General features: G+C 45.8%; 5 protein-coding genes and 1 pseudogene across 5 annotated transcripts; 4 read left to right on the forward strand and 2 right to left on the reverse strand.

Annotated features, from left to right (window-relative positions):
- Nucleotides 1-7,170: 7,170 nt before the first annotated feature.
- Nucleotides 7,171-7,635, reverse strand: LOC136511103 (uncharacterized). The gene has a single exon (XM_066505310.1). It carries the CDS (start codon nt 7,633-7,635, stop codon nt 7,171-7,173), a length of 465 nt encoding a protein of 154 aa, XP_066361407.1.
- Nucleotides 7,636-12,856: 5,221 nt separating this feature from the next.
- Nucleotides 12,857-20,353, forward strand: LOC136511410 (tubby-like F-box protein 9). Its single transcript, XM_066505477.1, has 4 exons — nt 12,857-13,399; nt 16,358-16,445; nt 17,680-17,809; nt 19,607-20,353. The coding sequence occupies exons 1-4, from the start codon at nt 13,061-13,063 to the stop codon at nt 20,160-20,162; spliced, it is 1,113 nt and encodes a 370-aa protein (XP_066361574.1). The 5' UTR covers nt 12,857-13,060; the 3' UTR covers nt 20,163-20,353.
- A 381-nt stretch (nt 20,354-20,734) lies between these two features.
- Nucleotides 20,735-25,055, reverse strand: LOC136511104 (uncharacterized; annotated as a pseudogene).
- Nucleotides 25,056-26,118: 1,063 nt separating this feature from the next.
- Nucleotides 26,119-27,043, forward strand: LOC136509996 (dof zinc finger protein 5-like). The gene has a single exon (XM_066504571.1). It carries the CDS (start codon nt 26,192-26,194, stop codon nt 26,867-26,869), a length of 678 nt encoding a protein of 225 aa, XP_066360668.1. The 5' UTR covers nt 26,119-26,191; the 3' UTR covers nt 26,870-27,043.
- Nucleotides 27,044-30,075: 3,032 nt separating this feature from the next.
- LOC136511105 (uncharacterized) lies at nt 30,076-37,115 on the forward strand. Its single transcript, XM_066505311.1, has 15 exons — nt 30,076-30,090; nt 30,142-30,214; nt 30,605-30,666; nt 30,748-30,853; nt 31,231-31,314; nt 31,412-31,688; nt 31,890-32,314; nt 32,401-32,454; nt 32,563-32,768; nt 32,840-33,353; nt 33,672-33,815; nt 34,227-34,463; nt 34,567-34,827; nt 35,233-35,918; nt 36,807-37,115. The coding sequence occupies exons 1-15, from the start codon at nt 30,076-30,078 to the stop codon at nt 37,113-37,115; spliced, it is 3,453 nt and encodes a 1,150-aa protein (XP_066361408.1).
- Nucleotides 37,116-45,274: 8,159 nt separating this feature from the next.
- LOC136509858 (uncharacterized) lies at nt 45,275-46,982 on the forward strand. The gene is made up of 2 exons (XM_066504438.1): nt 45,275-45,366; nt 45,495-46,982. Exon 2 carries the CDS (start codon nt 45,667-45,669, stop codon nt 46,594-46,596), a length of 930 nt encoding a protein of 309 aa, XP_066360535.1. The 5' UTR covers nt 45,275-45,366; nt 45,495-45,666; the 3' UTR covers nt 46,597-46,982.
- The last annotated feature ends 24,094 nt before the right edge of the window (nt 46,983-71,076 follow it).

Here is a 71,076-nt window from a genome sequence, read left to right on the forward strand (position 1 = left end):
GCGCCTCCTTTCCTGGCTGCCGCCTCTTTGCCATCCTGTTCTTTTGGCCCACCGACCTGTCGTAGGACACGTTTGAGGAGCTCGCAGTTCTTGTAGAGGTGTTTGATGAGGTGGGCATGGTTGGTGCATGGGCTATCCATGAGTTTGTTGAAGTGGTCAGGCAGGCCCTGCTGGGGCTACTTGCCCGTGCGGTCAGTTGCGGCGACCAACGCGGTGTTGTCCGGTCGGTGCCGGTCCTTTTTGTTCTTCTTGCCCCTCTATGTGGAGGGGCCCTCGTCTTGGTCCATGCGCTTGGCCTTGCCTTTGTCCTGGCCCCCACTAAAGACCGCTCTGATCGCTTCCTTGCTGGAGGCGTGGTTAGTGGCGACGTCGAGCAGGTCACGGGTGGTATGGGGCTTCAGGCATCCTAGCTTGTGGATCAGGGAATCGTAGGTCGTTTTGGAGAGGAATGCGCTGATGACATCCATGTCGACAATATCAAGGAGGGAGTTGCATCGTTGGGAGAACCTATGGATGTAGTCCTATAGGGACTCGTTAGGCTCCTGCTGGCAACTCTTGAGGTCCCAGGAGTTTCTAGGGCGGACAAACATCCCCTAGAAATTCCCAACAAAGACCCTCTTGAGGTTCGCCCAGTCACGGATGCTGTCGTGCAGGAGGAATTCAAGCCATGCCCGAACTTGTTCCCCCACGCAGATGGGGAGATACTGAATGATGAAAAAGTCATCATCCACCCCTCTGGCTCGGCAGGTGAGCCGAAAATCTTCGAGCCAAATACCAAGGTTTGTCTCCCCGGTGTACTTGCTGATGTTGGTGGGTGGTCGGAAGCGCTGTGGGAACGGTGCTCTTCAGATACGCCGGTCAAAGGCCCATGGTCCCAGGCCCTCAGGGCTGGGACTCCGGTCGTCTGGCCGGCGACCGTGTTTGGGGCACGTTTCATCGCTCCCCTCGATGGTTCGGCCGGGATCCATGTTGCCTACTCTCACCACCGCTCGGTGGACGTCATCATCATGCCAGGCGCGATGCTGATTGCTGACGACGTTACAAGCGTCCCGGTATGGACCGGGCTGCTCGTGTACTAGTGGTTGGTGCAGAGCAGGCGCCAGGTCAGACCAAGGCATAGCTGCTGCCTCCCGAGCCGCACCTGGCGGCTGTAGCGGTGAGCGGATGGAGTGATCCGTCTGGCGCATCCCTGCTCCCCCGATGGGGAGAGAGGGCGCATGTCGGAGTCATGATGCAGAGCTTTTTGCTTGTTGTATGGCGGCGGCTTCTACTAGAACCCGAAGGTTCCGGTAGACCGCCCGCTCCTAGGGTCAACGGGCTTAGGAACGTCTCGCAGAAGCATTGCAGCAGCAGCGATGTTCTGGCTAGCCCGAGCGAACTATGGGAGGTCGTTCCCCTCGTTCATGATGTCGTGTTGGACCTAGAGGGCGAGACCCTGGGCGTCGCCCGCCGGGTTATGCGCATGGGGCGCAACGTGCTGCACCGAGCTTGCCGGCGTAGGCGGTGGCTAGCTCTACCGCCATTGTCGTAGTTCCTTGGCGTGCCCTTACACAAATGTGAGGGCCCCGCACGTGGGTCTGGAGGGGTGTGAGTTTGCACAGATTCCACAACGACCGGTGGCTGTCCCAGAGCGTCCGCCATAGCGCACTTTCGAGACGAACGATGGCTAGGTGCCACGTCACCGATGCTAGAGCCGTCGCTCTCACCCTCGTCATATGGGAGTTTGTGGAAAGTGGTAGGAGCATAGCTCGCCATTCCCATGAATTTGGATGTGAGGGGAGATGGCGACAGCGTCCCTCAGAGCCCCCGAGCACATGCGTTCGCGGGGGATGCGAGGTCGTAGGGGAACCGATCATATGGTGTTCGTGGTGCGGTAAATACGGTCCATCTAGATAAACGGCGGGAGATAGTAAATAAAGAGTAAATAACAGTATGCATATTACTCATAGCGGGGTTTGAGTAGGGAGTTTGCTCGGAATGAAGCGCAGATGCCGCGTCGTTGAAGTTGTCGTGCGTCCTGGAGCCGATGGAGGGCGCCCCTCCGATGGGTGCTATAATGAGAGCCTCCTTGCGGAGGTGTAGTATGCCGAGCCGGTCGATGATGAAGTCCAGGCACCTGAAGAGGAAGGCCTAGGATGGCTCGAAGACAGGTGAAATCCGCATCCCAACTGGTGGGAGAGCGGGAAACTCGAGTGAGCCGAAGCGAATCGTATCGCCTGAGCCCACCATGGTGAAGGTGGCAGAAAAGTGGGCCATCCGATGACCAAAAAGTGTTGAACGTACAACGTCTTCCCCATGGACGGCGCCAACTGTCGGTGCAGAAAGTGACCAACAAGTAAATATTTATAGTTTTGTCGTACGTTGTGAACAGAGGTGGCCTAGCACTCAATGACACAGGGTTTATACTAGTTCAGGCAACATTCCCTATGTCCAGTTTGAGTCAGTGGGTGACTTTATTCCTGAGTCTAGGTGCTCGAAGTTTGCAATGGGGTTACAAACGAGAAGGAGAAAGATGGGGGTACAAGAGGTCTGATCTGCTCTGGTTGAAAAGGCCGAGAGCGACAGGAGCTCCCCTATGAGCTAAGTGTTCAAGCACGTGCTTGAGGTTCGAACCTGACAGTTCTATGGTTGTGAACTAGTGAACTTGATCGATCTAATGAATCTAGAATGACTTGGCTGAACTTGGATTCACTAAGTCTCTTGGGGGAGAGCGCATCCCCTTTTATAGATGAAGGGGATGGCCTTATAAGTGAGAGGGAGAGAGTTTGTATGCTTCTAAACCTTGCTGCCCACGCGCGGCAGTTACAGGATGATGGTAGGCGCCCACAACATTGTGGGATGTCGGATGCACATGGTAGGCTGCGTCATTTTGTTCGGGTATGGCAGATGTTGGTACCTGCTATACTGTTGATGCCTAGAGGCATGTGAGGGATTTTACCATGTTCACTCGATATGGTAAATGCCGGCGCCCACAACACTGTCGATGCCTAGAGGCATGGGGGGAGCCTTACCGTATGGAAGTTAATGGCGTCCACAATACTATAGGGAAAATATTGGCGCTTACAATACTATTTATGCCAGGGCGGTTGTAGAGTACTGTTTCTATAGGTGTACATGGTACGGTCCTTGGTATCGTGGTTTGACTTATGTGCCTTGCCTTGCTTTCTCCGTTCGTTCCTTGGTCCTTTTTGGGCTGGCGTCCTAGGTCGGTTGGTCCCAATCGGCTCTGGTTGTGCTAGTCGGAGAAGAGCGGTGAGCAGGGTTTTTGTATACCCCGGTCAGAGATGTGGGGTCGAAGTTAGAAGTAGTGTCTCGGCTAGGCCTTTCGGTCGGAGAGGCCGTCCGGAGGTGGGCTATAGATCGAAGTGAGCGCTCCAGTCGGAAAGGAGGGCCAGAGTTAGAAAACTGGTGTCGTTCCTCCTCGGCCAGGCCTTCCGGTCGGTGATTGGATCACCCTTCTGGCCTGTTGTTTTGATACTTGGGCTGGCCCATGAGTTGCGCGTTTGTCTGCTTGGGCCGAGCCATTGTTGGGAAGCCAGTCCACGAGGGACTCTGGGTTTATGAACCCGACATATTACTTCCCGATTAAAATTAGAATTCATCAAGGGTCAGCCTTAAGCCTATGTCTCTTTGCCTTAGTAATGGATGAGGTTACCAGGAACATACAAGGGGATATCCCTTGGTGTATGTTGTTTGCTGGTGATATAGTGTTAGTGGACGAAAGCCAAGCGGGAGTAAATAGAAAACTAGAGTTATGACGATAGACCCTTGAGTCTAAAGGTTTTAGATTGAGGAGAACTAAAACTGAATACATGAGATGCGACTTTAGCGAAGTTATACAAAAGGAGGGAGATTTGAGTTTGGAAGGTCAAGTAGTGCCTAAGAAGGATACCTTTCGGTATCTAGGATCGATGGTATAGAGGGATGGAGATATTGATGCGGACGTTAGCCAAAGAATCAAAGCAGGGTGGATCAAGTGGCGACAAGCTTCTGGCATTTTCTATGACAAGAGGGTACCACAAAAGGTAAAAGGCAAGTTCCATAGAATGACGATTAGAAAGGCTATGTTATATGGAGCAGAATGTTGCCCTACAAAGATTCGACATGTTCAACAACTGAGTGTTGCAGAAATGTGTATGTTGCGATGGATTTGCGGTCACACAAGAATGGACCGAGTTCGGAACGATGATATACGTGATCGCCTAGGGGTAGCACCAATTGAAGAAAAGCTTGTCCAACATTGGTTGAGGTGGTTTGGCCATGTCCAAAGGAGACCTCCAGAGGCACCGGTGCATTGTGGAGTCCTAAGCCAAGCTAATAATATGAGGAGAGATAGAGAAAGACCGAAATTAACATGGGAGGAGGCAATAAAAAGAGATTTGAAAACTTGTGATATACCTAGAGATCTATGTTTGAATAGGAGTCCTTGAAAATCAACTATTGAAGTGCCTGAACCGTGACTTGTGGCTCTTGGTGGGTTTCAACTCTAGCCTACCTCAACTTGCTTGGGACTGAAAGGCTATGTTGTTGTTATTATTGTGTTGTTGTTGTTGTTGTAACTGTGTATAAGGTTAAATAGTGTAGCTTGTATATCCTGTGGCCTTTTCGGGCTTATGGAACAAGAGTCCCTGTAGAGTTAGAGTGACCATTGTTTTGTTGTTATTGAGCTTAACTAATTCAGTTACTGAGAACATTCTGTTTGATCCAAATTTAATAGGAGATGGCTAATATTCCCTCTGTTGTAATTTATAGGTTGTTTTGGCATTTCCTATTGTGTATTTAGACCACGTTGTATATCTAGATGCATAGTAAAATATATATACCTATAAAATCCAAAACGACCTATAATTTGAGACAGAGGGCGGTAGTAAGAACAACTCAAACTTGTAGCTTGTAGGACAAGTAAATGATGGCGGAAAAGCTTGTGTGGAGACTGCGGACACAATCGTTACCATATTTCTAATCAACTTTGTTTACTGTTTTTTATTGAATGCAAAATTGTATTGTTTCTTTCTTCTCATCTAAGCTTATGTTGTTCTAAGCGAAGTTCAATTAGAAAACAATGTTTCCAGGCGGTCGAGTTTCCTTTTCTTGCATGGTTACTAACCTTGGACTCCCTTGCATTTGTGATTTGGTTTGCAAAGGCAAGAAGAAGAGTTATAGTAAGTGGTCTAGCAAAACTTTTTTCCCCTTTTTGGTGAAGAAATTGTTATGCTAAGTATCTAGTTGTTGATTGGTTGTCATGCACCCATTTGCACTGTGCACCCTGTTGTAAGCTTTGGGGATCCCCTTCTTACTACTAGTAAATAGAATTAGGGCTTGACATGTTTTGCTAATCTAACTAAATGGGATGGCTAGATGGGTGCCTCGACTTAATTTTGGTGACAACGCGAAATTGATAATCAGGTAGCTAATATTTTGTAATGCTCGTCTTTAGAATTATTCTTTGCAACTTAACTACATGCATCAGTCACCAGAGTAATTGTGGAGGATAAATATTCTGGTCCACTCTTGTAATGTAGTGAAAAATAGTCGGTATACTTAATTTGTAGTTGTCAGGCTAAGAATTTGTTTTCACACTAGTAGCCTATAGGACGAGTAAATGATGGTGGAAAAGTTGTGTGTAAACTGCGTACACAATTGTGTACCAAATTTCTCATCAACTTTGTTTACTGTTTTTGATTGAATGCAAAATTGTGTTGTTTCTTTCTTCTCAACTAAACTTATGTTGTTCTAAGCGAAGTTCAATTAGAAAACAATGTTTCCAGATGGCTGAGTTTCGTCTTGCATGGTTATAAACCTTGGACTCCCTTCCATTTGTAATTTGGTTCGCCGAGGAAAAAAGAATTATATTAAGTGGTCTAACAAAACTTTTTTTTCTATTGGAGTACTGGTGGTTGCTGTGCTAAGTATCTAGTTGTTAGTTGGTTGTCACACACCCATTTGCACTGTGCACCTGTTGTACGCTTTGGGAATCCTCCCTTCTTACTATCTGTGAATAGAATAGGGCTTGACATGCAGCCTGTTCGGCTGGATGGTTCGTATCGTTGCTGGTTCGTGAAGAAGTACTGCTGGCTGATTTGTGTGAAAGAAAAATATTGTTTCAGTTGGAAATTTACGATCGTTTACGACAAGCCACAGCCAAACGAACAGGCTGATGTTTTCGTTAATCTAACTAAATGGGATGGCCAGATGGGTGCGGCTTCATTTTGGTGACGAGGCGAAATTGATAAACAGGTAGCTGATATTTTGCAGTGCTTGACTTTAAAAATGTTCTTTGCAACTTAACTACATACATCAGTCATGTGAGTAATTGTCTGAGGATAAATATTCTGGCCACTCATGTCATGTGTGAACAATAGTTGGTATACTTAGGCCCTGTTTGGCATGGCTCCAACTCCAGGTGGAGCTGCTCCACTCCAGAATTCCAGGTGGAGCCAGCTCTAGGTGGAGTTGGAGCTGTCTGATTGAGATGTTTGGCTGGGAGGATGTCCCCAACTCCAGAAAAGAGGAGTTTGAAGGTGAATTGTCATTCTTGCCCCCAACTCATGGTCCCACCTGTCATCCTCTTATTCTCCTCTTTTCGTCCCACAAGTTCATTTCTTCCGACAAGTTCACCTTCTCCTAATACCAACGGCGACCTAGCAAGCACAAATATGAGCGAATCAACAAAGCAAGCTCCTGTTTTGTTTCACCCCAAAGCTCCTGTTTTGTTTAATATTTCTTCAGAAGTGCACCGGATGAAGAATTTCATGAAGCACCGCAAGTTCTCTTCGGCTGCTAAAGAGTTTATTTTGTCTCTGTGGCCTTGGGCCTGTTGGTGCTGTTATTAGCTCTAGTGCTAAATCGCTCGATTTGCTAGCGTGTGTTGGATGTTGTAAAACTCATTATTCGCTTTCTTATCAGCACGGCTACCATTGCACACGCAATGGGAGTTTTGCACAAACCTGCTGCTGCATGCAGCATGCTCTGTTGGACGATCAGAACGAAGCAAGTGTTAAACAAGCAAAATTTCTTCGTTATTCAGTAAAGGCATAATCATACACATACAATATCATTGATAAACTCTGCTCGAGCGGCAAAAACATGGAAGTACATCTGTTTTCTCCTAATTGATTGATCTACAGGACGAAAAACCAGGAAACAATTCCAGCGTCAGACAGGAGCAGATCAGAAGCACATGACCCCGGCGGCAGAAGCCGCGACGTTGTCCTTGAAATCCGCGGCCGCCATGTCGATCAGGTGACGCGCCAGCTCCACTGCGGCGGCCAGCCCCGGGACCTGCTCCTGGAGCAGCCTCAGGGCGTCGCGGCCGTGTCCCTCCAGCAGGCCCACAATCTCCCGCAGCTCCCGCGCCGAGCGCGCCGCCAGGAACCGCGTCACGGAGTCAGGCGGTGGCGCCCCGGTGACGAGCGACGCGGCGTGGACGGCGTCCTCCAGGCCGACGGGCTCGTGCTCTCCTAGGGTGCTGGAGCCGCCGCGGCGGCCTACCCGGCCCGTGAGGCCGACGCGGAGCTGCACCGGCAGTTCGCGGCCGCCACAGCAAAGGGACATGGCGCCGCCGTCCATGCTCTCTCGGATGGAAGAGGAGGCTGCAGATGGGTAGCTGCCGCGGCGGCAACTCGCGGAGGCCATGGGCGCGGGGGCTCGGAAAAATACAATCGAACCATTTTTTTTCCCTGTAACCAGTGGCATTGGTGGGTAATTACGCACCAACTCCACGAGGAGGTTCAAAAGAGAGAGTTCTGGAGCAGCAAAAGAGGTGCTCCAAAACTCCACCCTCATTTGCACTATAGCTCCATGGAGTTGGCAGCTCTATGGAGTTTTGAAGCTGGGGTGTTTGGCTGGATTTTTTTTGTTGAATTTGCTAGAGTTCTGGAGTGGAGCCATGCCAAACAAGCCCTTAATTTGTAGTTGTCAGGCTATAGATTTGTTTACACCTGTTGTAAAGAGTCATCCAGACTAAGATGTTCGGTCACGGAGTTTCTTCTTTTTACAGCATATAAAGGGCCAATGTTTAGTAAAGTCACTTCACTGAGGAAATAGAACACAGTACGTTGAGTTTAAAGGCCAACTTTAATAAAGTCACTTTATAAAGAAATGTAGTATAATGAGTGAAATCAATTAATTAATTGTGATAGTGAAATATACCTAGAAATATCGTGACTTGAAAACAATTAGAATTTAAAGCCAAAATGAATGTGGGGAGAAAGCTTGGTGGTTTGATACACTGTTTCACAATTGTCTCATTTTCTTGTTTGAATTACGTAAATATTGAATACTAATTCCTTCTCATTTTAAGAAAATTAAGTTTCACAAATGCAGTTATATCTCCTTCATTTGTTTTGTAGGTATATTTTATTTCTTAGGTCTAAGGGTATTTAGGTATAATGCAAAATATTCGGGTATCGATTTTGTAGGATATTTCCTGGGAAACTCATGAAGTCATGTGTCAGAGTGAACAACCCAGTGGAACTTTTATTCTTTTCTCTCATTAATAATTCATGTCGTGCTATGTAATGCACTACAAGAAGTCAAGCCATCTGTTGCTTTAGGTACTTGCAAAGGACTTGATACTGCTGTCTCATACTACAAGCACGAGCAAATGAATGAACCACGAGCATGAGCAAAGTCAAGTGCAAATGCTAGTACTTCTTTGGAGCTAATCCTCCTGTTCCCTTGAACTTATTCAGAACTATTTTTCAGTTATGTAATAATATTTTTTTCTTACAACATTTCAACATAAACATTAACATAAGTCAAATTTCAGCAGCGAACAGGGTTGTTTTGTTGCAGCCTGTTTTATGCTGATTTGAAGGAGACTAATGTGTGGTACTATTTGTATATTTCTACAGGAGTAAACAAATTGTGCCTCAGATTGAAACGAAGAATGTCCCCCTGATTCATGTCTCGTTACATTTAGTGGACTATAAGATTACTTTCTCTGGATAACAGCTGAAATTATGATCCAGTAGTAGGTGAGGTCCATAGTGTTTGGAGTTCTATCTGGACTTGTTCTTGTGATGAGTTGAGGCTAACATGAATTGTAAATTCTTATCTTACTTCTGACTAGAGTCCTTGCTTCGATAGTGAATGAGATGTGGCAACTACTAGAATTGTTTAATAACTTTAAAACTCAGCTAGATACTCTAAGCTGAGGGTGTTTATGAGCCGGCTTACTTTAAAAGCCGACTTATTCGACTTTTTTTTAGTCGGAACAGTATTTTTCTCTCACAACGATTTAACTTTGGCTTGTTTTTTCAGCCAATTTCAGCCGAACAAACGGAGCCTGAACTGTCAAGAAGCAGGTGATTTGGTCTTTGTCAGACCAGCTTAATTGACCCTCTCCTAGTGGTTGCAGGTTTTGAACAGTTCGAATGTTCAATGGTCAGTTTTCTTGAGCTCACTGAAGCTGTCGCCGGAGCAGTTTTCTTGCTGTCTGCTACCTGTAGAATTTCTAGAACCTCCAATGGTGCCAGCTGGGGAAGTGCTGCTGGAAGCTGCAGGGAAGAAATTTTTGGGGTTGAAGAAATGTCTTTCTTCTTGAGGAGAGCCTAACAATCTTGTGGTTAAGCAAGGTTATAATTGATGACACAGACCGAAGACCAGGGCCGAATTTTTTGCTTTTTATCCTTTTTGTTTTTGAAAGATTTTCACAAATACATCCTTAGCGGTATCCTTTCAACAAATAGACCGCGACCTCGGCGCCGTGATAATTAGCACCGAGCTTACACGTCTTGATGCCAAATGCTTTGACGCCGAGGTCCAGAGTCATTTTCTGCGTGTCGTTGACGTGATTGCATGCGTGACACTGACGTGGCATGAGCTCGGTGCCGAGCTCTAGAAAATATATACTAGCCTGTTGGCCGGCCCATGGTGATAAACCTATTTCATCGATCGATCACCTGTCGCAGTCTCGTGCGCTCTCTCTTTGTCCCCATTTATGAGCCATGATGTTGCCTGCATAGCCGTGGTATTTATTGGCGCGCGTCTGGCTTAAGGAGGGGGCAATGCGATGTGGGCGGCAATTTTTTTCATCAAACAATACAATGAGGCAGGCACTCTCGAATGGGGGCTTTGACCGCACATCGCCAATGCTCTCTTTCGAGTATGGGCTTATGGGTTTATGGCCTGCGGTGACAATTGTCAGCTGGTCACTCGAGCCTCTGCCTGACTAAATGGAACTATAGCACGTCCGGGCGCCACAGTGTAGCGCTCAGCTCCTATAGTATGGCCGGGCAGTGCAGGGCTCGGCTCCATGCATCTGTTGCGTTGCTAACCGGAGTAGTCTAGAATATGGCTAAGTTTAGAATTTATGACCGTGACTAAGTCTGGTTTTTTTAGTGTGGTCAAGTTCAAATTTGACGAGACTTGTTTTGTTGTCATCGCCTCAGAGAGTATTCAAACTAGCAGTAAGGTATCAAATTGAGTTGCTATATAAATTTGGAAGATAAAATATCACAAACATATCAATTCACTGTCGATGATCAGGGACTTAGAAAGATTTGGAGCCAAAACAACACTCAGTCTGTTCGCTTGTTGGTTTCAGCCAGCCCAAACCAGCTAGCCAACAGTGTTTTCCTCTCACAATAAACCAGCACCAGTCAGCCTAAACCAGCCCAGAAACCAACCAGCGAACAGGCCGACTGTATTCAAAATTATGGTCACTATTTGGCCATGTTAAAGACTGATTTAGGTTTAGGTCCAAAAGCAAAGTTTGTTGTACTCAAGTCAAACTACAACTTATATTAAAGGTTAAACTTCATATATAGAAAAGAAACAATAGTTTTACCCTGGTCAAAACAACATCATGAAAAAAAGAAGTTAACTATTGATCTGACACTTAGAAGCATTTTTAGGCTAGTTCATAAACATAAACCCTAGATTATTTTTTATCTTAAGTATTTCTAGATTGTTTTAAGTGATCAAATAGTAAGTCACTATAAAAACTCTACAGTTAGTCACATTTCTTAATATCCAAGTCATGGTAAAAATTCAAATTTATCAATTTTCAGAGCTTGGCGCCGAGCTCATGCCACGTCCGTGCTACATAGGCAGCCACGTCAATGACACTCAGAAAAGGACCCTAAACCTCGGCGCCAATGACACTGAGACGTGCAACCTCGGTGTCAGTTGCTACGACGCCGAGGCCAGGGTTTATTTTTTTTGAAAGGATACAACTAGGGGCGTATTTATGAAAATCTTTCGAAAAAAGGCTAAAAAGCAAAAAAAATCACAGACCAGGGAGGGTTTCAATATAAAATGTTCTAAAATATGTATCGTGAAAGTTCAGCTTTCATACAACAAACATCGATAATTTGTTAGATTAATGAAATGCCGCTTTATGATGATCATCAATTCCTTTTGGGTGTTTTTTTGTCCATACAATTTTATCTGTTATTACCCCCCGTATCGACCCTTCTACTTTTTAAAGATTCCAGTCTCTGACAACGATGAACTCACCTATTGGGACATCGAGCAGAAACAGCTTGTAGATTGCGGGGCCCCCTGATCGTGGGGGCGAAGAGTTCGACACCTTCACTTCAGTTCGTGCAAGCTCTGCAGCAGCACAGCTGTTGCAAGCCACGGCACAGTTCAACTCACTGGGCAATGGGCATCGAGGAAAATAGCACGTTAGCTTCTTTTATAATTCGTATTTTTTAACTTATTTTTTCAGATGAAACAGTATTTTAGTTTGTTTTTTCAGCGAACCGAAGGGGAATGATAAATCAATCACGTTGACAGACGCCATCAGCGACGTGGGGGCCCGTTATCGACAAGCCATCAACACCTCGTTAATGGCGATCTCATCTCGAAGCAATTTTTATATTTTATATATTTTAAAATATCACCTAGTGGCGATGGCGATCAATCATGCACGCCGCGCAGCTGCTGAAGATATCTCTATAGGTGTGGGTACCCGTCAGGACGTTTTCCGAGCGTGCGGCGTCCACCCCACCGCCACCACAAGGTCGCCCTGGACCACGAGGACAAATCAGTCAAACAGCGGGTGGCGCGCATGCCGGCTCCCGCCCCACGGTCACGGCGCCAGGAGCACCACCTCCGCGCGCACTGGTGGACCGCGGTCCGCAGCAGTGGAAAACCATCCCGCTCCCACGCGGCCACGCTACGTCCCACGTCCCCTAGACGCTGTCGCTCGTGGCGAGGGGAGGGGAAGGCTCGTGCTCGGCGTGCGCGACTCCGCGCGCGCACTGGTGGACCACGACGTGCCGCCCGCGCGGGCAAAGCAGGCGCGCGGGGTGGTTTGCCGGGCGACTTTTCTAGCGGCTGCCGGTTCTTCGGCTGTTGCAGGCCGCACTACTGTTGGGTGCTAGGGAGTTTGACGCTGAAGCTGCTGAGCTAATCGCGTCGTCGCCGGGTGTTGTCAGGTGAGGTGGTTGGACCTTGGACGGGACGTTGACGTCACCGCAACACGAGACATACCGGGGGAGTTTCTAGACACGGTTCACCAATAGCTATACTCTTCGTTTTAATATAATGGAGTAACGTTTTAATTAATTACCTAGGTCCAATTCAAAACGGAGAAAGATGTCATACTTTCAAGCCAGTTTGACAAAATCTGGAAACCTTCAATTCGCAAGTAAGTCGAGTGCGACTACTGGTTTTTCTGTTTTCTTTTTTAAATAAAAATAAAGGAGCACGAGTTCGAAAAAAAATAAAAATAAACGAGCACGAGCTTTTTTTTTGGCGCTAAAAGAGTACGAGTACTGTTGCGGCAGCTGCGAACCTGCGATCCGCGCTCAGCACGCGTGGGACCCAGGCGCTTAATGGCCCCACGTGTCATGGCAGACAAGGCGTATAATTAGGCGCAGCAGATCCGGGATTAATTTAGGCGAGTGAGAGGCGCACGTCGAGGAGCCACTTTTTCAATTTTCGGGGCCGTTTCTTCGTCATTTTTTTTCCTTTGTGTTCCTCCTTCCTCTCGCTCGCTTCCCTTCCCTGCTCCCCTCCTCCCCAAGCCCCCCTTTAATCCTCCATCCGTTCGCGCCAATCTCTTCGGCCGGGGGGCAGGGATCGGGGTGCCCGGCCGCCGCCCGTCATGATCTCCTGGCGGCGCAGCGCGTCCTGGTTGTCGTCGGCGTCCCGCTCCTCGCTCGGCGCTGCCGTCGGCGGGGAGGCGAAGGTCACGCCGGAGGCGGATCCGGCGGCCCAGGAGGAGGAGGAGGACGAGGCCGACGAGGAGCGGTGGTCGCGCCTGCTGCCGGAGCTGCTCACGGAGATCATGCGGCGTGTGGACGCCGGCGCCGTGCGCTGGCCGCCGCGGCGCGACGTGGTGGTCTGCGCCTGCGTGTGCCGGCGGTGGCGCGACGCCGCGGTCTCGGTCGTGCGCCCGCCGCTCGAGTGCGGGAGGATCACCTTCCCGTCCTCGCTCAAGCAGGTGAGACACAGACACCACCGGGCCGTAACGTCTCGTCATAGTAATACTGGCTCTTTTGACCTGTTTGTGTAAATCACCTGAATCTACATGGCTCGAAATTGCTGTGTTCTGGAGGATTTGGGGCACATGGCTATTGTGGCTGTGCGTTTTCTTATTACCCATTTCTATCCTTGAAAAAAATAAAACCTGTAGCTACAAATCCTATGGGTATCTTTGATTTGAAGCTCTAGGTGCAAGAGATGTCTTCTGCGCCTTTTTCTTATGCAGTTTGACTCGATCTCAGGTGATCTCTGGATCAGTTATTGGATTTAATCTTCTTCAAATTAATTTTCTGTTTCTGAATAGACGTCTTTGCCTACTCGATTTTATTTTTTTTCCAAGGGACGGCAAAAACTTTGCTGCGAATTTTATTAGACGGAGAAATTAAAAATACAAAGTGTTCGGCCCAGTTTTCAAAACCACCAACCGGTAAAGTGCACCAATCATCCCGACCAACTTTAGAAACACCGCCCGAACACCTAACGACTTTGCCCCACTACTTGCTCAAACCTCAACCAACTTAGGTCGAAAACGGCCAACTAGCAACACAACTGCACTGGCAACTATCTAACAACTAAAGCAACTAACAACAACTCAGCCCTAGAACCAACTAGCAAAAACAACTATCACTACTAAACAACACCGAGTTCCGATGAATACTTCCATCAAACCACTAACTGCTCTTGAATATTTCCATATCACCCTTTGGTTAGCTTGCCCCTCTTCTTGTTTTTTTGTTGCCCCACTTCAATTAGCACCGTGAGGGCATCCATCTTCGCCTTGGTGAGCGGACCCTCGAAATGTTGCGCAAAAAATTCAAATTGGTCAGCTTCCTCTTTTGTTGCTAGTGGCGATAAGTCTCCTAGCTTTTTGACAAGCAACTCCTCTGCAACTTGGATTGCTCCTTTTCCTTGTGTGGTTTTGGATTTCTCTGCTAACCTAATGCTTTTGCGTTGTGGGGTAAAGAATGAGGGTCTTGGTGCTGGTGGGGTTTGAGAAGTTACAGATGTGTTTTCCATTTCATGATCATTGGGTTCTTCCTCAGGAACTGGTACTGGCAGTTGCGGGATTAGAGGGGTTGGTACAAATTTAGAAATTGAAGCCAAAAACCCATCAATTGTAATTTCCTTAGCTATCGCAGCTGGATCTTGTGGTGAAGTGCAACCCAATTCAATCTCAACAGTCTTGGAAGGAACCTGAGTGATAACCGGCTCCTGTAGTCTAGAAGAGGTGGTATTCTGATCATTGACAGTTTCCCAACCATTACCATGTAGATCAGTGTGTGCCAGGTCAACAACAAGCTTCGGTATTCCAATCTCTAGAGGTACGCCTCCTGAACTAGCCCCAAGCGTTGATGCCTTGCCATCAGCAACATCCACAGCCTCCCTTAAATTGTGCACTGGTTCCACTGTAGAACATGTTGGGTGCATCGCTTCCTCATCTTCATCCACTAGTGTTGTCGTACCACCTTGTAGGTTTTTTGTCGACGCCTCTGTTGATGGGTCCCAATCTTTATGAGATGGTATTGACATCTCTAATAACCGTGAGCTTGCATCAAGGTACGAAGGCAACGGAGTAGGATGTTGGGAAGTTTCCACAGATGTGTAGAGGCTGGATTCGAACAACATGGGATCACGACTAAAGATACTTTCATTAAAAGGAGGGGCAGTACCCGGCAGGATGAGACGCCCATCATCAACAATAGCAAGTGCATGTTCCCCCATGACCTGGGAAATAGGCATCGCGAAGGATACCCTGCATAGTGTCTCCACCAGTAGTGGCTCTTTGCATCCTCCCAGTCCCCGCAACCATGGCCTCCCTCCATAGGGTGTGACGAACGACAGAGCCCTTTGGGGACGTGGTTGCCAGCTGGTGGTGCTCGGGTAGGTGCTGCTCTTGAGTGCTTTGCTGATGGGGAGGATCTTGGGGGCTCATGAGATATCTGTGCACCGGAAGCATGCCACCGCTGTTTACAGGTTTGAATTTTGCCATCAGGATGAGCTAGGTGCCACCGCTGTCCAACGGAGGTGGAAGCATGCCCAGATTTTCGAGGGCCGACATCACTGCCTTGCTCTGCTTCGATCTTACCAATCCCCTTCTCTTCTCTGGTGTGGCGTCTCTGCAGGGTCTCGTCATGGACTTGACTCTTGCCTAAGTCTTCATCTGAGCCATTCGCTATCCGTTGGAGGAGGTCTTCCAGCTGTGGGTCTGAGGACGACAGGGCTGATTGCTTGCAAGGATGCGGTTGATTATGGGAGTTCGGCGTGAAGAACTGCTGCAGATCATGCACGATGCTTGGAAGAATGGGGCGCCCAATTGGAGAGTGCGCTCCAAACAGATCCTCCGTCGAAGCTAAGGAAACTTCATCCAGCGACACCAAAACGCTTCCAGGGTGAGCTGCAGATGACGAACCTGAGGCGAGCGACCCCTGAATGGGTAGCTCAGAGAGGGGAGAAGCTGGGTCAGTGGGGGGCATGTTCTGATTTGGTGGATTAGCGGTGGATTTCAGAAATGCGAACAATTTGTATATCTAATTCTTATGTGTTCTGCTTACAAGGATCAGCAGATCCATGTTAGCACTCGAACAATTTGTATATCTAATTCTTCTTGTTCATCAAGCGCTGCTGTAATGTTCCTTGTGCGCTAGGATTTAGAATGGAGCCACATATTCATCATATTCTCCATCCTCTTCTTTTGGCTACATAACACTATATTTTTGGTGGCTAGTGCTAATAAAGTATGACAGTAGTGGAGAAGTTGGGCACAAACACAGACTTCCTTTATTTATGTTTATATGTGATAGCTGGATTTTGTTTGGTATGCCAATAGCGATATGATAATACCTATAAAAGCTTGCTTCTTCGTTTCGGTTTACTAAATATTGATTTAATGGATGCGTATATTATTTCTTTTGCACAGCCTGGACCAAGGGATGCACCGCTGCACTGTTTTATCCGGAGGGACAAAAAGAACTCAACCTTTTCTCTCTATCTCAGCTTAACACAGGGTGAGTAAGCATGGGTATCTTCTTATTCCCCATGCTTTTGATTTCATGGTATCATGGATCTGGTTCACTTATTCACTTGGTAGATTGAAATAGGGGTTTCAGATATCTTTTGATTTGATAGGTAGTGCCAGTAAGCAAATAAAAAAGCTAACTGACTTTCTGAGGTTCCTGATCCACCCATGATATTTGAAATGGAATCCTATAATTCTGTCAAATCATGTTTATAAAATTGAAAGCATAACCATCAGGGCCAAATAAACTGCAAATACAACTGGCACCTCTGCTGAGGTTACTTCGCATATGACTTGTGATGTTGCACATCTGTACCTAGTCTTGTTTAGAAAATAGGAAAGTGAATATATAGTTTGTTTATTCTTATAATCAATTACGGCTTTCTTATTCCATTTGATGAGGACCCGTACATCTACTTTGCCGTCTCACCTACAATATTTAGAGGGTTGTCTAAATATAATCCTATTCGTTCGGTAGGAAGATTTGACTTGTCAATGATTGTTGAAAAATTATTCAAAATACATTGGCAGTGATTCTTACTCGGCATCTATTTGATTTGATCTTAACGGCTAATATAAATTTTGGAGATCTACCTTGCTGGCATAATAATATATAGTACGTGCTTAGTTTCACTAGATGGCTTGCCTAGCCTGGCCTCACCTGGCTAGCACGAGGTACGACAACTTTGCCTAGCCAGGAGAGCCAATTTGACTCTCTCAGATGGCAAGGCAAACCTTGCCTACACAAACTTCGAGGTAGTTAAGCAAGATAACCAAACAAGCAAGATTGTTCTATATCCTTGCTCAGCAAGGTCAAACGGTACCTGACCAAAAAACCAAGCAGCCTCATAGTAGAGCTTGTGAAGTAGATGATTTTGCAATGCTAATGGAGTTTTGGAAACTCTGCATGATCCATTTCCACTCACATAATCAGTTCAACTTATGATCTGTGAAAGCAAGAAAATGTTGAAATACTGGGCCCTGTCAAGTGTATGATTCGCTATTTCACTGTATAGATAAGGTTACAGTTTCTCACAAGTATGGTATGTAGAGGCATTATGGCTTGGGAACTTGAATCCACAATAGTCCAGTTGATCTCTTATTCCCTGCCATATCGATCTGAATAAGCTTGTTCTAGAGATTGTAGCAATGAAGTTACACTTCGTCTAGAATTCTTGACTGCAATTTCATGTGATATTTAATTTATTTTGCTCTCTTGGCAGCCCTAACGGATAAAGGTAAGTTTCTTTTGGCTGCTCGAAGGTTCAGACAAGGAGCACATACAGAATATATCATCTCTTATGACTATGATGATCTGCACCCAAGAAGCAGTTCATATGTTGGAAAGTTGAGGTAAGGTCTAATCATTCCAGAACCTTATTTTCCAATTTGATTACCTGATTTGTTTGTTGTGCATGCTAACGAGGTTAAATGTTCATCTTTTGACTATATGTTATAGCTGAGTTCTATATTATGGGCATAAAACTATATAATTTGTGTCATGTGCCTTATTTCCATTGCTGGTATTTTTTATTATTGTTCAAACACTTTAGTAAATTAATCCATCATCTCTTTATTTCTGGTAGTTATATTGTCAATAGACACTGTCCACGTTCATATGCATCGTCATATTCTGTGATTGAATCAGCTTATGAGAAAATTGCTTGTGTGAGTGCAGCTGCGACAGATTTCTGTGGTATCTATATTCAGCTAGCAGTGGCTGAAATCCTGTTTATTCATAGGTTGAGGTTCTGGCTCAGTTACATTGATGGATTGTGGCAGCTTTTCCTTGTTTTTCAGTCAGTCAGTCACCTGTTACATAGAGCTATTTGTATGAAAACAAAGAACCAATCCAATCTATTGGATAATCTACTCCAAATGCTGTCTTATTTATTGCCAAGTTCACTAATGGGGTATAGTTAACACTGTTGCGTTACGGCTGAACTTCCACTAATTGTTCATGCCACTCATGCCTTGCTTCCTTCGCTATAAATTGGCTACAGCCTACAACACGTCCATAACTCAACGTACCTGCCATTGATGCCCCAACACACAGCCTCAAACATGATAATACCCTGTATCATACTCTTCTCATACATATGAAGCTGCCATGATGGAACGATTGATTCAATTCTCCATATAGTAGGGATGCATTGCTTCCATAAATTTGTTATGTGCAACCCCAAAGTTTGGTTTATGGAAAGCTTTTAAAAACTTGCATTGTAAACAATTGTATTTAATCTCGTTGCAAGTACTGGGAACATATTCAAAGCCTTCCTCACTTTTATGTGTTTTTGATTTTCCATAATGTCATTCAAAACTGTGGCCCATCCATGTGTATTTTCAGTAGTGTGTATGGATACCTGATCCAGATTTAGCTCTAGCTCTGCATTATACAAGGTATCTCAATGCTTATATGCACTTTCTTCTGTTCATTGTCCTGGATAGAAAAAATGTGAATATTGAAAGAATTGGGCCTTAAACATCCATCAGAGTGAACTGTAGACAATGAAATACAAAAGTACTTTATAGTTACAAAGTGCTGCAAGGGACATTCAACTTAAAACTTTCAACCATGCTAATATTTGTGTAGAGGTGGAAAAACCTCAACGGATGTTGTACAGTGATGTTCGACTTAAAAAATTTAATTCTTACAGCACAAAATGCTCCATTGCGATACAGGTAAATGTACATTTGGTGGGAGGGTAGGCAGATGTTGTAGTATACAGTTGGTTGGGAGGTTCGTTTAACATATGTGCTGTCAACGAGATGGTGGCATACGGATGTCTGGACATGAGGGAACACCGGAACAGGGTTTGGGTTATCATTTTGTCATAACTCAGCAAGGGAGCAAGCACATGATAGTTTCCATGCCCTAACCCAACTGAAACTAGTCCTACAGTTTTGGAGAGACATCAGATTTTCTCAATCCTACATCACTAGTCCTAACATCTATGGAGAGAGACCAGACTTTCTACCACTTTCAAATGCATTTGATCCAGCGTTAGCCGTGAAGTAATAAAGTCATAATTTGGCACCTTATGGAGTGTTTGTTTATATTATGAAAGGCATAGTTATTATAAGAAAAATGATTTCTTGTTATAAAGTTTGCCAATAATACTAATTTGATAATGTGAGTTCTGCCTGTAGATCTGACTTCTTGGGGACAAAGTTCATCATCTATGATAGCCAGGCACCATATGCTGGTGCTAAACCTTCGAGGAGCCGATCTACTCGCCACTTTGCAAGCAAGCAGATAAGCCCACAGGTTTCAGGTGGCAATTTCGAAGTTGGACAAGTGACCTATAAGTTCAACTTCATGAAATCAAGAGGGCCAAGACGAATGCAGTGCAATATCCAGTGCCCTGTAGGTCAGGGCACTTCGTCAGATCCATCCAAGGAGAAAACAGCCTTACCAAGTTCCTTGGATCTAAAGAACAAAGCTCCAAGATGGCACGACCATCTTCAGTGTTGGTGCTTAAATTTCCATGGCCGGGTGACTGTCGCCTCTGTGAAGAACTTCCAGCTTGTCGCCACAGCTGGCTCTGGTGGTTCATGGGGCGTTGGAGATGAGGAAACGGTGATCCTGCAGTTTGGGAAGATCGAGGACGATGCGTTTACAATGGACTACCGGCAGCCTCTGTCTGCCTTCCAGGCGTTCGCTATCTGCCTCACCAGCTTTGGCACGAAGCTGGCTTGTGAATAAGTGATTGCCTGTTTACCAATTATATGTTGGGGATCAAATTGTAGGGGATAGTCTGAACTAGTTGCCCTGAGTCCCTGAGATGGGACAAAACTGGCGACAAGAAACAGGGGCGGACGTTGTCCCTAGCTTGACTTATTGTGATCTCCTAAACGATTGATTTATATGATGTGCGTCTATGTTGTTGAAGAGATGACGATGGCTTATTGTTGTAAATGGCACTCCCTTTCGTTTGGTGAGATTACTCCTAATGCCTTATTCCGATGGTGTGCAGTGTGCTGTTAAACTTCTTTTCTGCATTTTTCAAAGATGATGGTTGAGAGGTTTCTATCAGACATGATCGACCACGTGTGACGGTGTGAGCATATCTAGACAACTAGTTGTGGTTGCTGCTATTGTTTATTGGACCAGGTGAGGAAGCATGCATGATTAAATTACCTTGTCATTAACCTACCTCGTGCTCCGTCAGCCTGTTCGACAGCCTGTATCTGGCTTATAAGCCTTGGCTTATCAGCCAACGAATAGTATTTTTCTCTGACACTAAATCAGTCAGCAGTACTTTTAGCATTGCTTATAAGCCAATCTAGCCGAAACGAACGGGTTGTATTTACACAGATAGAAATAGAATCATGCTACATCTACATGCCCTTGGAGATTGCTAAAGAACCCATCACTACAACATATCCATTCCTACGTACCCATCACTAGCAGAACAAAACCACATGAGGCACTCGCTAACAGTTGGCATGATCAGGATAGCTTCCGTCATTTCTGTAGATCGTGCACTCGAATTTGCCGTTGCCTGTCATGATGGACGTCCCTGCTCGAATCAATGGAGCACCACGGCAACGGAGCACGTTTCTTGGGCTGCACATGGAGACCCAGAAAAGACGTCGCCGGGGGTCGAGTGGACACGGAAGGCAGCGCGCGCGAGAGCCACGACTCCGTAGGCGACTTGGGCAGCGGCAACGGGAGCAGCGGCTGCGGCTGCGGCGACAGCGCCATCTCACGTCCGGCAACGGCCTCCTTGTCTTCCAGAAGCAGCGGGAAACCGTACCCGCCGCCGCCGGCATCGGCGGCCGCGTCACGCTCACGCCCCAGCTGCTTGTCGCCGTCCGGCGAGCTTTTGGTGGTAGCCTTCAGAAGCATCGCCGGTTCTAGAGAGCTTTCGCGCCGGCGAGACGTGGCCGCAAGCCTCGTTTGACCTGTCGAGGACCAGGAGCAAACCCAGATGGCTCGCCTTCGGGCGGATGGCTTGCCCGTCTCGGCGTTTGTACAGTTCGCGCACCGTTCTGTCCAGCTCCGAGGCCACGGCGGCCGCCGGTCCCATCAGGCCGCCGGGGCCTGATGATCGGAGCAGTGATTTGATGTACACTTCCTCCCAGGATTGCTGCGAGATCTGCACGAGAAGAAGGCGCGAGTTCTTCAGGCATGAGGCGGTGAATTCGTCAGCACGCAAGTGAAGTTGATGCACACGAGGATATGTAACAGGAGTACCATGCCGTGATCGTCTCCGGTATGCAGAAGCTGGTGCTGCCCGTTACGCGAGCGCGGCGGCAGCAGCAACTCGCCGCGCACCTCCTGGAACGGCGTGCCTGCACCTCGCCGCGCGACGCGGGATAGCAGCAAGGCGCTCTTCAGGCACCGGGCTGAGAGCAGCCCGCAGCTCTTGGACGCGAAGCCCGCCGTGCTGTGCGCGTCGGAATTGTCGTCGTCGTCGTTCTTGCCACTGGGAGGGAGGGGCGGCAGGTGGTACGCCACAACGTGCTGAAGGGGCACCCGCCTTTGCGCTGGCACCCTGTCGCCGCTGGCCGCGCGCGCGCCTAGCACCACAGCCGCCCGGGCCGACCCCGCCTTCCGGAACGTGTTCTGCGGGGAGCCGGCTGCCACGGCGTGCGCGGCCGGCAGGAACCGGTCCATCATGACGCTGCCGCTGCCACGGGCGCACGGCCCCGCCCCGGCCCCCGCGGCGTCGCTGAGCCCGGTCGCGCTGCAGTTCACGGTGACGCAGCTGACGTCGTCGCGGGAGAGCGCGTCCGAGCACCGCTCCTCGCCCCGCCGCGCGCGCTCAGAGGCCACGGTCACCACCGCCGCCGGACTCCGCGTCACGCGCGAGGGCTCGTTGTCGTTGACGTCGACGATCGTCAAGGGAGGTGGTGGGGCCGCCGCCGGCGACGGCCGGCGGGTGCGGACGCTCTTGGGGTGGCCGGGGCGGCGCTCCCACCCGAATGGCACGGCGCTGGTGTGGCCCGGGGGCTCCGACGTGGCGTCCGCCTTGTAGGCAGGCGGCAGCCCCGTGGCCGCGGTCTCGGCGCCACCGCCACCGTGGCGCCGCACGGAGAGAAGTGGCGCGGTGAGATTGATGCGCTTGTTGGCGTCGGCCATGATGACGGCCTAGCTAGACAACTGGTGCGAATGCGAAGCTCGCTGCTGCTGTGCTGGGGTCCGCAGACTGCAACTACTTCGTCACTGCACTGCACTGAAGTAATCCGCGGATTAAATAATGGGAGACGCTTGGATCGTTCTGCTTAATGATTCCTTGTACTCGTATTCAGGTGCGCCGCATGGCGCCGGTATAGCCGTACACGACGTGGCGGGAAGCGACCAAACTGAGCTGACAGGTTGCTACACAGCCACTGCAGTCTGTTGTCTGTGCACGAGCTCCGATTCCTGTAAAAATCTTGTAAAAAACGAAGAGGAAAACAAACAGAGATACATCTGCTAGTGTGGAACCATGCTCCTACACTTTTCACACCCTGTGGCAGGTTTAGGTTTTCGATCTGCCTGTCGGCTGCCTGCAGGCTGCAGCTGTTGCCGAAAGGAGGAAACGGTTAGAGCATTGTGCTCTGATTGATTGGTTGTATTATTGGAACGTAGCAGAAGCATCATCAGCGGTGACAAAAACGGCTGTGTGGCACTGTGGCCTCGCGGGAGATTAGACCATAACAACCGGTTGGTGACCCTCGTGTCGGATCGGATGGACGGCATTGTCAGTAGCGGATGGGGAGTCGGCGTCGTGTTCATAACTGCCATGCAGACTGCAGCGAGGCAGGTCGTTTTCTCGTCGCGCGAGAGGTGGGAGCTAGAAGAACAGCCGACACAACCCGTGTTCCCTTTGTCCCTGGCGTCACCAACTGACGACTTTTTACAGCAATGGACAGTCATCATGTTGATTGGCAGGCAATGCCGTGCAGTAATCCGATGAGTACGTGCTAATCACGTCCAGCATCGCCGACGTGTCTGAGATTTCTTCCTGAGGCCTTTTGGGGGCCGCACTAATTAATGGCTTGGTTGGTTTGGTTTTGCAACAAGCATAATTCTATGGACTGTTCGTTTCAGTAACCCAAGTACTACGTGCTAAGAGATCCAAAAAAAAAAGGTACTACGTGCTAAGTGTATGCAGCATCCCAATAGTGCGTTTGGTGTCCCAACTTTGCACCTAGTGCAGTTAAGCTGTCCCAACACTACGATCCCGAACCTTAATATTGTCAGGGATGAGGACGGTGGACGGTGTCTCTAATTGTTTAACCACACCATCTTAGAGCAACATCAATGTTGGAGTAGTAGAAAAAACAAAGTGTTAGTGATGGTTAAGGCTAGCACTCAGGCCGTCCACAACGCTCCACCGTGTCCTGTAGCCTCAAGTGACACGTCTCCACTTATTCTCCATCTCACACAGAATGATAGCATCGCGTACCCTGTACAAGTGTCTACAGACTGACAAAAAGCTCAAGCACTTAGCAGAGCGAGCGTTGGCCATGTTCGCTTGGTCGTGTTTGGCTTATAAGCCATGGTTTATCAGTCAACGAATAATATTTTTCTCTCACACCAAATCAACCCACGGTACTTTCAGCTATGGTTTATCAGCCAAATAAGCCCAAACGAACAGGAGGATAGTCTCTCACACAATTTTGACAGAACCACAGCAACAGCGGGCTGAGAAGAGAAAAGCAGCAGAATGAAGAGAGGAAAGCTGCAAAGCTACATGCATGGTGGGGTCCAAAATCAAATAGCTTGCACTGTGAAATTGTTTGCCTCAACTTCTCCTTACCTACATGGACTACCTCTTTTAGTTAAGGCTAATAAAACTATTGGCTTACGTTGGTGGTGCCCTCAGGAGATATTTAGCTTTTCTCCCTTTTCCAAAACAAGGTCTTTAAATGGAAATAAAGAAGAACGTATTCCTCGAGACTTTTCTCACTTCGAGTAGTGTGGGACAAGTCCATTCAGCCCATTATTATACTAAGCCTCGTTATGGCTCGTTAGGAGGACTAGCTGTCTCGATCGGTTCGGATTGTTAAGAAAACAAGCTAAAACTTTAGCCCGACTCAGATTGTTTAGCTAACAGTTTCAACCTCTATCAATAAAAAACTAATAATTAGTTTCATGCAAACATTAGAAAAGAAGTACAATAATGCATAGCATAAACCAGTTCTGAATTTCATCTCATGCGTAGAACATAACGTCAACTCTAGCTTTCGCTTCTTTAGGTTTTTAGACTATGAAATGCTTAGTTCGTTTTAGCTGACTTGCGAGCTCGCTCATCAACTTATAATGAGCTAAACTACTAGCTCTATCTGGAGCCGACACATTACCGAGCTAGCTAGCAAGTCATGTTTTTATTGTTTTTTTTATCCAGCCCTACTAGGAGAAGAACACCAAGGAGAAGAAATGCGGACCTTATTTTAGCACCAGAGACGATGTTGGACTCTAGGTGGGCTAGCCCATTTGTGGCAACTGGCAAGCAAGCTTTGTTACGGGCCAACTAAATTAGGCCTAAAGACTAAAGATTTGGCCCATCTACTATAGGTTATTAGCCTTTTTCTCAGCTCAATAGCAACTAAAGGCTCCCACAATACCTGCAGGCTGCGCAGTCCAGAGGTCTGCCGGAGCCATTCAGAGTTTCAGACTAGTATATGCGTACACTGCGTCACGTCGTCATATATCTTGCCATCATGAAATTCTCAAAAAAAAAAAAAAAAAACTAACCATCATGATCTAATTTTTCCATCTACTAAACTGGAAATCGCTTTCGATTATTTTCGACCCCCACGCTAGCGACCGTGAACACATTGACCCTGAGAAACTCCAGCAGCAGATCGAACGTCGACGAAGTGCTGTTTTTTCTTCAGAAAACAGCTCGTAATTCTTCATGAGGTTAAACTTGCAGGTTAGTTCCTGGGCAATTTGGCTTTGCAACCAAAGTGCAAAGCTATAAAGAGCCACTTTTCTTTTGGATTGGCAGGAAAAGGAAGACATGGGTCGGTCTTTCCAACCAAAAAGATTCTCACTTTTGATTCGTCCTCATCAAAAGCTACAGATTAGGACTTGTACCATATGGAGGATAAAGACCATGAACACCCAAAGCACTGCGCTTTACCGAGATAAAGTAAAGGCGAGAATCTTGTTTTGGATAGTTTTTTGTGCTTTTTTTCTGTGAACTTTTATGTCACAAACGCAAAGTGACCATGGGAAAAGCTTAGGAAGGTGCAGCTAGTGCTTTGCTCAGATTCTTAGTAACCAAGTCATGTCTGCCATGCCTCTTAGGTCCTATATAGGTTGACTCCTGGAGCTTTTACTTCTTACCGTTCTGCTAGCTAAAACATACTGAACTGTCTGCAGATTGCAAGAGAAATGTTGGATGAAGCTCGTCGGGAAATTTATCTGGTCATGTAAATAAACCTGGCTCAGTCAGCTCTTACATTTCTTCGGAAAGTTTTTCAGTAAAACCTGTACTATTCTACAATGGATGCAATTCTGAAATGTGACTTTGCAGACAACCAACGAAGACACGACGTATGTGTTGTGAGTACGTACTGAAATGTCGACAGGTACTGCGGCCAAAAGCCCAAAAGGCACCACAAATCATGGTGTCCACCGCGCACGCACCCAAGCACTGAGCCACTGACTCTCACATACATATGCTATATATATACAAGGGCCAGGGCTACTGGATGCCTGATAGTACGAGATAGATAGCTCCTTGAGAAACCATCGAAAACCAGCCACCACACGCCTCGCGCAACAGCAACATGCTGCCTCACGTCGAGATGCCGGCCAGGGCGGCGGCCGCGTGCACCGGCGCGGCGGGCATCAAGCTTTTTGGCAAGGTCATCATTACCCAGCAGCAGCAGCAGCAGCAGCCACCGCAGCCGCCCATGCACCACGGGCCGCCGAGGCTGCAGCAGCAGGCGTCGTCGGGGCGCGGGAGCGCCGACCTGCTGGAGGAGGTGGCGCGGGCGCGCGCGGCGGCGGCCGAGGTGCGGCTGCCGTGCCCACGCTGCCTGAGCCGGGACACCAAGTTCTGCTACTTCAACAACTACAACGTCAACCAGCCGCGCCACTTCTGCCGGGCCTGCCACCGCTACTGGACGGCCGGCGGCGTGATCCGCAACGTGCCGATCGGCTCCGGCCGCCGCAAGAACCGCCCGGTGCTGCTCCCACCAGCGCCGCATCACGCTGCCACCGCCACCGCGACCGCCAGTACTATCAGCGCCGACGATTACGACCACCGCTCGGGCTCGGGGTCTCCTCCGGTGTTCGCCTCTGTGTTCACCGCGCCCTACCTTGGCGGCTCGCCCTCCCAGTTCATCACGTCGCCGGCTTACGCCGCCGCCGCCGGCCACCCGGGGACGACGACGGGGCAGTGCTTGTGGCTGGTGGCGACCACGGATCGTCCTGTTGCATCGGACCGCGCTTTTCTGATATGATGTGAAAAATAAATAAATGATGTGATTTTAATTTGCTTGGTTACTCACGCTCCGAGCTTTTCACGGATGGAACCGGCGGTTTCGGTGTGGTGGATAGGGTAGGGTTTGACCTGGTAACAATTTTGAGTGCATGCTCGGGCTTTTTTAGGTGTAGCTGTCAGCTGTGTAATGCAAGTGTCTTCTAACACCTTTTCTTTTGACTTTGCGTCAAACTTTTGTGAAGGTTGTTTAAGTCCTTTTTTGGGAACTTTTGTGAGCTTGGGATGTAATTTAACTTACTAGAAGCATGTCTATGCGTTCCAATGGGAGTGAGGGGGTGGTGCTGTGGTTATATAGTAATTGACTAGAGAAACGTGCCTATGTTGTTAAATCTTGATGTTGATTATGAAGAACGCAGCGAGCCAGCGATTGTCTGTCACACCTGACACTGCAAACTCTAACCGACGATATGTCGTGCTCTAGCACGAGTGCGCGACCCGCGCCCACGGATTCTGTGCCTTCTTGTCCTCTCTCTCTTTTCTTCTTCATCTTCGGCGGGCTTAGAAAAGAAGGTCGTGGGAGGCAGTTAGGCCCGACGGTGGGGATAGGAGAGATGGCGGCGGTGATGTCACCAGAGCAGGCGGCAGAGGAGGCGACCGGACAGGGTTGGGGCAGGAGCGACCATGGCCATGGCGCGTGCGGGAGAAGGGGGGAGGAGGTCGCTGCGAGTGTGGTAGGGTCTTGAAGAAGCTCCAGGGCTGCGAACACGATTGTGGAGCTTCGTCGAGACCCTACCATACCGTGACGGGGTGATGCTGTGAATTTGAGGTCTAAGATTTAAAAGCTAAACTTTTTTCATCATGTGCCCATATATGCGCTTCCTACTAAGTTGGACAGAGTAGATCCTACCACAGTTAGATCATTAGCAACAATCTTCATTTTGTGAAAATTATATAGTATGAACATAAGGTTAAGTATTTAAATACCAGCGATTGAGCAGCTCTGCTCGTTAGGTTCTCTGTGACAGGACCTATCCACTCGTGTTTAAAGTCTTCAACTTGATACATGTGTTCTTGTTTTCTAGTTTATTCCAGTATTTAACGATGCTATTTTCTCAGTGATAGTGTTGTGTCGATAGCGAGGGTCCTATGTGGTGATTTTGTTAATCTCGAGATATGCTGACCCAGTCTTCTAGAGGTGCTCATAACGTAAGGTGTGTGTGCATGTGAATTCATAGGAGTGAGACTGTGTGTGTATGTGAGCGGTGTATATGTGGTGACTTGGTCGATCTGAAGATCTACTATTCCAATCTTTCGGAGGTGCTCATAGGTAGAGATGGGAGTGGATTAGAATCCGAATAATCCAAATCGAGAAGTACAATTAAAATCCAAGAAAATGATCCAACATCCAATCAAAATCCAATTCCAAATGACTAATATTCAATCCAATCTATATCTGTATTTGTATCTGTATCTGTATCTCTATATCTATATCTTATAATTCTAATCCTCACTAGAAGTCTATCTCGACATGCAAACTATCCACGTCAACAGTCCACTGGCGTATGCATTTATGGCACATATCTATCTCAACATGCAAGCTATCCATGTCAGTTGCCTACTAATGCATGCACTTATGACATATCTATCTCGACATGCAAACTATCCATGCCAGCACCTCACTAAGGCTTTGTTTGGATGTTGTCGGATTCACCTTAATCCACATGTTTTGGGGTGAAACTTAGTTCAAGTTCCACTCCAATCTACCTCAACACATGTGGATTGATGCGGATCCGACTACATCCAAACAAGGCCTAAGGGCATGTTTGGAACGCAAGAAATTCACAGGAGTTGCATTGGAAAAATATGCCATGTTTCAAACAGGGCCTAATGTATGCAATTATGACACATATCTTTCATAGAAGTTATCCACATCAACAAGCCACATCATCCATTGATATGCATTTATTTATCCACGTTAACATACTACATAATACACTTAAATTTATTCACGATCCCCGCAACAAGTGCGAAGTATGCTTCTAGTTGCTTTAAAATCCAAATCCATCCATGACTATCCAATAATAGCAAAAGCACTATGCCTACATGTTGACCTCATTCTAAAGCTTGACCGTAAACTCACTTTCATGCATAAAAACATAACAAAATTGACAGAAATTTATTTAAGATGACTCAGTATCAGCTGGCTACTTTATGTAAATTGGTGTGCCTTACACATGGGCCCCACATAAATGAACCTAAAACTTTAAAACCTCGCATTTAATTTGCACCTTAAGATTTTGACGAAATTGAACGAAGTTAGTTAGAGATGATTTAGTATATAGCAACCGGCTACTTTGTGCAAATTGGTATTGCTACATGTACATACGGGCCACATGTTAAAAGCTGGACCCTATTAAGAACCTTACATTCACATCTTAAAATCACACTATAAAAGAGCGAATCTTTCTCTCAGTATTAGCCGTTGGATCCGTCCTTCGTCGCATCCGGGCCTTCCATCCAACAGGTAAGATGTAAGATGTAAGTGTCCGAATCATCTTCCGTGGTTGAGTCTCCAACCTGTCTACGTTCCTTTTCCTATCTTGTGCACCTTCATAATACGATCCGTCCGTGTCCTAGCCGTTGTGTCCGTGTCCGAATCATCTTCCGTGGTTGAGTCTCCAACCTGTCTACGTTCCTTTTCCTATCTTGTGCACCTTCATAATACGATCCGTCCGTGTCCTAGCCGTTGTGTCCGAGTCATCTTCCGTGGTTGAGACTCCAACCTGTCTACGTTTATGTTTTTTTCTCTTTCCTTTTCCTATCTTGTGCACCTTCGTAACCCTGTTACGTTATATTTTCTAAACATCGTCCGTGGTCAAGTCTCGAACATGTCTTATGTTTTTTCTCTTTCCTTTTCCTATCTTGTGCACCTTCATAATACGATCCTGACTAATACGACCCTGTTACACTATATTTTTTCTATTTGGCTAGGCTTCTTACAATACATCTTGTGCACGTTTACTTCCTAGATGCATTGCCGCGAACCTGTCTACCACCTGAAGGCAATTCCATGCTTGCCTGGAGGCATTGCCGTGGTCGAACGGCCAAGGGCGGCGCAGACTCTGAGCATCGCAGATTTGGAGGAGCAGCTGCGCATATGAGAGGCATCAACTCTTTCCCTTCTTGCAATCACACTCCAAATTTGTGCAAAGCACCACCTGGTCCATGGATTTGTTAAAGGTTAGTCAAAACATGTAAAGTCTGATTTCACAAGTATTTTTGGTGGTGCAGAAACAATCAGCTTCTATGGATGTAAATCTAGGAACCATTGATCACAAGAAAGAGGAACAACGTGCACGGAATCGTGAGTACCAGCGACGATATCGAGAGAGAAAAAGAGCCAAAGCATATAGTGAAAATACGAGAGAACAAGATTGCAATATTCCGGCTAAAAAATGCAAACTTGATATGCAAGTTGGAGAGCAAAAATTTCGTCAAAACATGTAAAGTCTGATTTCACAAGTATTTTTGGTGGTGCAGAAACAATCAGCTTCTATGGATGTAAATCTAGGAACCATTGATCACAAGAAAGAGGAACAACGTGCACGGAATCATGAGTACCAGCGACGATATCGAGAGAGAAAAAGAGCCAAAGCATATAGTGAAAATACGAGAGAACAAGATTGCAATATTCCGGCTAAAAAATGCAAACTTGATATGCAAGTTGGAGAGCAAAAATTTCCTAATTTTTCAGAACCTGCAGCTTTCGTCCAGATGAATCGTGATGAGAACAATTTCCTTAACATAGATGACAAGGTTAGTCAGGACCCCTGACCCCTCTTTCTATCACTAAATACAAAATCACTTTTGTAATTGACATTTGTCTTAATTATGTAGCTCATGTCCATAGATGCAAATCAAAAGGAGTGCGGACAGATATTGAACAGCGTTACTACTTTGGGGACCATTGACAAGAAGAAAGATGAACTACGCGCAAGAAATCGTGAGTACCAGCGACAATATCGAGAAAGAAGAAAAAACAAAGTATGTATTGGTGATCAAAATCTTGCCCCTGGCAACAATCCAGTTACCAAAGAGAAAAAACACGACAATCAAGTGTCGCGGATCAAAAGGCGTACCTTGGTAGGGTTGGGTGTGGAACAATCTTGCCAAAACTCTATCCCGGTGGAGCATTGTGTAAATACTTGTGTTCCATTCAAGAAAACTGATAAAGAGCCATATAACTCGGGTATTTTTGAACCTGAGAATCCAATACATGGGATAGAGGTTAAGTTTAAAATTTTATCAAATTAAATTTGATAAATGGAAAAATTACATATTTTAAATTTACTAATTTTATCTCTAATTTTTTTCGAGCAGAAAATGATTTAGATTGTCTCGATCCAACTGAAGGTGATCATGACATATACGAGGACGATGAGGCAAGGGTTTTCAATGACAAAGGTGAGTGCTTACATTCAGTTAATTTTATTAGTGTGCTAACAATAGTAAGTGTCCTAACAAGAGTGGAATTTAATACATCCTTCATGATCGTACACAGATTTTCAATATGAGTGCTATATGGAATCTGAATCAGTGGCAAAGAAACCCGATCGTTATGACTTTGTATATAACAATCTTCCTAAAGATCATTTTGTGTTAAGAAAGGTGCCCAATTGTGCATTCTGTCATGCTAAAAGGTTCCCTGGTGAAGGTCCTGCATTCTGTTGCAAAAAGGGACTTGTCAATATATTTATACCAGAAGTGCCTGATGAACTTCAACAATTGTTCACCAATCAAACGGATGCTGATGCAAAGTATTTTAGAAATCACATAAGGTACTTCAATTCACACTTCTCATTCACCAGTTTTGGTGTCTCAGTTGATCGCCGACTGGCCACTGCTAGAGGAACCGGTATATATACATTCAAAGCTCATGGTCAAATATATCACAAGCTAGATCCACTCATACCTGGTGGTCAAGGTCCACGACATATGCAGCTATATTTTTATGACACAGACAATTCTATATCTCATAGGATTAAGAGGTCTCCACATCTTGATGCTCAGTTGATCATAAAAATACTGAACATCCTAGAGAACAATCCTTATGTGCAAACGTTCAGGAGTCTAGGCACCCTGCCTAACCTGCAAGCCTACACAATTGCTCTCAATACGAAGATATCTGTTGATCAAAGGAGATTCAATGCGCCTACAATGGGACAAGTGGCTGCGATATGGATGGATGGAAATGATCCCCAACACAGATTTGAGAGGAGCATAATAATATATGGCCACGAGAACCATCCCCATTATATCAGGGCTTATCATGGCTGCTATGATCCTTTGGCCTATCCTTTATTTTATCCAAACGGTGAAACTGGTTGGGAGGATAAAATGATACTGTACCAAGATCAGCCTGTTTCAAAGCCGAGGAGAAAATATACAAAACGTAAAAAACAAGGTTTGTCTTTTATAGCGTGATATATATTTTTTATTCCTCTATATGTAAATGCAAAATGTTTTATTTATACAACAATATTTTTTTAGTGGACGATGATAACGATGCTGATGATGGAAACAATGAGGATATTGAAATTCGAGGTTTGACTTTTTTTTTAAAAAAACAAAGTTTTTTATATAAACAAATAAGTCCCTTAATGGAACACTGGTTACCAAACTAAATAAAAGTAAACATGCTTCTGTCAACAGATAAAGAATCTCGATGTTACGTGAGCGCCAGAGAATACTTATGTTTTAGGCTACAAATTCGTGAAGGGGAATTTAACATCTTCTTTTGGGGTGGCCGTCTTTTCCAACAATGGGCCGTGGACATGTACATGAAAGTTGAGTCAATGCGTTTAGACTGGTACTCCAAACCGGAGCATCAAGATCTAATCCGTGCTGATCTTTACCAGGTGAGGTCAATTAAAAGTTACATTTCACATTCTTATCAAATTGTGATCTATTGACATTTCTTTAACCCTAGGGTCTAATCGACACACTTGCTGCTGGAGAGGCCCGTGCTTCAGAAGCAGGAAAAAGAATTGTCTTATCCAAAGATTTCCATGGAAGTGATAGAGTTGTTCATGCGAGATTTATGGATGCAATGACTTTAGTTACCAGATTTGGAAAGCCTGATCTTTTTATAACAATGACATGCAACCCTTATTGGAATGAAATAATGGAAGAGTTATTGCCTGGACAGACCGCTCAAGATCGTCCTGATGTGGTGACAAGAGTTTACAGAGCCAGATTACTAAACTTGCATGACGATTTGATTAAAAAGGGAGTCCTTGGAAAGGTTGCAGCATATGCTCATGTGACGGAGTTTCAGAAGAGAGGCCTACCACATGAACACTTCCTTTTGATTATGGAACCAAATACTAAGTTGAGGAGTCCAGATGACTATGATAAGTTTATATCAGCGGAGCTACCTGACCCAGTTAAATATCCAGTGTTACATAAGTTGGTTTGCAAGCATATGATGCATGGTCCTTGTGGTACGTTGAACCGAAACTGTCCGTGCATGGTAGATGGAGAATGTCGCTTTCGGTATCCTCGTTAGTTTTGTGATACCACCCAGCAAGGAAAAGACTCATATCCGATTTATAGGAGAAGGGATAATGGTCAAAGTGTAAAAGTAAGGGGTGAAAATTTTTTAGATAACAGATGGGTTGTTCCATATAACCCAATGCTCTTGATGAAGTATAACTGCCATATTAATGTTGAAGTTTGCTGCAGTATTCAATCTATTAAGTACTTGTATAAGTACATATATAAAGGTCATGATTGTGTATCTGTTAGTGTTGATCCTTCAGATACTCATGCACAAAAAATTGATGAGATTAAGCAATACAGAAATGCAAGATGCATAACTGCTATAGAGGCGATGTACAGGCTGTATGGATTTCCTTTGTATTCTATGTCACCACCTGTACTACAGATGCAAGTGCACCTACCAGGTATGCATATGGTGTCATTCAAATCTAGAGATGATCTAAATGATGTTGTCAAGAGAGAAAGGTCAAAGAGGTCAATGCTTACAGAGTATTTCGTAACAAACATGGACAATCCTAGAGCTCGAAAATATTTATACAGGGAGTTCCCAGAATACTTCATTTGGAACAAGTCTCATAAACGCTGGGAGCCTAGAAAAAAACGCATACAGATTGGCAGACTTGTGTATGCGCACCCTGCTGAAGGTGAAAGATACTACCTACGGGTGCTCTTAAACCATGTGAGGGGTGCAACCTCATTTGAGGATCTTAGAACTTGGCATGGTGCTACATATCCTACGTTTAGACAGGCTTGTGAGGTCATGGGCTTTGTGGAAACCGATGAAACACTAGATGCATGCTTATCTGAATCTGCAGTATTCCAAATGCCTTGTGCTCTTAGGAGGTTATTTGCAACTATTATGGTTTTTTGTGAGTGCGCCAATGTTCGTAGTCTCTGGGACAAGCATTTTGAATCAATGGCTGAGGACTACCGTCGATCCCATGGGAAGTCTAGCTTGGTTGAGCAAAAGGTTCTTAGAGACATATCGAATCATCTTGCTTCAATGGGCAGAGATATTAGAAACTATGGCCTTCCAGAACTGGAGGAATTAGGTGAAGTATTTGACTTTGATTAATGGTATTATTTATATATACTTTATTCTGTGGCTCCTTCATGCTCATATTACTTACTCTTTTTTTTCTTTAAATTTGATAGATGATTTATCAAGAGACTATTATAGAGAGTTTACTGAGGAGATGAAGGTTGGTTTTGACAAAGATCATTTAAAACTTATTGATACACTAAATGTACAGCAACGGGCTGCTTTCGATGAGATACTAGATCATGTGCTCAACAAACGAAGCTGTGTATTCTTTGTTGATGGTCCTGGAGGCACCGGAAAGACATATCTTTATAAGGCTTTGTTGGCTAAGGTTCGATCATTGAATCTTATTGCCATTGCTACTGCGACGTCTGGTATAGCAGCGTCTATTATGCCCGGTGGCCGCACTGCTCACTCGCGATTCAAGGTTCCTATCAAGCTAGATGCTAATTCCATGTGTAACTTTACAAAACAAAGTGGGACTGCTATGTTGCTTAGAGAGGCATCTTTGATAATATGGGATGAAGTTGCTATGACAAAGAGGCAAGCAATAGAAACACTTGATAGAACATTTCAGGATATAATGGGTTGCGATCAACCTTTTGGGGGTAAGGTCATGTTGTTTGGAGGTGACTTTAGGCAGGTTCTTCCTGTTGTGCCATGAGGTACACGAGCCCAAATCACAGATGCTACTTTGCTCAAATCATATTTATGGGAAAATGTTCGAAGGATTCGGCTTACTCAAAATATGCGAGCTCGAAATGACAAATGGTTCTCAGAATACCTATTAAGAATTGGAAATGGCACGGAAGAAACATATGATGATGGATATGTTCAGCTGCCTGATGACATTCTGATTGGATGCAACGATGAAGATTTCACAGAGAATTCCGTAAAAAATAAAAAGATAAGTTCAGAAGATGCTTCCATTAACATTCTTATCGATCGAGTGTTTCCAAATCTACAAGCGAATTGCAAATCTACAGAATATATGCGCGAGCGTGCGATTCTTTCTACGAGGAATGAGTACGTCGATGCAGTAAATGCATTAATGATTGACAGATTTCCTGGAGAAGAAAAGGTGTACTACAGTTTTGACTCGGTCGATGATGATTCAAGAAATAATTATCCTATTGATTTCCTTAACACCATTACTCCAAATGGGTTGCCTCCACATGAGCTCAAGGTTAAAAAGAATTGCCCTGTTATCTTGCTGCGCAACCTAGATCCTCACAATGGGCTTTGCAATGGGACACGGCTGATAATGAGAGGATTTCAAAACAACTCAATCGATGCTGAAATTGTTAATGGGCAGTTTGAAGGAACTAGAGTGTTCATACCAAGGATTCCTATGTCACCTTCTGAGGACCTTTCATTGCCATTCAAATTTAAGAGGAAGCAATTTCCAATCAGATTGAGTTTCGCGATGACAATAAATAAAGCCCAAGGTCAAACCATACCTAATGTAGGTATTTACCTACCTGAGCCAGTATTCTCTCATGGCCAACTCTATGTAGCATTATCAAGGGGTGTTTCACGAAAAAGTACATGGGTGTTGACAAAAACAAACAAAGCTATTGATCCAACAGGAAAGAGGACAAAAAATATTGTATATAGAGATATTCTGGAGTTATGACAGATATATATACCCGAGCGATGACAACAATAAAATCCATCTCTATGATTTATAAGATGTACATGATGTGAATGTATTTAATCTATCGCACGACATGAATACTCTATATGTTTAGCTAACAAGTTATCCCCAAAACAGATATCGATAAAAAATTTCTAGAGTGCAATAATTACGATGGAAATTTTAGAAAAGGAATTTCCCACACCTGTCAGGATAGGGATGGCGCGTGCCCTACAGGATCGCAGGCCAAGAAATGGCCGTCGGCGCAGGGCCATGCGCAAACGCAGGCGTGAGGACGCCACGACCACGCTTCCACTCGGCTCTCCTTGAGACGCCTCTGCCTTGCCGACACCCGCCGCTCGACCCTGTTCTGTACAGCCTTTTTGAAAAGGAATGTTCCAAATACAGAATCCATCAGATTGTTGCAACAAGTGTCCAGCCAGTTTCTGGGGTCACCCAGTATCTTTAACATTTTTTTAACACACAGCAAAACAATCAATGTTTGCTTATATATGCCCTTAATGCCTTAAAAAATTTCAGGATTTTTGTAATTAGATTATAAGATTTCCCGGAACTGTAAACAATAACTGATGCATATGAGTATAAATCATAAGCACTAAATTTTAGAAGTGCATCCTCCAGCTGTAACTATGCAATCGGAGAAGGGACTATCATCAGATTGGCTCGATTGCAAGTTATGAGATGACGAATTGGCAGGCAAATTACCTGGAGGAGGGACGCACAGCTCTCAGCATGTTCGACCTTGTCGAAGTGGCGGCTCAACCAGGTCCAGTCCCAGGCGGAGGGCCACGAGGCGAGGAGGCGGTGGTGCAGAAGCAGCAGCCGGCGTCGCGAGGAGGAGGCGATACAGAAGCAGCAGCTGGCGGCACGGCGGGCGGCAGTGGCCGACGGCGGGCGCGCTGCGGGCGGCGGTGGTCGACCGCGGGCGCGCGGCGGGCGGCGGTGGCCGACGGCGGGCGCGCGCAGGCAGCAACCCAAGCACCAAGGTCCACTGAGGGGATATGATGCGGCCATTTCTTCTTTTTTTTAATCTCGGATGCGGCCATTTCAGCTGTGGACAAGAGGATACGACATACGAGAGAAGAGAGAAAGAATTACGATTCACAAGCTGGCTTGCTGTTTTGGGCCTTGTGTCATGGGCCTTTGCTTTAGAAAGACACGTAACAGGTTTAGACTCTGCTAAAAAAACGTACAAGGTTTACACTCTATTTGTATTTCCTTCTAGACGCACCGTACACGAACCGGACTCGTGTATGCCGAAACGAACACAGACGTGCGCCCAAGCGTATATAAAATCACCAAATCTGCCTGAGGCCTGATCTAAATTGATTCCAGCGTCTAAACCAAGTCTAGCTCACAGCATGGAAAATCAAGGTGACGATAACTGCACAACACCAGATGTGGACATCGAATCTTCAACAAGGGATAAAAAAGAGAGGAAATATGATCAAAGCTTTGGCTCGAACATTAACAAAGATTTAGAGTTGATGAAAGAGGTTCAACACAATGCATCAAGTGAGGACAATCCTTCTGGATACATATCCGATTCAATTGTTTCCCAAGGTAATATTCCATCATAATATCGCGTTTTATATTTTTTAATATCTATAAATATTAAAAAAATCTTTTGGTTAAAATTACAGGCTATGTTTGTGAAGGTGATCAAATTTCTGATTCACAATCACAAATAAAAAAAGATTCAAAGATGATGGGAGAGGTTCGAGACAATGCAACAAGTGAGGAGATACATTCTCAATGCAAATTTGAATCAACCGTTTCCCAAGGTATATAAACCATCATAATGTTGTGTTTGATATCTTTGAATACACATAAATGTTTAAAAATTGGTTAAACTTCCATACTATGTTTGTGAAGATGATCAAAGTTCTGATTCACAAATCAAAAAGGATTCAGAGATCATGGAAGAGGTTCAAGCTAATGCAACAAGTGAGGATATACCTTCTCGACACAACAAGCCAAAAAAATGCATATTTGATTCAATTGTTTCGCAAGGTAATAGCATCATATATTTTTATATTTTTTAAATATCATCTAAGATTAAAAATAACTTTTGCTTAAACTTACAGACTATATTTGTGATGAAGAAGACACTGCTATTATAGAATCAATTACAAATTCGGATGACAAAAGAATAGTTGTAAGAGTGGGGGATTCATTTGTTTCTTTCTTCCACTTTAAATGTTTATTGAGCTCTACAGACCAAATATACGACGACGTGAGTTCAATTATCCTTACCTATATTACTAAAGTAAGGATCTTGTAAAACAATTAAAGTATTAACATTCTAAATGCAGGTCATGGATGCATACATCAACCTCCTTAAAGCCGAAAAGCATCTATTGTGTAGGGATGAAGGGTCAACAATTTACCTAGAGACTACATTAGGAACAGGAATCCTCCATCGTGATGGTCAGAATTGCCAAAAAGATATATCAAGTCGTAGAGATGATGAGATCGTGGACCGGGTGACCCAATATATAAATCATGATTTGGTAATTACGAAACTTATATCATATAACCAAATTTCGTATGTGCTTGAATTTTAACCCTATTTAATATTTCAACAGGTATTTATCCCTATTAACATTACCAAATGTCATTGGTACCTTGGTGTGATAAATAGCAAAAAACATCAGATTCAAATTCTAGACTCGTATGGATACATGAGAAGGAGCGACCTAAAATATGTTGTAAGTACTTGTTTACTCTATTCTTTTGTAATTCATCACAATTGTAAGTACTTATATATTATATTCTTTTGTAATTCAACTCAATATAAAAAATGTTAAATTTTGTAATTCAAATAATAGTTAAAAGGAGTGGAGCGTCAAATCGAAATAGCATCGACGCATATGGAGCTAAAAGATTATAATTGGCCAGACGTAAAGGTAACATCATGGCCTTTTGACGAGGTATTTAAGGGGGAAATTCAACAAAAAGACAGGTAAACTCCTATGCTTAATTAATACAGTACAAATATAACCTTCTCACTTGCATTTTTAAATAATAATTATGAAAATAAATTTATATATTAATTATGTATCTGCAGCTCATCATGTGGTCTGTTTGTACTAAATTACATGGAATATTGGACAGGAGACCAACTAACTGATGAGATTACTCAGGTAAATATCATTAAACAAATATATTGTACATTGCTTACAAGTTACAAATATAGCAAAATAATTGAATGAAAAATATACTTCTTTGCAGGAACACATGACAAAATTTAGATTAAAATTAGCTGCGATACTATTGGATTCACCACTAAACACCGCTGCAATATGTGAATACGAGAAAAGCAGTTCGGAAGAAGAAGAAGTAGATCCTAATGACTGTGTCATGATAGAAAAACCTGAGCAAGCTTTGCATGAGTCAATATTACTAGAACCAAACAAACAGTTAAATACAATGTCGTCTGATGACATATACTATTCGATATGTGAATATATCTTATCGACGAATGATGAAGAAAATTTGAGGTACGTGACAAATTCTACTGTCCATCGTAAACGTTTAAATATATCAATATATTTATTATTGTGTTAACTACTAACATTTTAATTCATATACAATACTCTAATTACAGGAAAGAATGGGTGCGAAGCTCTAATCCATACATTATAAGCTTAACATTGGAGAAAATAAAAGATATTTTACAACTAAATAGCTCTATGGATGTTGAATGTTTCAACCTAGGGGTGCGTATGGTCGCGAACAACGAAATGATGTATATGTGGGAACCATCTTGCCATATGCTAGACTTGAAGCTCAGTGTATGTATTTATCTATAACTAAATGCAAGTAATTATTTGAATATCTAATTTCAAAAGAATTAACATTATTTTCTTTGATACAGAAAATTTGTAACTACCGCAAATACTATTCATTTCGGGTCAAGTCTGAACCTGAAGATCTAAAAAGTATATTTCAGCCTTGGCCAGCAAACGGAATTGATCCATCTTCATGCCAATTGGTAAGTTTTCATTAAAAAAATTATACATTCAATATATCATTATATATTATTATATAACAAAACATAATTTGGTTGCAGATACTGGTGCCTTTTTATTATAGTGGAGAGTACAGTCTATATTCATTTGATATGAGGAACAGATCAATTTCAATTATAGATCCAACACCGAGGGAAGAATTAATTGAGAGAAATGCTATATACAAATTCTACTCTGATAGAATACAAAAAATTGGAAGAATTTTTGATACAGCCATGCAAATATCAAATCCCAAATGGAACGACGATGTATATGATTGGCGAAGACTGTTTCCAAAATGTGTTCCAAAGACAATAGACGTGTAAGCCTAATTTCATCATACAAAATATAAGTCTCGTCTGCTTAAATAATTCTGATTTTTTTAATTGTGTGCAGCAAATCAACTGGATATTTGGTCCTATATTTCATGAACACGTGGAATGGTCAAGGATTTATTTCGAAAATATGCATGGTACAAAAATAAATAAATTAATAGTTCTATTAATAACTTTATCGTATTGCATATTAGTGTTATATTATCATTAATATATTGGTCTTCATACAATAAACTAATTATTTTCTTCAAATTACCTGCAGGATCCAAACCTACTAAGGATGTGGTTTCTCGTCGATATCCTTAAATACGAAAGGAATGAATGCGCTGAAAACATTCCACTATATGTAAGAGAAGGACTTAAGAAGCTATCGATAACATTGCAATAGAGTACGTAATAAGCTATATAAACATGGTATTAATAAAGTTATTTAGTACCTATGACAAAGAATGTATGTATATAGGAAATTGAAAGAGTTATTTTGTGGTTTTTTAAAAGTTTAAACCGGTTCGTATTTGTGTACCATACGAGCTTTATATTACTCAATCTTGAATTCTCTTTTTATAATTTTTTAAATTGAACCAATATTAAGAAATAATTAATATCTAAAAACACGTGCGTGCCGCACGTGCACTTTTACTAGTTTTATTAAAATTGAACAAAATTTATTGGAGATGATTTAGTATGACAACCAGCTACTCTTAAAATTTAGTGAAATTGAATAAAAATTTAGAGATGGCTCGATATAGCAACTAGCTACTCTGTGTATAGGTCAACATGCATGTGGGGCACATTAGAAACCTAAGCTAGACATTGGAAACTGCTCTCTTAAGTCCAAAGATATCCAATGGATATTGGACTTTTAAGTTGCTCTCCAATAGATTTTGGATATTATCGGATAATATAGGGATGGATATCCATATCCAAATGGACCTTATCTAAGCATATAAAAAAAGTATTCAAATGACTATGGATGATCCAAATCCGTTGCGATCTCTACTCATAGGAGTGAGTGCGTGTCCTTACATAGGAATGAGTTCGTGTCCTTACATATAAGCGTGGATGTAATGTTGTTTGGCACAAAAGAAGATTTAAATTATTATCAAAAAGAAAAGATTTAAATTCGAACTTCTCATTGTGGGCCTACTTATGTGCTTAGCCTATCAACAACAATTCTTACACAATTTCTTGAAAAATATTGCGGTGTGATACGAGGTAAAATATTGGAGTGTTGAACTTTCACCATGAGTCCCAATCATACGTTTGGGCATGTTATTAGTTAGCTTCTCATTTAGTTAATTCAAATCACATGTACGGTCTACGTAGTGTGTTGTAGGCCTAAACCGTTTTCCACGGAGTGAAACGGATTGAAATTAAATGAAGAGAGAATTATTTATGTGGCACTGAAAAAAATCGCTCTTGCTCCTAAGGCACTAAAAAAAATTAAAGTTCCTTGTTTAGCACCGAGTTAAAAATTCATTCCCTAAATAACACCATCGTCAATTTTCTCTATTAAAGGGTGTTAAGTGGTGTCCAAAATAACCTATATACCCCTCTTTATATAAAAAAAATATATGGTGCCATGTAAGAAAAGGGAAAATTGGTTGTGTAGCATCGAAAGATCACGATCTCTGTAAAATACCATCGAAAGTTTACGTCCCGGTAAAATACCACCAAATGATTGAACCGTGAACTGAAAATATCATTTCGTTAAAATAAAGCGACAGAAGTGACAGTAGCCTCCGTCATGCCGTCACGCACTTACGGGTTGTTCTCGTGGATGCTCGCCGCAAACAGGAACAGCTCCTGTGGCACCACCGGCACCACGTGCCGCAGCGCCCGTGCTTGTGCACGTCCTTGCCGGCCAGGTGCTGCCCCGCGCCGACGCCTCTCCCCGATCCCGATCTGTGTGCCTGTAACCTGCGTGGGATGGAGGAGGAGGAGGAGGGCCCCTGCAGTGGGACGTCCTCAACCGCATCGGCGACATCAAGGCGCTCGGCAGCTGCGCCCTCGTCTCGCGCCGCTTCCACACGCTCGTGCTTCTCGTTGACTCCGTCTTCGTCCGCATCAACTGCGCCCATGCTGTACCAGGCTCCCCGCCGCACCAGGTGCTAGCTGTGGGGGCGGCGCGTTCGTGCACATCGCGCGCGTCCTGGTCGGCGACATCGCCACACACTCGGCCAGATCTTGTCCCCCGCCGCGGCGGGCGTCTCCTGGCGCTCCGAGCCACTGCGCCGCCCGTCGCAGACGTCTTCCACCAGTCCACCACTCGCGCTCCGAGGTGCTCTGCTCAGCTGCGGCGCCTCCACATCGAGCTGGCACTGACGATGGCGTGCTCCTAAAGTGGAAGGACGACTTCGGCTCCACCCTCGGCATTGCGTCATCCTCGGCGCCTCGTCGATCTCGTCCAAGCCGCCGATAGGGCCATGGTCCGGCGATGGCGAAGGCGATGCGCTGCTTCTGGCCTCCGGAACCTGCGGCTGGACGTGTGCTTCTTTAACTCGGCAAGGACGCGTGCTTCTGGGCGCTGGAACCTGCTAGCGCTGGTGCAGCGGTTCTACAAGCCCACGTCCTGGCGCGTGCTCCTATAGTCCTATCTGGCAAGGACGTGCGCAAGCACAACCTGCGGGCACTGCACGTGGTGGCGGGGTGCCGCAGGAGCCGTTCCTGTTCGCGGCGAGCATCCGCGACAACATCGCGTACGAGCGCGACGGAGGCTTCCGTCACTCCCGTGACTTCATTTTAACATAATGCTACTCTCAGTTCACGGTTCAATCTTTCTGTGGTATTTTACGGAGCGCCAAACTTTCGGTGATATTTTACAGAGATCGCGATCTTTGGATGCTACACGACCAATTTTCCCATAAGAAAAACATGAATGTTCTTGTTGTCAAATAAAGAAGATATAAGTGGTAATATCAGAAATATAATTGTGAAGTAAAACATGATTTTTTTTTTATAAATGAAGACCGCAAATAAATATTCAATTGTATTACTACATGGTATATGCCTGTATGAGCTCCTTATATTGTATAAAGATATATTGAACAATGAGATAATAAAAAATATATATTAAAATCCATTGCTTTATTAATATGATTTCAACTGTATTACAAAAGAATATATCTCATAAATATGTCATATACAGAGTGAGCATATACAAATCAAAATAAAAGAAAATATCTAAATAATAAGCTATCTATTTGACGACAATTCTAGCTCTTGTACCAATCTTCCAAAACCGTGTCTTCTTGCCTTAGGAGCTATCCAAAAATAAGAAATATTCAACTGAGAACTGACTTTCAACCTGCAGGTAACGTGAACCATCATCCACGGATCCATCCATTCGGATCAAATAGAGGGAAGGGGAGGGTGGGCAACAAGGCAGGTACCTCGCGCTGGGGAATCCTAGGATAGATTAATAGGAGCAGGCGGTGGCCTGACCCCTTCTTGGTTCGTGTCAGAGGAAGAAGAGAGACAGGCTCAGAGCCCCGAGCGCGACCCCTCGTTGAGGGGAGAAAAGGGGGGCGACGGTGACCGATTATTTGGGCAGGGGCATTTTGGTTCCCTTCAAAATTATTGACACAGTCAAACAAGTCAACTAACAAATGTATAGAGAAAATAGACGGTGGTGCTATTTAGGTAACAAATTTTCAACTCAGTGTTAGATAAGGAACTTCGATTTTTTTTAGTGCCTTAGAAGGAAGAGCGTTTTTTTAAGTGCCAAATAGATAATTCTCTCTTAAATGAAGCCCACTCCTACACTACCGGAGGAAGGAAAATTCGTGTCGGCTTGGATAATTCCTGACAGTCTAAGAAAACCGACAGGAGTAGCCTAGGATATTCCTATTTCTGCCCATCTCTCTTTCTTGTCGGCCTTCTGCCTATTCCTGACGGTTTGCGGCCGTCAGGAAATTTTCTGGCTCTAGTAGTGCCGACCACATTCTGGCCATTCCTAAACTCTTAAAATTTCGTCGTGTGCTAGGGACGTCACAAGATAGCCTGGGCCTTGGGCTGGGCGTACAGCTTTGCCATTTGGGGCCCGCTCCAGCATGAGCTAGAAGAATACGGCCCAGTTTTGGGTGGTCCGTTAGTTGTACATTACGTATGAATTTGCATTGACCGCAAGGCGCCGACCAAAGCCCATTCGAGCAAATAACCTCCTTGTGAAGCCGTAAACGTCCGCACTGCAACGTGACTGAAAGCAGCCCGTCAAGGCGTCAACGTCACCCATGAATGCTTAGCTTGGAGATGAGATCACCTCACTAGGACGGTGGTGTAGTATATTGCTTGGAGGAGGGACAAATCGGAGCGTCCGTCCGGCCGTGCAGCTCTTCTTCTCCGACGAAGACATGGGTTCTAACCTTTATTCCCGCCGCCGTACCCGTGAACGCCGGCGCGAGCCGCAAACTGCATAAACTTAGAAGCTAATAAACGTCCGTGCAGTCCAGGACGTGCTGGTGACACCTCGCATCATCCAGGTGAGATATACCACTCGGACACACAGTTTTGTGTGCCAGCAGAAGCGCTGAAATATGGCTCAACTGATGATGCGCTGAAATGCGTCAACTTTATTAGCACAGAAGGAAATGAGAAAGAAAATACTAACCACCTAATCTCTGCTTCTTCAGCTGGCTAAGCTGCAGCCATATTATGATAATCAGTTCCAAGTTTGCAATCAGTACCGCATCAGCATTTAACATCGAGAAGTACCAAGCAACGTCCGTGCTCAGCGTTGGCTCGGTTCATTCAACGATATAATTCAAGATTTGAAGTGGGCGACGGTGTGTCTCAACTCACCTCTTAAGAACCCGTGGCGCTCTTTGTTATGATGATGCTAGGACACACGGCCAATGCCAAGAAGAGCAGCAAGTTCGAGGACTCGGACAGTCGCATGTCCAGGCCCAGGTATTCGGCACCATTCTCGACCAAATCTGCATGCTCGGCTCCGATCGATCCTATTCCTAATTTCCTATCCAAGTTTTTCCTGCTCTGAATATCTGGAGGCGGACTCGATCGCAACATCTTTGATTCAGGGCCGTGTCCGAGCTGCTGCAGCGTCCAGCACAGCGCTTGAAGCCGCCGCCGCCGTCGGCGGGCACGGAGGCAAGCGGCGGCACGCCGCGCCGCGCTCTCGGCGTGCGGGTGACGGCGGCGCCGCGCAGCCCGTTGCAGGAGGCAAGGATGTTCTTGTGATCACATATTCACATGAACGATACAAACACAAGACCGTACTTGCCAATGACGACTTTGCGTTTGTTTTGTGCTGTGGCCGCTGATGTATTTTTTTTGCAGAAGAAGCCCGCCACTGCTAGTGGTGGTGGTGCCGGCGCGGGGACACGGGTGGCGGAGCTGGAGGCGAAGCTGGAGAGGGCGCACGGGCAGCTCCAGGGGATGCGGGAGCAGATCGCGGCGGCCGAGAAGGCCAGGATGGACGCGCGCGCAGCGCTCGTGGAGGCCAAGAAGCGCTTGGCCGCAAAGAAGAAGGACGATCTCGCCGCTACGGCGCCGGTCGAGCACGATGGCGGCAAGGAGCCAGCGTCAGCACCCAAAGCTTCTGCTGGTGTCGATGAGCGTGACAACGAGGAGAAAAGCTACATGGCGATGGCGGTAGTGCCGAGAGTGTCGGTGAACAATGAGGACCCGGTTGTCGAGGAGGGCAACAAGACTAGTGATGGGGAGGAGACGAGCAATGTCGTTAACGATGACGACGATGCCAACAGCAACAAGAAGGGAAGCCCGGAGGTTGAGATGCTGAGGGCGAAGCTGATGGCCAAGGACATGGAGGTCTACGAGCTCAGGGCGAAGCTGATGGTGATAGACACGGAGGTTGACGACCTAAGGGCCAAAGTGATGGCCAAGAGCACGGAGCTCAACGAGCTCAAGGCGGCGCTGATGGCGAGCAACGAACTGGTCGACAAGCTTACGGCGAATCTGCTGGTCAAAGACGCGGAGATCGCAGCTCTCGAGGCCGACAACGCCGACCTCACCAAGATGGCCGAAGACGCCGCCGAGGCCGCGAAGTCGATGGCGGCAAGGGCGAGGGAGACCGAGCACACGCTGAGGGAGAGCGCGGCGCGGGAGGCCCGGCTCGCCGAGCGGCTGCGGGCTTCGGAGCACGCCCGGGACGCGCTGTAGGCCGAGGCGAAGCGCTCGCGCGTGCAGAGCGAGCAGTGGCGCAAGGCGGCCGAGGAGGCCGCCGCGGTGCTAGCAGGCAGCGGCGGCGCCGTGGACAATGGCGCGTACGACAAACGGCGCCACTGGTCTGGCTCGGCCTGCGCCGGTGGTGGTGGGAATGACAGCAATGCGGTGGACAAGGACGACGACGAAGACGGAGCTAGTAGCAAGCGCAAGGCTGGCGGCGCCATGCGGGCGCTCAGCGACCTGTGGAAGAAGAAGGCGCAGAAGTGATATCGGAAAGCTGCGAACGCCATCGTTCTGCTGCGTTGTATGACTCGAATTCATTATCCTCTTGCGTTCTGTTCTCCGCTACTCCGCTTCCGGCTTTCCAAGGATAACTAAAGATTTACAGGTCGAGGTTAATGTACTGGACTATTTATGTTTGTTAGGATTTGTAGTAGCTCTAGGTGTAGATCAGTGGGTAAATTTGACTTAGATATAGAATTTAATGATGATGTACCTTATCTTGAGTCTCCAGTCGCGGTCATGGCGTCGGTGACGAAGTAGCAGCAGAGCAGGCCAGGTCTGGTGCCAGCGGTGAAGGCGGTGGAGCTTCTTGTCGCTCACAGCGCGCCCTCTAGATCGGACTATGGCTAGGAAACTCGGTGAGGGGCTGGCGGCTACGGTGAACCTCTTGTCTCGAGCCTCAGCCCCCACCTCCTTTACATAGCGCTGCGTAACGGGGCCCACCAGCCAGGAGAGCGGCTGGATGTCCCCGATTAGGGCGCGAGTCAAGGGCTCAATTGACTATTGGGTCAAATTGGTGGAGATCAACCTAACATTCTTCCCCTTATCTCACCTTATGTCTTAAACTTAACTTACTTTATCTTTTTTCTCATTTCATCACATATCAGTGTACAGAGCGTGACCCATCGTCACCGTCAGTTGCCATTAGATTTAATAGCTATGGTGCACCTTTCTGTTTTGAAACAGATTCTCAACTAGGCTCTCAGTATCCAGAAATTATAGACTTTCCCGTAAACCTATGTTGACTGTGTGTTCTCTGAACACACTGAGTAGTTAGCCTTTGGTAAGAAGATCTATAAGTACTTGCTTGGTACTCATATGCTCAATGCTTTTAAAATGATTCTGGATTTTTTCCTTTACAACATATAACTTAATGTCAATGCGTTTGACAACACACTTGACCTATTGTCTTATGAGTTAACTACTTTAAATGGTTATTGTTGTTGTCTACCATTGTTAAATCCGGGTATATATTCCCTTAACAACCTTTTGTCTGTTCCTGAAGCCTATAACAAGTTATTCTATGGTATGCATCATTGATGACACCACAACTGTTTCTTTGAAGCTTTTTCACAATAATAATCCAAATGCGAGTGTTAACAACTACTTCGGATTTCACTACACATCTCGCTAAAAATTAACATTTGTACCCACAACTATTTGAGAGTATTTGTTCTTTCTTACTCAGCATGAGGCCTACGATACTTTGTAAAATTGCAAGACATTCTTAACTCCATTCCAGTGATCTATATCTGAACTGGACTTCTACCAAAATATCCCGGATACGTAAACTATGTCAGGGTAAGTTCTTACTTGTACTTGTACACTCATCAAGCTTCCAACAGTGAAAATATATGGAACCATGTTCATTTGATCGATCTCATATCGGTTTCTGAAACATTGAAAGTTTTCAAATCTATTACCCTTGACTATAGGAGTAGCCGTAGGTTTACTCGCATGCATACTTTATTTATTTAGAATCTTTTTCTAAGTATGCCTTTGCGATAGTCCTAATACCTATTTTCATCTATCTCGGTGAATTTCAATTCCTAAAACCAATGAGACTTCACCAAGATCATTCATATTGAAATCTGAGGACAAGAACTTCTTCTTCAATGGCAGATTAACATCACTACTAGTGAGTAGGATGTCATCTATACATAGGATGCGGAAAATGAAATTTCCATTCCTGAGCTTCGCATAAACGCTATTGTCCTTCTCATTTTCTTTAAAAACCAAAACTTTCTCATTGTTTCATCAACTTCAAATACTACTATCTAGAGACTTGTTTTAACTCATAAATGGATTTCTACAGGTGGCATCCCATACGTTCTTTTTCTTCCATGACAAAACATTTGGGTTGTGTCATATAAACGTTTTCATACAAATCACCGTTGAGGAATGTCGTCTTTACATCCATCTGATGTAACTCTAAATCGTAATGTGCCAATAACACCATTATGATTCTAAAAAAAATCCTTGCATGAGACTTGAGAGAAAACTCTCATCATAATCTATTTATTCTCTTTGCGTAAAGCCTTTTGCTACAAGTCATGCTTTATATCTTTCCACATTTTTTTGGAGTCACATTTTATCTTATAAAACCTTTCTCAACCTACTGTTTTGGCTCCATTAGGAATTCCTTTTAAGTCCCATACATCGTTGGTATTCATCGAATTCATTTTAGCTTTCATAGATTCTTGCCATTTAGACGAGTAAACGCTTCTCACGGCTTCTTCAAATGAGGTGGTATCACCCTCCATTTGAACTTCTTCACTAACATAGACTTCATAGTCATCAGAAAACTTGTTTACTAATTCTTTGAGACCTTCTGGAGCCTCAGCTACTGGCACTCTCATATGGGGCTTGAAAGCATCTAGGCCCCCAGTTGGGTTTCGATGATTAATAACAATACAAGTTTACTATGACTAACGTGTGTTTTGCAGAGACAATTAAATTAGGTCATGGTAATGGAGATCGATTGGACAATCAAAGTTGTCATGCCCCTACGATGCAAATCATTTCGGTTTTCAAAGGATGGACGACAAGGTTAAGGATGACTAGTTCTAAGTGTCGATTGGAGTTGGAGAGACACTTAGAGTAGTTTAGGACTTTGTTTTTCCTTTGACCGTACTATTAAGGGGGGGTATGGACGGGTAGCTTGACCTAGTTGAGTCTAGTGAGTTAGGTGTGGTGCACACTTGTTAAAACTAGCTCTAGGTAGCTCCTATGAATGCCTAAGATCCTTTGGAGTAAACTTCATTCATATATGATCGAGAGTTGGAAGTGAATGGAGGGTCAAATGCTGACCGGACGCTGGCCGTAGGGTCTGGTCAGTTCATTTGATCAGCTGTCTGCGTTTGGTGCGACCGGACGCTGGAGAGGTCATGTGACCGGACGCTGAAAGGCAGTGTCCGGTCGACTCCAGTAAGGTTCCAGAGAAGGGAATCTGCGACCGGACGCGTCTGGTCAGTACTGACTGGACCCTGAGGGTTTAGCGTCCGGTCGAGTCCAGTAAGGTTCTAGTAAGGGTTTTATGCGACTAGACGCGTCTGGTCAGTGCTGACCAGACCCTGCCAGCGTCCGGTCAATTCATTTTTACTGGCTCACGGGTTGAACTGACTGGAGCGTCCGGTCAATACGACCGGAGCGTCCGGTCACCCCGCAGAAGCTCATAACGGTTCGTTTTTCAGGCTGCCTTATAAATAGAAGCTCCACTCGTGTGTGGAGTCACTTTTGCTCATTCCAACAGCTGAGAAACACGTTTGTGAGTGCCAAGAAGAGCAAGGTCCTAGTGAGGTAATTGAGATTTGAGAATCCAAGAGAGTAGCCTCATTAGTGAATCAAGAGTAGACAAGTGTGCATCCATCTTCTCATTAGGCTTTGCGTGGTCAAGTGAGAGTTCGTGCTTGTTACTCTTGGTGATCGCCATCACCTAGACGGCTTGGTGGTGATTGGGAGCTTGGTGATCACCCGGCGGAGGTTGTGGGTGACCCAACTCAAGTTGTGAGCGGCTTTGGGTGATTCGCCACGACGGAGTGTCGAAGAATCAACCCGTAGAGAGCACTTGATCCTTGCGCGGATCAAGGGGGAGCTACACCCTTGCGCGGGTGCTCCAACGAGGACTAGTGGGGAGTGGCGACTCTCCAATACCTCGGCAAAACATCGCCGCGTTCCTCTCTCTTTACTTTGAGCATTTATTTTGAGCATTTACTTTGAGCAATTCAATACTTGTCTTTACATTCATAGAATTGACATGCTAGAGTAAGTTTGAAACATAGGTTGCAAGTCTTTTGTGCGTTAGTTTGATAGAAACACTTTTCTAGGCATAAGGGGTTAATTGGGCTATCCGTAGGATTTGATTATTGCAAGAAAATTTAGAATTAGCCCAATTCACCCCCCTCTTGGGCATCTTGATCCTTTCAATTGGTATTGGAGCCTCGTGCTTATGTTTTAAGCTTAACCGCTTAGAGCAAGATGTCTCACGGGGATGGACCTTCTCCTATCTTTGAGGGAGATGACTTTCCTTATTGGAAAATTCGCATGGAGGCATACTTAGAAGCTCTAGATGTTGGTATTCTTAGAGCCGCCTCATAAGGCTTCCCAAAACCTCGGGATGCTACTAACTTACAAGGCGATGAGGTTAACTATGAAAAATGGAATACAAAGGCTCGAAACACCATCTTTAGAGGCCTTTGCAAAGATGTGTTCAATCATGTAAGGAACCACAAAGACGCCCATGCACTATGGTCGGACGTTTGTGCGCTCCATGAGGGAACCAAGAGTGAGCGTGAGGAACTCTATCACCTTGTGATTAAAAAGCTAAATTCATTTGAAATGCTTCTCAAAGAAAGTGCTAATGAGATGTATTCTTGTTTAAATGTTCTTGTAGAGGAAGTCAATGGGCTTGGACTTACTCAAATGTCACCATCCGACGTTGTGAGAAAGATCTTGAGTGTCCTCCCCATTGACAAATATGGGCACATTGTGACCATGCTACATCAAGGTGATCTTTCCGCCGCTACACCGACATAAATCTTGGGAAAGATCAATGCTCATGAGATGTACATGCACATCACCCCCAAGATGGCTCATCCTCTACAAAGAAGAAAGAGAAGGACTTAGCATTCAAAGCGAGTCAAGATAAGGGCAAAGCAAGACTTGAGTATGAGAGCTCAAGTGATGAAGAAGATGATGAAGAAAGCCTTGCTCTCATGGTGAAGAAGACCGCCAAGATGCTAAAGAAGCTAAACAAGAGTGGCATCAAGTTTGACGGCAAGAAGAAGAAGTTCTTCACTAGCTCAAGAAGAAAGCCAATCTCCGAGATGGATTGCTACAATTGTGGTGAACTTGGCCATCTAGCTCATCAATGCACAAAGCCTAAGAAAGACAAGTTCAAGAACAAGGGCAAGAAAGATGACTCAAGCAATGAAGATGAAGATGAGAAGAAAAAGAACAAGCCATATAAGAAGAGAGATGGCAAGAAGAGGGATTTCCACAAGAAGAAGAAGAGTGGAAAGGCCTACATTGTCGGTGATTGGCTCACGGACATTGATTCATCAAGTGGATCATCCGATGATGATAGTGACAATGAGAAGGTGGCCGCCATTGCTACTGATCTTGCATCTTCACCGCCACCATCGCCATCATCCTCTACACACCTATGCCTTATGGCGAAGGGTGAATGCAAGGTAGCTAAAAGTGATGATAGTAGTGATGATGAGCATGCTAGTGATGATGATTGCGATAGCGATGATGATGATTCACCTACATATGATGATCTTGTCAAAATACTAAGAAAATACACTAAGATCATTAGAAAGAGTAGAGCTACAAATGAAAAGCTTGATGCTAAAAATGATTCACTCTTAGCTAAGTGTGACACATTGGAAAAGGCTAATGATGAGCTTAGAGAAACTAATGATGCTATATCATCCAAACTCAAGGAGCTCAAATCTTCCAAGAAAGAGCTTAAAGATAAACATGATAAACTTGAGTGGGTGCACAATGAACTCATCACTAGCCACAACAAGCTAAAAGATGAATACACTACTCTTAAGTTTAATCATGATACTCTTGTTATTGCTCAAGAATTTTTACCAAATGAGCCACATGATGCTACTAACCATGTTGTTAAGATTGATATAGCTACTTCATGTGATGATTTAATTGATGAGAGCATTGAGCATGGATCTAGTAGCAAAGGTAAGCAAGTGGTTGAGTGCAATGACTATGATGAGTATATCAAGCTCAAGAGTGATAATGAGAAGCTCATGAAAGATCTTGAAGAGATAAAAAGCCACAACACCATTGTGCTAGAAACTCTTGATCATGACAAAGAATTGATCCTTGAGAATGAGAAGCTCAAAGAAGAAAACAAGAAGCTCAAGGAAGAGAAGAACAATGATGTTCTCAAGGAAGAGAACAAGAAGCTCAAGATGGAGAAAGAGCATCTCAAGGTGGGATTGAGCAAGTTTGCTAGAGGCAAGCATCTCCAAAGTGAGCTACTCATGAACACCGTCATGAAGATGGATAGAAGTGGCATTGGATATGTGGCAAGTGTAGAGAAGAAGAAGGCTCAAGCTCAACAACAACAATCAAAGCCAAAGTCAAAGCCAAAGAGATGTTTTGAGTGTGGACAAGAAGGCCACTTTACTCATGAGTGTCAAACTCCACCACCACAACCCTTGCCCAAGCATGCTAGACCCTTTACTTTCAATGCTCACTACATGCTTAGAAAAGATTCAAGTGGAAAGATGAAAGTCATGTTCCTAGGACCCCCCAACAAGAGTAGACCTAAGAAGATTTGGGTGGCTAAGTCACTTGTTGAGAAGGTGAAGGGTTCTCAACAAGTTTGGATTCCTAAAGTTTGAATCTCATGTGTGTAGGTGAACTACAAGACTGGTGGAAGTCATTAGGTTATTGATAGTAGTTGCACTCAACATATGACCGGTGATCCTCGTATGTTCACCTCACTAGATGAAGAGGTAGATGGACAAGAGAAAATAACATTTGGAGATAATTCAAAGGGCAAGGTTAAAGGATTGGGCAAAGTGGCAATATCAAATGATCATTCCATCTCCAATGTGCTCTATGTTGCTTCATTGAGCTTTAACTTGCTATCCGTTGGTCAATTGTGTGATCTTGGCTTCCAATGCTTGTTCACCGAGAAGGAGGTTGTTGTATCCAAGGTAGATGACAATCAAGTGATATTCAATGGATTTAGATACAACAACTTATATCTAGTGGATTTCACCTCCGAAGATGCAAATTTGAAGACTTGCCTATTCACCAAAACAACACTTGGGTGGCTATGGCATAGAAGACTTGCTCACTCAAGAAGGTTATGAAGAATGATTTGGTGAGAGGGTTGAAGGATGTGAAGTTTGAGAAGGACAAGCTTTGTAGTGCATGTCAAGCCGACAAACAAGTTGCAAATACTCATCCAACCAAAGCTTTCATGTCAACCACAAGAGTGCTAGAACTCCTACACATGGATTTATTTGGACCAACAACATACAAGAGTTTGGGAGGGAATCTCTATTGTCTTGTGATTGTGGATGACTATTCAAGGTATACATGGGTGTTCTTCCTTCATGACAAATCCGAAGTTGCATCTTGCTTCAAGAAGTTTGCCAAGAGAGCTCAAAATGAATTTGAAGTGAAGCTCAAGAAGATTAGAAGTGACAATGGGAAAGAATTTGACAACACAAACATTGAAGCCTATTGTGATGAAGTTGGGATCAAACATGAAGTCTCCGCAACTTATAATCCTCAACAAAATGGTGTAGTTGAGAGGAAGAACCGGACTTTGATCACTCTTGCAAGGACAATGCTAGATGAGTACAACACCCCCGAAGCTCTATGGGCGGAAGCAATCAACACCGCATGCTATGCATCCAACCGCCTATTCCTTCAAAAGTTCCTTGGCAAGACACCTTATGAGTTGCTCAATGGGAAGAAGCCAGACGTCTCCTTCTTTAGGGTGTTTGGTTGCAAATGCTACATCTACAAGAAGAGGTAACACCTAGGGAAGTTCCAAAGACGTTGTGATATTGGTTTTCTTGTTGGTTACTCATCAAAGTCCAAAGCATATAGAGTATTTAATCATGCCACTGGCTTGGTTGAAGAAACATATGATATGGAATTTGATGAATCTAACGGCTCCCAAGGAGCACATGAGAATCTTGATGATGTAGGTGATGAACCATTGAGGGAGGCTATGAAGAATATTCCAGTGGGAGACATCAAGCCAAAAGATGATGAAGATGATGTACAAGTCATTGATCAACCCTCTTCATCAAGTGTGCCACAAGATGGTGAAAAAGATGGAAGAGTAGAAAATGAAGATACTCATATCTCCCATGATCAAATGGTGGTTCAAGCACAAGATGTTGATGCCCCACAACCTCCTCCTCAAGTGGTCAATAGAAGAAATACACCTCTCCTACAAGATCATCCACAAGATCTCATCATAGGGAGTCCATCAAAGGGAGTAATGACTCGATCTCAAAAACTTGCTTCTTTTATTGCTCATCACTCTTTTGTCTCTTGCTATGAGCCTTCCAAGGTAGAATAAGCTCTAAAGATCCGAATTGGATCAATGCCATGCATGAAGAGTTGAACAACTTCACTCGCAATGAAGTTTGGACTCTTGAAGAGCGACCAAAAGGTGCAAGAGTCATTGGAATGAAGTGGGTGTTCCGCAACAAGCAAGATGATCAAGGTGTTATTGTGGGAAAAAGGCAAGACTAGTTGCAAAGGGGTTCTCTCAAGTTGAAGGTTTGGATTTTGGAGAGACCTTTGCACCGGTTGCAAGATTAGAAGCCATCCGTATCCTTCTTGCATATGCATCACATCATGAAATGAAACTATATCAAATGGATGTGAAAAGTGCATTCTTAAATGGCTTTATTAATGAACTAGTCTATGTTGATCAACCTCCTGGGTTTGAGGACCCTAGATATCCTAATCATGTTTATATGTTGTCCAAGGCACTATATGGGCTTAAGCAAGCCCCAAGAGCTTGGTATGAGCGCCTTCGGGACTTCCTAATTGAGAAAGGCTTCACCATTGGAAAGGTCGACACCACACTATTCACCAAGAAGCTTGATGGACATATCTTCATTTGTCAAGTATATGTTGATGATATCATCTTTGGATCATCAAATGAAGACTCATGCAAAGAATTTGGTGAATTGATGTCGAAGGAGTTCAAGATGTCCATGATTGGTGAGCTTACATTCTTTCTTGGTTTTCAAGTCAAGCAAATGAAAGAAGGCATCTTCATCTCTCAAGAGAAATACACAAAAGATCTTCTCAAGAGATTCAAGATGGATGAATGTAAGCCAATCAAGACACCAATGCCTACCAATGGACATCTCGATCTAGATGAGGGAGGTAACCCGGTTGATCAAACTCTCTACCATTCTATGATTGATAGCTTGTTATATTTAACCGCATCTAGGCCCGACATCATGTTTAGTGTGTGTATGTGTGCTAGATTTCAAGCTAGTCCTAAGGAATCACATTTAATTGCCGTAAAAAAAATCCTTAGGTATCTTAAGCACACACCAAGCATTGGTCTTTGGTATCGCAAAGGAGCTATATTTGAGTTAGTTGGATATTCCGATTCAGATTACGCCGGATGCAAAGTTGATAGAAAAAGCACATCCGGAGGGTGCCATTTGCTTGGTAGATCACTTGTGTCTTGGTCCTCCAAGAAACAAAATAGTGTGGCTTTGTCCACCGCCGAAGTGGAATACATTGCCGCGGATGCTTGTTGCGCACAAATATTATACATGAAACAAACTTTGCTAGACTATGGTGTAGTTCTAGAAAAGATACCTCTTTTGTGCGACAATGAAAGTGCGGTAAAACTTGCAAATAATCCGGTTCAACACTCTCGCACAAAGCACATAGATATCCGCCATCACTTTCTAAGAGATCATGTTGCTAAAAATGATATATCACTAGAAGGTGTAAGAACCGAAGATCAATTAGCAGATATCTTCACTAAACCGCTAGATGAGGCTACATTTTGTAGATTGCGGAATGAGCTCAATGTACTTGACTTTAGCAACTTCACTAAAAATTGAGCTTGTGTTGTCCCTTGCATTCATTGTAATATACAACATGTTTAATCTTTGGCAATGCATATAGGGCTTGTCTAACATGGTTAAGATAACCGCCAGAAAGCATGTGAAGAAGCTTAACCTTGGATCAAACTTGACAAGCAACTAGATTTACTTACAAGTATTGCATATGCATGAATGTTGGTTTATCGTTTTGTTCTATTTGCCCTCTTATTGCCTATTTTCTTAAAAAGAATTATAGCCTAAGGCAACATATTTTGAAAAATATATGAGGGTTTGAGAGAGGCCACTCACATCAGTCCCAATTGGTGTTTATTTGGATCTTATTCAAGTTGGGACTTGATTGGGAACAGGCAGCGTGAAGGAACTTTGAAGATTTGCTGGAAAAGGTGCACCGGACGCTGCACCGGACGCTGCTATCCAGCGTCCGGTCAGTTCACAGGAGGTGAACTGCTACCGAAGGAGTGACCGAACGCTGTGTTTGTGCGTCCGGTCAGGAGGGAATCTAGCGTCCAGTCAATCAAAGGAAGATCAAGCTGTACTGACCGGACCCTGCCTGCGTCCGGTCATGGACAACCGGACGCGTCCGATCCCGATTCCAGAGGAATTGGCTCTCTCTGGAATCGACCGAACGCTAGGTGGTAGCGTCCGGTCGCTACCACCGGAGCGTCTGGTCAGTGGATCCCACGCGGCTTTAGGACTCCTCTTCTGTTTCCTTCTCTATTGCGTTTGGGACCCTCATATAACCGCTGCCATTGGGTTCTTTTCTCCTTGACCTAACCGAGATAGCCACCGTGCCACCGAATCCCGCCGTGCGCTCCCACGCCCGAGCTCGCCGCGCCGCCACAACCTCCGTGTCGTGCTCCTTGCGTCAGCCACGCTCGCCACCGCGCTGCCGGAGCCGAGCCCGCAGCCGAAGTCACCACCAAGCCTTGCCGTAGTGCCAACCCTAGCTCGCCCGCCAGCCAGCGTGTCACCTCCACCGAGCAAATCAGTCGCAGCTCTCTGGCCAGCCTCCAAGTCCATCACATCAGCAGCTCTTGCGCCCTAGCCCTATTTCCTCCTTGATTGGTAAGGCTAGGCAGTTGTTTCAATCTTGATCCTTGATCTTTTCAATTGTGACCTAGATCAAATTGTAGTGCACTGATTCCCAATCGCATTCAGGGCTTTCAACCTAACCCTAGCCGGTTCTGAGGGTTCCCCCGCGTGACGTCTTTCCTTTTCTCGGATCACCAATTCATTAGGTAGCTTGCCCGTCATTTCAATTTCGTACCCACATTGCTTGCTTCCTAGGTTTTCACATCTATTAGATATATTGTATTTATTCGTATATCCATCTATTCTATCGTGCAGCGAGTCGGCGTCGTTGTGGTTCTTGTGATAGTTGGCAGTCAACTCGGAGCCAAGCTCGCGAGTAAGGATCGAGGCCAAGCCTCAAGAGTGTTAGTTTGACTATTGATCTTCATCAGCGGTAGTTCATCCTCCTATCAGATCAGATGGCTCGCACCAAGAACGTTGGTGGTGGTCCGGGTGATGAAGATCGGAGACCCCCGCCTCGCCAGCCTATAGGATCAAAAGGCAAAGCAACGAAGCAAGTGACATCCAAGAAGCGCAAGTACCCCGACGTAGAGACAGCGAGAGCAGCAGCTGTTGCAGAGGCCACAGAACGTGCCGAGAGAGGAGGCGCTCGCAGTGGTGTTCTCATAGTAGATCCATAGCTCACACCAGCACAGAGGGCAACAGTTGAGGAGGTTGAGCGTCTTCATGGTGGTCCACCTGGGACTGTCATGATGGCAGGATGTCGACTGGCTATTGAGGAGGCTCGACCTCAGGGGGAGTCCCAGCAGGAGGCATAGCAGCAGCCCCCACCAGTAGAGCCTCAGCCAGCTCAGGAGACTTAGGAGGGTCAGCAGGCCGAGGAGATCGTGCCAGCACCCCAGCTACGCCGCTCTAGTCAGACCAGTGCCATAGTTCCACCGAGGCCAGCTACACAGCGCAGGGGCTCACGCCCACCGCCCAGACCACAGGGTCCGCCTCCAGTGGTACACCTTGACTTGAGGGCCGCCACAGCCAAACAGGTTCGCCAGTTGAGATTTGTTGAGTTTGATGTGTGGTTCCCTCCGAGGAGGGATGAGAAAGCAGCTGAGGGGTTCTATACACCGCTCTAGGAGGACTTCTACAACGCATATCTGAACAGTGGGGCAGTGTTTAGATCACAGAGGGTATGTAGTTTGGAGTCTATTGTGGCAGCAGCCGGAGAGCACATCTGCCCCTACTTGTCATATTTGCCGGGGCTTGCAGATCTGATTGGCCGAACATGAGTATATGTACCATCTTGGGTCCGGCAGTTTTATGCTTCACTCTACGTTGATCCGCATCACAACTTCATTCATTTTGCATTCAACGGCAGAGATTACCGGGCGATGAGCTTTAGGGCCCGGGAGATACTGAGATTACAGGAGCAGCCTGTAAAGTTGCATGAGGTCTGTTATAGATAGCAGGAGCCTCCCAGGCGTCCTCATGGAGGGTTGGTGCCTCCTACAGATCTGGTGCGACATTGCTTCAAGGAGCCTTTTGGTGAGGGGTCGAGCAGGAACCCCAGTGACTTGACTCCTACAGCGAGAGTGCTAGAGGCCATTATCAGGAGGACATTGCTTCCCAGGTTGGGATATAGAGAGGGTCTGACTCGCCTACAGCTCTGGCTCCTGAATGCCCTGATGCAGCAGACCGTGTTCGACATTTGGGACCTCCTTCTATCAGAGATGGAGGATACTATTGCTGAGGGCTTCAAGGGTCGCCGATAGCTTCCTTATGCACATTGGATCACATTCTTGATGCTATAGTGTGTGCACGTCAGGACCCCTGAGTTGGTTGCAGAGTACAGGGCTGCCACCACAGAGTTTCCTGCATATAACATGGCACAGAGGATTAGGCACAGCACTCCACAGGCACCAGCTCGTCCCAGTCGTCATCCAGATATTCCAGAGTCAGTAGCTTAGTAGGACGAGATCATCAGAGGCATTGCCGCCACAGAGGAGGAGCAGCTTGAGGCTCAGCAGGGGATGACCGAGTCCAGTGATAGCTCGGATGATGACTATCTGCCGATTCCTTAGATGCCTCCACGCAGACATGATGCAGAGGCCGACGGTTCCAGCTCAGCTCCACCAGCACCGCAGACGGACCCCGCATTGATTGCCATTCTTGAGCGGATGCAGCAGGATCAGGCACGATAGGCATAGGAGACCACTGCCAACTTCACATAGTTCCAGGCTCGTCAGGACGAGTTCTAGAGGCAGCAGCAGCTTCTCCAGCAGCAGCAGCAGTAGATGCATCACCAGTAGATACTCATGCAGCAGCAGCTTATGGGCTTTATGCAGCATGTAGTGACAACACTTGGGGCCCCACCGCCATAGCCTTCGCCCCAGCTTGCTCAGCCTACCACCACTTCAACAACTCTAGCTATACAGCCTAGTGGGCTTCAGAGTCAGGGACAGCCTCCAGCTTAGTTTGCTTCACCTACAGTTCAGGTGTCCTAGTGGTTGTCCTCACCGGTGGTTGCCCCATAGTTCACTCCATATCACACGGGCTTCTCACCAGAGCAGTCACCCTCGCTATTTGTGCCTGACACGTCAGTCTCTAGGAGTCTTGGAGCATCTTTCAGTGAGCTGACCGGCATGCCTACACCGCCTCATATGCATACCGCCGGTCCTTCTATAGCAGCTCCAGTCGCAGTGACTGCTCAGAGGCTTCCCTCGTCTATCACCTCTTCAGATCCTACGACAGACGTACTAGCAGCTTCACAGGCAGCACCAGCCCTAGCTCAGACCCAGACCACTTCAGCGACACTTCCTGCCACAGAGGGTCAGTCAGTACAAAGCTCAGGGTCAGATGATGATGGTGCCCAGTTCCAGCTTGCCCCACGTACTTCAGCGCCCGACTCATCCACTGCAGCCCCGCCGACCGACCCTTAGGTTTTGGTGTTTGACGCCAAAGGGGGAGAGGGTTTGAGTATGTAGACTCAGGGGGAGCGAGTTTCAGGGGGAGCTAGTTGTCTAGTATTAGCTTATTATATACATTTGGAGTTTTATTTGTGTGATACACTATTACTTATGCATTCGTGTGATTACTTTCATGCATATTATTATATCTATGTGATAGTGCTATCTACGTGATTGTGATATATGACATGTGTGCTCTCTACTTTACATTATGTATATGTCATATCACTTGTGTTATGCTCATTTGCCTTTGCTTCCGCGTTTATACTCCGATGCAAATGAGCTTTATTACTCGTACTCATGCTTAATTCATATCCTTTGAGTACATTGTGTTGGCTTGAGTCATATAAGCTTGACTAACACTTTTGTTCTTATCGACAAAAGCTTATATGAACCAAGTCCATCAAAAACCTCACTCTTTCACATACTCGAGGTGGTATTATCATCAATCACCAAAAATGGGGAGATTGAAAGCATCTAGGCCCCTAGTTGGGTTTCGGTGATTAATGACAATACAAGTTTACTATGACTAATGTGTGTTTTGCAGAGATAATTAAGTTAGGTCATGGAAATGGAGATCGATTGGGCAATCAAAGTTGTCATGCCCCTACGATGGAAATCATTTCGGTTTTCAAAGGATGGACGACAAGGCTAAGGACGACTAGTTCTAAGTGTCGATTGGAGTTGGAGAGACACTTAGAGTAGTTTAGGACTTTGTTTTTCCTTTGGCCATACTATTAAGGGGGTATGGATGGGTAGCTAGACCTAGTTGAGTCTAGTGAGTTAGGTGTGGTGCACACTTGTTAAAACTAGCTCTAGGTAGCTCCTATGAATGCCTAAGATCCTTTGGAGCAAACTTCATTCACATATGATCGAGAGTTGGAAGTGAACGGAGGGTCAAATGCTGACCGGACGCTGGCCCCGGTGCGACCGGACGCTAGCCGTAGGGTCCGGTCAGTTCATTTGATCAGCTGTCTATGTTCGGTGTGACCAGACGCTGGAGAGGTCATGTGACCAGACGCTGAAAGGCAGCGTCCGGTCGACTCCAGTAAGGTTCCAGAGAAGGGAATCTGCGACCGGACGCATCCGGTCAGTACTGACCAGACCTTGAGGGTTCAGCGTCCGGTCGAGTCTAGTAAGGTTCCAGTAAGGGTTTTATGCGACTGGACGCGTCCGGTTAGTGCTGACCGGACCGTGCCAGCGTCCGATCAATTCATTTTTACTGGCTCGCGGGTTGAACTGACCAGAGCGTCCGGTCAATATGACCGGAGCGTCCGGTCACCCCGCAGAAGCTCATTACGGTTCGTTTTTTAGGCTGCCTTATAAATAGAAGCTCCACTCGTGTGTGGAGTCACTTTTGCTCATTCCAACAGCTATGAAACACGTTTGTGAGTGCCAAGAAGAGCAAGGTCCTAGTGAGGTAATTGAGATTTGAGAATCTAAGAGAGTAGCCTCATTAGTGAATCAAGAGTAGACAAGTGTGCATCCATCTTCTCATTAGGCTTCGCGTGGTCAAGTGAGAGTTCGTGCTTGTTACTCTTGGTGATCGCCATCACCTAGACGGCTTGGTGGTGATTGGGAGCTTGGTGATCACCCGGCGGAGGTTGTGGGTGACCCAACTCAAGTTGTGAGCGGCTTTGGGTGATTCGCCGCGACGGAGTGTCGAAGAATCAACCCGTAGAGAGCACTTGATCCTTGCGCGGATCAAGGGGGAGCTACACCCTTGCGCGGGTGCTCCAACGAGGACTAGTGGGGAGTGGCGACTCTCCGATACCTCGGCAAAACATCGCCGTGTTCCTCTCTCTCTTTATTTTGAGCATTTACTTTGAGCATTTACTTTGAGTATTTACTTTGAGCAATTCAATACTTGTCTTTACATTCATAGAATTGCCATGCTAGAGTAAGTTTAGAACATAGGTTGCAAGTCTTTTGTGCGTTAGTTTGATAGAAACACTTTTCTAAGCACAAGGGGTTAATTGGGCTATCCGTAGGATTTGATTATTGCAAGAAAATTTAGAATTAGCCCAATTCACCCCCCCTCTTGGGCATCTTGATCCTTTTAGGGCTGTTGTTGCTCTTCATTGCCAAGAGACAATTGATTCTATGAGCTCTTGTATTACAAGATCCTTGTTTATATTATTCATCTTCTTCGAAGAGCTAACAACAGGTGTTGTATAAGTCATACAACATCAACATGTATTGAGAAATTTGTTGCTCTTGAATCACTGGAGTGGGCACGCAGTCCCGCTTCTCTTCAAGTCATAGGTTGCTACATTACCATGCTCCCCAAGATCATCCCATCTTCTATAAAGATAGTGTATCTTCAAATTTTTTATTTGGGTTTAATCTGTTAAAACCATATATGGTGCTTTAAGCACCGCCTTAATATCCTTGAGGCTGACTACGCTATCTTCCTATCGGAACTTTAAAAAGTCCAGGAATTTAGCTATTTCTCTGCTTAGGGGTATCATTGTTATGACCGACGGTCACATTCATCAAAATCTTTATCTCATCTTTCTTAATTGATCTTTTCTCTTACTCTTAATTGATCTCACAATTCTCCCCTTCGAAATGTGGCATGAACTTTACTGCCATAATTTCAAGAACTATTCAGAAAGCCTGTGAACGAAGAGACACTTATGACTTACTTCATTCACATGATTATGTCATGCAAACAAAGTTATTTCTTGATTCGTATAAGAGCACACTTTCCTCATTCCACTTAAGAACTCAATGAGGTCTTTTATTAACTGTACTTTTGCAAGTCACGCTTGCATATTTTCCTTGTCTTTTGATAAGTATTGACCATGACGGTGCATTTCTATTTGCGCCATGGTCAATATTAGGATAGTATAAGAACTACCCAAACTTCTCTCGCTATGCGGGATACAAAAACATATGATTCATCATAAAACTTCTCCCGCCATACAGGATTGACTAGCATAAATACTATACCAAACTTCTCCCATGCGGGATAAATCTATACATAGTTTACGGTAACGAAAACTTAGTTATGACGACTAAAACATTCATTTATTCTTTATTTTTCAATTAAATATTTTTGTTGGTTCCAATTTAATCAGAAAATTTATAAACTAACAAAAACAGTCCAGAACCGGCTTTATTCAAGCCTATTCATTCACATGCCCTAGCATTGCAGCCCTATTGACTTGCAGCCTAGTGATCTCAACGGTTAAAACATACGAGGTGCTTCTGTATTAATTCTACATCACCGTTGGGTAGAAATTAGAATTAATGCATAAAACTCATAAATTAACTTAAAGACATATAACTACTCTTTAAAATTAAATTCTCTTGTTGGTTCGAATTTAATTAGAAGATAATCAACATCATTGCGGCGAAAACATGAGATATATTCTATTAGTTCAGGAGCATTTCTTTGCCTCTTATCTAGTCTCTGAAAAATTCACCACGTTGGTGTAAAATTTATCAGAGATTTAAACTTTAAACTTAAACTCATTATAATATTGTTATCATCAACGTTGGCCAGAAAATAACAATAACATAATTTAACATAATCAAATCGGACTACTCCCCTAATTTAAATTTTCTCGTTGGTTTCAATTTAATTAGTGGATGAACATAATCATAATTTGTTAAATACAACTGCTCTTCAAATTAAATTCTTCCGTTGGTTCGAATTTAATTGGAAGATAATCAATATTAAACTTTGTAGCGGAAACATGAAAAAATAATTTATCTACTTTTCAGAAGTATTTTACTGTACTTATCTACTCTCTAAAAAAATTATCCCGTTGGTTCAAATTTTGACGGAGATTTAAACTAGATAAAAACATCAAAAATTTGCATCTAAAAATAATAGAACAAAAACTCTGTGTTTACTATTCATTCAGTCCGACCTGGCAAAACAGTACACGGCCCAGTCCGTAGCAATAGTGTGCGGCTGTAGGGTCGAGATGGCAGACTAGAGGGGAGGGGGTGAATAGTCCTTTCTAAATTTAATCGCACCGACTAACCGAAACAAATACGAAATTAAAACAATCGATCTAGCCAAGACTACATCCCTCTATCGATGTTTATAAGCACCTTATAAAGATCCTAATTGGGCAACAAAGATGCTGGGCTAGCTAGAGGTCACCTAACCAATTCTAAAAGTAATGTCACACAAACATATGCCACTAGTACTTCAAGCAACGAGGGAGCTCCTACACATGCTAGTAAGCAAAAATACAAAGCCCTAGCAATGCTCAATAACAAGGCTACACAAGCCAAATTATAGAGTGTAAATTTCTTAGCTACATAAACTAAGCAATGTGACTAACAAGGTTACTCAAACCGAATTAGTCACACAAGGGAGCTACTTCTATGTTACACAAGCAAGAAAGTAACTAGCCAGCTACACAAGCTAACTAATTACAAAGAACAACTACACAAGCATAATGTAAATGAAGTAAATACAAGCTTGTGTAACAAGGATACAAACCAACAGGAATACAAGGATGACATGATGATTTTTATCCCGAGGTTCACGTACTTGCCAACACGCTAGTCCCCGTTGAGACAAGCTTCAAGGTTGCCGTTGGTCCTCTTGCTAGTGGTGACCCGCAAGTCACACTCTCCCACGTGGAGTGCTTACCACAAGCTCTAGCACTTGACCCAGCCAGACCACTTGTCATCTTTCGGGTCTCGCTCTACTAGAGTTGCTCTTCGTGGTTCCCGAGGGGGAGCATAATCCCCCTCACAATCACTTCTTCGGAGCACCGCACAATCTTCTTTGCGTGCTTCAACGGAGACCACCACCAAGCCATCTAGGAGATGGTAACCTCTAAAAGTAACAAGCACCACCAGCTTATAACTCGATCACCTAGTGCCACTCGATGCAACGTCACGATAAAATCGCACTAGAATCGCTCACTCACTCGATCAGATGAACACTATCAAGCTCAAGTGAGTTAGAGGGCTCCCAAGCACACCTACACAAGCCACCAAGGCTCAAGGGTGCTCAGCAGCCAGCCTAAGGCCGACCAATGCTTGGTTTTATAACCCACAAGAAAATAGAGCCATTGTACCCCTTCACTGGGCACTTTTCGAACTGACCGGACTCGTAGGTCATAACGACCAGACGCGCAGGTCACAAAGTCTAGTCGCTAGGATGACACCACACGTCCCCTCCTTTCGAAGCCGACCGTTGGGCTTCAACGGCTAGCTCCCGCGCGCGCATACTCTTGACCGGACGTGCCTAGGTCCAACGACCGGACGCGCCGAGTCCAAGTCCGGTTACCAACACATTTCTACACAATTGTCCAGACTCACCTTTGTCCTATGACCAGACTTGACTCTATCAGCATCCGGTCACTTCCAGAGAGGTTCTAGAGAGCTTTTTTTATGACCAGACGCGCCTGGTCATCACTGATCAGACTCTCTATGCGTATGGTCGCTCTTGGACGTGTTAAAAACACTGGCCGGACTCTGTGACCGGACTTGCAGGTGCTGACCGGATGCGCATGTCGTAGAGTCCGATCACAAATTTTTTAGCGCTAAAACGGCTATAACTCTTAGCTCAGAACTCCGATTTTGATGATCTTGGATATTTTGGAAAGCTTACTCAGAGGTCTACACATCCCACATACATACTTGATCCAAATCACAATGGATCAAAATAGTATTCCAATCCAAGGACCATCCTATAGTTTGGAGTACAACGAAAACCTTTTTCTCTTCTCTAAGTTGATCCACAACAACTTCAACTTCTTCCCCTTTGCAAATGTGCCAACACCACCAAGTGCATGTGTGTTAGCATTTTCACAAATATTTTTCAAAGGATTAGTCACTCAATTTACCACACCACTTGATCCTAGCAACATCGCAAAGTTAGATCACTCAAGTGGCACTAGATGACTGATATGCAAACAAGTTCACCCCCCTTTAGTCCGCCATCTCGATCCTACAACGGTCCACTTTGCAGCAGCAGCGCGCGGCCTAGTGGTGGCTTAGTACAGTGCGCGCGCCCGCTCCCCCACGCCTAGGCCGCAACCTAGGCCTAGGCCAGGAATTCACTCTCCCGCATGGGCTGATTTCAGTCCGAATGATCTGAGCCATCCATCCTGATCAACGGCCGGGCGGCGATCTCGAGCGGAATAAAAACTCGCTGTGGCCGGTTCTACCCTAACCCTACCTTCATTTCTTCCTCCCTTTTCTCTCTCATCGCCGCAGCACCGTAGCTAAAAGAGAAAGAGAGCAGCGTAGCGGCGCCGCCATCGGTCCCCTCGCCGGCGCGCACACTCACCCTAGGCAGAGTGCGCCGCCGTCGAGCGGTCTAGGCGACGGTGCCCTAATACCCAACACGCACTGCGGTGGACTCGCCCTAAACCCTAGATCTTTCCATTTGGTTCTTTCTCTCCCCTTCTCTTCTCTCTCACCGGCGGCGTCCGAAGTGGCCGCACAAGGCAGTCGGAGGAGGAGTGCGCCGTCGCCGTGGGCCCCTCACCAGAGCGCGTGCTCCCAGTGGGTGAGCGTGCCCGCCGTCGAGTGGCCTCACGTTGGCTCCCTGAGCTCACACGCCGGTGACCCAGCGTCGTGGGTCTCTTCCCGCGCAACGGCGGTGGTGACGGCGGCAAGAAACCGGGTAGGACCCTCCCTTATCCGTCCTTCCTTCTAGGGTTAGGGTTGCTCCTCACGCCCGCAGCGGCTCGGGGTGGCTTCCTACACGACATCGAGGCAACGGCCAGTGGTGGCAACGGTGTGTGCGGTTCCATGGTAGGAGAATCCCCTTCCTTTCCTTTCTCGTTCTAAATCTACCCCCAAACTAGATCTCAACACTAGAAGAAAACCTTGGCTCTAATACCAATGTTAGAATTTGTAGTACCTCTAGGTGCAGATCAGTGGGTAAACATGACTTCGATATAGAACTTGATGATGATGTACCTCATCTCGAGTCTCCAGTCGCGGCCACGGCGTCGGCGATGAAGTAGCAGTAGAGCGGGCCTGATCTGGTGACGGCAGTGAAGGCGGTGGAGCTTCTTATCGCTCACAGCACGCCCTCTAGATCGGACTAGGGCTAGGAAACTCAGTGAGGGGCTGGCAGCTACGGTGAACCTCTTATCTCGAGCCCCAGTCCCCACCTCCTTTACATAGCGCTGCGTGATGGGGGCCCACAGCCAGGAGAGCGGCTGGGCGCCCCTGATCAGGGCATGAGTCAAGTGCCCAATTGGCCGTTGGGTTAAATTGATGGAGATCAACCTAACAATGTTGTCTTACTAAGGTATGTATAAGTATTAATTAGCCAAGATGGTATAAACCCAAAATAAGCTCATTGTTGTGTCTACCGGGTCTTCGTGTGTTACAGCTTACTGATTGTCGATTTCAGTTTTACTGCTAAATTATACGAAGAAGAACATTGCTGAGTGCCTGAGAGGTCCTGTACATCTAAGTTCAAAGCTCATAATGTATGCTGTAATGAAGATAATCACACGGTGTTTGTTAGTTTCAGCAAACCGCAAGTCGGTTAGCTATAGCCAACAGATTATTATCTATTAATCTGAAGAAGTTACCATTATCACAAATGGTTCTAAACCTATCATGGTGTCGGTACAGAAAGTGACCAACTAGTAAATATTTGTAGTTTTGCTGTACATTGTGATCGGAGGTGGCCTAGCACTCAATGACACGGGATTTAGACTGGTTCAAGCAACGTGCCCTACGTCCAGTGTGGGTCAGTCGGTGACTTTATTCCCGAGCCCAGGTGCTCGAAGTCTGTAGTGGGGTTACAAATGAGAAGGAGAAATGAGGGGTGTACGGTCAGTCCGGTCGGAAGGGCCGAGATCGATAGGAGTTATGCTATGAACGAAGTGTCCAACCCTAAACCTAAACTTGAAGAAGTCGACTTGGGTTAACTGCCCTATATTTGGAGGGAGCACATCCCCTTTTATAGAAGAAGGGGATGGCTTTACAAGAGAGAGAGTGAGAGAGTACGGACGTTTCTAAGCCTTGTCGTGAGGGGGCTGGGGTTGAGCATCGCCTCGATCCCCGTGCAGGAGGTTCGGAGGCCCACACTGCAGTGTGTGGCGGCAGCAAGGCCTTCCCTCCCGAGGGTGTTGCCCCCTAGGGGGGCTGCTGATAAGGCAGCGGCGGCGGCGGCGGAGTTGGCGGCGATCCCGGTGCCGACGGCGGAGGTGACGCTCGCGGCCCCTTGTTTGGCGGTCGTGGTGGAGGAGACGATGGAGAGCGAACTCCCTATCTGGCCGGGTGGAGGGCTGCACGACCTATCCTTGCCATCAGAGCTGAAGGCACCGGAGGGAAGCGTGGCCGGGATGGAGCTGGGACGCCTAGCGGCGTCTCATGCGAACGTGGTGGTAGAAATCCCGTCTGACGACGAGGCAGATACCGTGGCGGAACCGGTGGTGTCACCGTAGGAGTTGGTGGTGGTCCGGTCGGAGGCTAGGCCCTTCGGTGGTTCATCGGAGGGTGACCTGGAGTGGCCCTTCCCCGAGGACCCGTCGAAGGCGAGGTTCGTCCTCCTGGATTCTCGGGAGTGCTAGCTCTGGGAAATTTTTGGCGGACAAGGGCATGCCGTGGTGTCTGAGCTCACTGAGCTATCCGCGAAGCTGGAGAGCGCCCAAAAGCAGGCTCAGTTTGCCCGGTAGCTAGTTGAGGTCGACCTATAGCTTGCCGCGGAGGTGAGTTTTTGGTACTTCTCCTTGCCCTTTGAATCTTTCGTCGGTTGTTTTTATAACACCTATTTTTTTACAGGAGATAAGGAAGGTGTCGTCCCGCAAGTCGCACTTCCTCCGGGCGGAACACGCTTAGATGGCCGAGCTAGAGCGCCGGGCGGAGTCCGCTTGCCGCGAGTCCCAAATCTAGACGACCGAGGCGGCCACGGCGCGGGCGGAGGGGCAGCGTGCGGCGGAGCGGGCGACTGCTGCCGAGCAAGGGCTCGAGGCGGCAAAGGCCCGCCATGAGGAGATCGAGGCAGGGCTACGGACGTCCCTGGCTAATACTAAGGCGGCGCTTCAAGAGGCCTTGGCGGCCCTTGAGCCAGAGCGGGCCACCCTGGAGAGGGCACAGAAGGCCCTGGAGGCGGAGCAGAGGGCCCAGTCGGAGGCAGATCAGGAGGTGCTCGCGCTCTGGAGCCAGGTGATGGGGATGGAGGACGCGAGTGCCCGGCTGCGCGAGCAGATGGCTCGGCAGGCAGAGGATTTCTCCACCCTTGAGGCCTCTCGCATCGGTGCGTACCCTTTTGTTTTCTCGTGGTGTTGATTTTTCCCTTAGCCTGTTTCTGAGTTTGTCGCCCTTCCTCCAGAGCTGGGTGAAAAGGTGAAGGCGCTGGAGCGAGACCTAGAGACGTCCAAGGTGAGCTTGAGCCAGAACGCCGAGGAGCTGGCCAAGTCCCGTGAAGAGCGACGTGCTCTCGAAGGGGATTTGGACCAGATCCGCAACACTGCCAGGCTCGTCGTCTCAGAAATCTTTGGGTCGACGCCAAGTACCAGCGCGCCCACGGTCCAGCTGGCCGAGGTCCCGAACGTGGTCAAGGACCTCGTCAGGAGCGGGCTATTTTATGGAGCGTCGGGGTGCTGACCTCGGTGGCGACGCACCACCCAAACCTGGACTTCGACGCTATCTACAGTGGGTATGCTAAAGGTCTGAGCACGGAGGACATCCAATCCATCGGGGTGAGCTTGCTACCGCACGCACGGCCGGTGTCAGAGCAAGTCTCCACCGAGTGGGTGATGGACGTTCGCCATCAAGACATGGCCCGAAGCATGAGTGGAGAGAATGCTTCCGAGCCTGCGGATAGCCCGAAGCCTAGTTCGGGGGGAAATGTCACCTCGGCCTCGATCGAGCCAAACGTGGTGCCACCGGGGAGTGAGCAGCCTACGCCTTTGTCGGTCGCGCCGCCAGCAGATGCCGCCGGGTCGGTTTAATAGCTTGTAGAATATAAGTAGTTAGTAAACGTAAAAAGTTTTAAGTTCGTGGGGGAGCCCCCGTGTAAGACGTTCGTGCTGTGTTTTAATGACTGCAATCGGCTTTTGTTTTTGTGATGGAGTTGCTCCGTTCGGGGAAACTTGTTCCCTTTCGTTCCTTAGTTCTCCCTTAGCATAATTTTGTTTTAAATTTCTTTCTATCTTGTACCTGCCCGTTTGTTCCGTAGGTCATAACCTTGCGAGCCCGGGGCGTGGCCCGCGAGGCTCGGCCGGTCATAGCCATAGGAAAAGGCGGGGTGCGATCAGTCGGAATGTTCTAAAGCAAAGTTATGTAAGGTAAAACAAAGGAACGAACTACCCTTTTACTTAGGTAGGAAGGAGTTTCTTTATACAAAAGCAAAAGAGTACTTAAGGTAAAAAATAACAAAGGGGTAGTAGAGCCCCCTGGTGGAGCCCCAAGCGCTCCGAGCCGAATAGTGTTCGGGTCGGGGTGCTCTTGTAGGAGCGTTCGCTAAGTAAGGTAAGACTGAAACTTAGGAAAAGAATAAAAGACATAGCTGTTCCAAGGTGCTTGGTGAGAGCGTCGTCGTCGTTATCCTTCAGTCGGTTGGTGTCCGATCGGATCACTTCAGTCGTCTGGATCCTTGCCCGTTCCGCCCCCTTCTTCTGTTGCTGCTTCTTCTCCTTTTTCTTGGC

This window comes from Miscanthus floridulus, chromosome 16, assembly GCF_019320115.1.
Source record: "Miscanthus floridulus cultivar M001 chromosome 16, ASM1932011v1, whole genome shotgun sequence".
In the NCBI taxonomy this organism is placed as follows: Eukaryota; Viridiplantae; Streptophyta; class Magnoliopsida; order Poales; family Poaceae; genus Miscanthus; species Miscanthus floridulus.

Excerpts from the sequence above, each read along its gene's own strand:
- LOC136511103 (XM_066505310.1), bottom strand. The coding sequence starts at position 7,635 with ATGGCCTCCGCGAGTTGCCGCCGCGGCAGCTACCCATCTGCAGCCTCC.
- LOC136511410 (XM_066505477.1), top strand. The coding sequence starts at position 13,061 with ATGATCTCCTGGCGGCGCAGCGCGTCCTGGTTGTCGTCGGCGTCCCGC. Across the intron at positions 16,446-17,679 it reads CTATCTCAGCTTAACACAGG|CCCTAACGGATAAAGGTAAG; the intron begins GTGAGTAAGCAT and ends CTCTCTTGGCAG. Across the intron at positions 17,810-19,606 it reads TCATATGTTGGAAAGTTGAG|ATCTGACTTCTTGGGGACAA; the intron begins GTAAGGTCTAAT and ends TTCTGCCTGTAG.
- LOC136509996 (XM_066504571.1), top strand. The coding sequence starts at position 26,192 with ATGCTGCCTCACGTCGAGATGCCGGCCAGGGCGGCGGCCGCGTGCACC.
- LOC136511105 (XM_066505311.1), top strand. Across the intron at positions 30,667-30,747 it reads TCCTTAACATAGATGACAAG|CTCATGTCCATAGATGCAAA; the intron begins GTTAGTCAGGAC and ends TTAATTATGTAG. Across the intron at positions 31,689-31,889 it reads TATTTTAGAAATCACATAAG|GATTAAGAGGTCTCCACATC; the intron begins GTACTTCAATTC and ends TATATCTCATAG.
- LOC136509858 (XM_066504438.1), top strand. The coding sequence starts at position 45,667 with ATGAACGATACAAACACAAGACCGTACTTGCCAATGACGACTTTGCGT.